This window comes from Rana temporaria, chromosome 1, assembly GCF_905171775.1.
Source record: "Rana temporaria chromosome 1, aRanTem1.1, whole genome shotgun sequence".
NCBI classification, from domain to species: domain Eukaryota; kingdom Metazoa; phylum Chordata; class Amphibia; order Anura; family Ranidae; genus Rana; species Rana temporaria.
The window spans coordinates 303,212,091-303,284,179 of NC_053489.1; the positions used below are offsets into that span (position 1 = coordinate 303,212,091).

The 72,089-nt window shown below is 43.3% G+C and overlaps 2 non-coding genes across 2 annotated transcripts; one reads left to right on the plus strand and one right to left on the minus strand.

The window, feature by feature from the left end:
• Positions 1-28,910: 28,910 nt before the first annotated feature.
• Positions 28,911-28,982, plus strand: TRNAH-GUG. Its single transcript has one exon. It is a non-coding gene; the product is annotated as a tRNA-His (tRNA).
• A 3,510-nt stretch (positions 28,983-32,492) lies between these two features.
• Positions 32,493-32,564, minus strand: TRNAH-GUG. Its single transcript has one exon. It is a non-coding gene; the product is annotated as a tRNA-His (tRNA).
• Between the last annotated feature and the right edge of the window lie 39,525 nt (positions 32,565-72,089).

Below are 72,089 nucleotides of genomic sequence, written 5' to 3' on the forward strand. Positions count from 1 at the left end.
ATAAAGCAGGGGTAACTTTGCACCAGACGTGCACAGGTCAGCTGGAGAGCATCTTTAGCAGCACCGTTACGGACGAGCTGAGCAACCACACTTGCAGGACAACACATCCGTATGGCAACATGCCAGGGGCAGGCATGGTCATAGCACTACTAGTGTGTTCAGAGGCGCGTAGAAGGAGGAGGGCACAGGAGAGGATATACCGAATGCGCATGAACGTCTTTGGTATGGGGGATTCGGAGGTGTATTGCATCTTCAGATTCAGAACTGCTGCCATCCTGGAAATAGCCACAACCCTGAATGATGACATAACCAGCCCAACACAACGCTCACATGCAGTGGAGCCACTGGTCACGGTACTGGCAACACTGCATTTCCTCGCCAGTGGATCATTCCAGCGTACAAATGGAGTAGTGGCTGGGATGTCACAAACCACCATGAGCAGATGTGTGCACCAGGTTGTCCCTGCAATCCTCAGACGCATGTCCCACCACATCATCAGACCCACCCATGAGCATCTGCGGCAAAAGACAAGGGGTGATTTTGTCAGAATTGCAGGATTCCCACGCACCCATGCACCCATGTGGCACTACAGCTCCCCCGTGCCACAGAGCACATATACCGCAATCGTAAGCATTGGCATTCCATCAACGTACAGGTGATAGCCGATGCCCAATGCCTCATATGCCACATCCGTGCCAAACACCCCAGGTCCAGCCACGACAGCTACATATACCGTCAAAGCAACATCCCAACAGAATTTGAACAGAACGTGCACGGGGACAGCTGGCTTGTTGGTGAGTGACATGGGAGTCAGGCATGACTGTCCGACCCCATGATGCAGACATCACGAGGGGCACATGCATGACTAACATCCTCCTGTTTTTTCCCTACCAGGTGACTCTGCATATGCACTTGGGCCCCATCTCATGACTCCATTCCAGAATCCCCAAACCAGAGGAGAGAGAAGATACAATAATGCACATATACGTACCCGTGCAGTGGTGGAACGCACATTTGGCCTCCTGAAATCCCGTTTCCGATGCCTGGATAAGTCCGGGGGTACCCTGTTGTATTCCCCAAACTTTGTGTGCCAGATCATCGGTGCATGTTGCATGCTGCACAACTTCGCCATGAGAAAGGGCCTGGAGATTGACATATGTGATGACCTGACCCCCGAACCAGACATCCCCCCCTGCCCGAGGCTACCCCGTCTGCTGAAGGAACAACAGTCAGGAATTGCCTCGTGGAACGCATCTTTGCACATTAAACACACACATTCATCATGGCACAAGGAGAATGCATGCATGCACACCCCTGTGGTCCTTAGCTCACACACACCACATCCACATCACATTGGATTAGCCCAAGTCCACCATGCAGGACTTGGGAGCAGCAACGCCACGCCAAGGCCCCAATTATGTCGCTGTTCATTCATACCACATTCACACGGTCGTGGGGAAAACTTCTCCCCGACGACCCAGGGTGACAAACCTTACTGTCAGGAGTGTCACCCCCACATTCACACACCAGTCACACTAAAGTCTACATGCCTCACCGTGTGCAGTAATTAAGAAAAACAAAAAATCATGACCTGAGCAAAACCAAACAAAAAACGCTCATCACCTGAGCAAATCTAAGGCACAACAAAAAAATCATGTGCCCTGTCGTGGGCCAAGCCTGGTGCCACGGCCATGGCCCTAGCTCCGTAATTGCCTGGTGGAAGCCTCGGGTGGGTGGGGTGGGCTGTCAGGTGGAGGAGCATCCCCTGTTCTCTCCCTGGATGCCTGCCTGCCCTCCAAAGCCACGGCAATGCGGGTGAGTATTGCATTGGTCTCCGCCTGCACCAGCCGCGTCTGCCTCCCTTCCGCCTCGATGGCAGCTGTATTGCCCTGTACGGCCTCTGTCAGGGACTTCACCTCTGCCACGAGGGTAGCCGTTGTGGCTTGCAGCTCCCCCAGGCAGGTGATTATCGCTGCACTGTTGCCACTGACATCAAGAAGTGCGTCATTTATGTGGCCTATGGAGGCCAGGCTGTCTGCCACACGACGCATCTCCATGGCCACTTTACCCATATGGCGGGTCTGGCAGTCCTGTGCCCTTGCTAAATTTTTCGGCAGGAAGTCAGGAACCCCCCTTGTCTTCCTAGTAGCCTTCCTGGGACAAGGCGAGGCTTGGGGCCTTCTATATGGGGAGACCCTTGAGGGAGTGGTTGGGATGGCAATGGATCCTGAGGGACTCGATCCGATGACGATGGACCCTGAGGGGCTTGACAGGATGGGGCTGGTAGTGCGAGACGGCCCAGCCGATAGGGAGGATTCCTCCAAATAGAGGCACACCTCCTGATCCATAGGGACCGCATCCTCCTCAACCACCTCTTGATTTGAGGTCTGGGCACTCCCCTCCACCAATGACTTTTGGCTTCCCAGGGGGTCAGGCTGAGGTACAGGATGTTCAGGGGATGATGGTGTGGGACGGCCACAGGCAGCAGATGGCCCCGCTCCCTCCTGGACATCTGTGGATGACACAAAACATTCACATGTTGGTGGACCCACACACTTGTCACATGTTCCCTTTCACCCCTTTACATGCTACACACCAGATAGGAGATAAAACACACTTAAATAGAAATGTGGAAGAGGGCGCTAGTGAGATAAATCACCTAATGTGAATGCTTCCTAGCAATTGAGACACCCTCACTTGGAGGATCCCAAATGGCAGGATGATACTAATAAATTAAACACTCAAATATGTAAGAAACCAACATTCACCAAATCTCTCCCAAGAGATGTCCGGTGGGTGCACAATTACAATAAATATAAATCTGTGAGATAATGATATGCAACAAGCTAATATACAAAATAATAAATATAAAAAGTGAAAACAATTGCTGTGCAAAACAAGGGTGTGTGTCTCTTGATTGACACAATAGATAAACACAGTTCATAAGAGATCGCCTTCACATAATACTTCAATTAGTGTTCATGCAATCAATCCTGGTGATACTGCAGCCACCACCATCTAAAAGAAACTTCACCCGATGTGCTCTTTACGTAGTGTGTACTGTCTGTGTCTGTGCTATTTTTCTCAATGATTTTCACCCATATTGCAGGGACCAGACATTACATTAAAGCCGCAAGCAGTTTTAAATTACTTTTTTCTTATGGTAATCTCATTTTGTGCAGGGACAGTTCTAAACACATGCCACTTCACAGGCATCCTATAGACACCCAGCAGGTACAATATTTAAAGGAATTTTTTTTTTTTTTTTATTTAAGCATCATTAAAATCACTGCTCCAGAAAAAACGACCGTTTTTAAAACTTTTTTTCCATTGATACATGTTCCCTGGGGCAAGACCCGGGTTCTCAAAGACGTTTTCACAGGCATACTATAGACACCCAGCAGGTACAATATTTAAAGGAATTTTTAATTTTAATTTTTTTAATTTAAGCATCATTAAAATCACTGCTCCAGAAAAAACGACAGTTTTTAAAACTTTTTTTCCATTGATACATGTTCCCTGGGGCAAGACCCGGGTTCTCAAATACGTTTTAAGACAATAACTTGCATATTAGGCTTTAAAATTAGCACTTTTGAATTTGAACGTTCAAGTCCCATAGACGTCAATGGGGTTCTAAATGTTCGTGCTAACGGTCGGTCCGTTCAAAGGTTCTGGTGCGAACCAAAAGGGGGGGTGTTCGGCTCATCCCTATTCCTAAGCATTAGGAACAACAGATCACTCTCCTCACCCCTGACATAACGGAGATCTGTCTGTTTACATTGAGATCTCTGTGCTCTCCTTCTCTGGAGCAATCACATTTAGCTCACAGCCATCGCGGCTGCTGGCCAACCTCATGGTCTCCTACATCACGCGGCGGGCGTGTGCGTGCCCTATGCTTCTTAAAGCGCCTGCCATACAGCTACAGCGATTCGCCTAGGAGTGCCATTCTACTGCTATCAATAGACAGCGGGTGGTCGGCAAGCGGTTAACATCCTAATGTGCATAGACACATAGGATAACATTGAGCTGCGTCTACAGGCAGAACACAAAATGTCTGAAGAAACAAAAACTTTTTAAGCAAGTGTGCATGGAGCCTAAGCTGCAAAGACGTAGTGTCCAAAACAGGTGATTTTCTGCTGGAGTTTGTTATGCAATGGCAGCATGAATTTAAATAGTAAAAGTCTTATATATGGTATTCCTCAGATATATAACATCTTACATCAAATACAACAGACTCTTGCTATACAGAAAAAAAGTACTGATATTGGTTCTCATAACAAACCAAGGGTATATCTGTCTATGAATGTCTATGAAGTAGGAAACTCTTGTACCCTGACATTATTATTATACACAATTCATATAGCGCCAAAGTTTATGCAGCGCTTTACAATGTAGAGGGGGGACAGCACAATTACAGTACAGTTCAATACAGAAGGGATGGACGGGCCCTGCTCATAGAGCTTACATTCTAGCATTATTTTTAAGTGAATGTAGAATAGTTTTAATATTTTTTTTAATCTTTACTGTATTCTATCCAGCATATGAAAAAAATAAGATCAAATTAGCTGTTCATTTCTAAAGCAAAAAGCAGTGTGCAAAATGCAGCAGACCACTGTGACCAATCATAAATGATCACACATACACGCCCAGTAACTGACAAAAGCTACAATCTGGTTACTATGGGTAGCTGAACATAATAATCCAGTGTTCACTAGTGCTTTATATATAAAAGTATACTTTGCATCTCCCCCTCTTCACTACTATACCTAAAGAGCATTCAAAAATCAGACTTTCATATTACCTTTCATGTTGTGTAGGGTTCCAGAATTGATATGAATCACAGAAGCTGTATACAGTAAATGTGTCTATTCGGATCTATTACAGGTGCAAAACCAGTCTCAAGCATTATCTTCTATATGTTCTGTTATTTATTTTTTTGTCCCTAGTACATGAATAGAACTTATAAAAATGAAGCAGCAGGTGTGTGACCAATAGCAAAATCTAGAGCATTGTGGCCTCTACTTGTAACTCCCGATATTCTGCTTATGTTGAGTCTGTGGTGCGTTAATTGCTCACCACAGCAACAAATTGGCCATGTGAAAGTGGCCTTAGTCAACATGCTTCTGTACAAGAATAGCTGCACTGTGTGAATAAGCTGCAGATGCTGCTGTACAGACTCTCAGCTGTGGAGGATGGAGTAGTCATTTCACAGATGGTGAAGCAAATATGAGGACTACAAACACTGAAGTGTTTCTGTGAAAATTCATAGGACTTCCTGACCAGCCCGACCGGCAAAATATTAGCTTCGATTTTTTTTTCTCACTGATAAAACAAATTTCCTCCCAGCTCTGCCAGTTAAATAGGATGGGATACGTTTAATAAAAAATTGACTAGCAAATTTTACCATCCAATAAATTGAATCAATACAACTAACAATATTATACATTGCAAATATGTGTGTGTATATATATATAGAGAGAGAGAGAGAGAGAGAGAGAGAGAGAGAGAGAGAGAGAGAGAGAGCGATATATATATATATATAGATATCTATCTATCTATCTATCTATCTATCTATCTATCTATCTATCTATAGCTATATATATATATCTATCTATATATATAGATATAGATATATCTCTATATATACACAAAGATATATAAATATGCAAATATCTATATATATATATATATATATATTTATATATATATATATATATATATATATATATATATATATATATATATATCTATATCCCTCTCTCTCTCATATATATATATATTCACATACAAACTTATTATATATAATATTATAATTATATATAATACATATTATAGACAGTAAAGTGCTGCACAAACTGTTGCCTCTATATAACTCCTGTACAGTAATAAATTCGATCAATACAACTAACAATATTATACATTGCAAATATGTGTGTATATAAATATATATATATATATATATATATATATATATATATATATATATACCGTATATATATATATATATATATATATATATATCGCTATAGATAGATATCCTTAGCTATATATCTATATCTATATATATATATATATATATATATATATATTAGGGCTGTGCGTTAAACGCGATATTAACGGCGTTAACGCAAACCCATGTTAACGCCGTCAATATTTTTATTGCGCGATTAACGGGGGTGGACGTGCAGAGTGTGCAGCGGCGCGGCGCGGCTTACCTTCTCGCTGGATTCACAGGCAAGTTACTCACCTTGTCCCTGGATCCAGCGATGCCACCCCGCTGTGTGATCGAGCGGGTCCTCCTCGCTCGGCGGGTCCTCCTCGCTCGGCGGGTCCTCCTCGCTCGATTCACAGTGCCTGTGTGCCGCCGATCTCCGTTCCCTGCGACGTTACGACGCACGGGAGCGGAGAACGGCGCCAAATTCAAAAAAGTAAACAAACACAATACACACAGTATACTTGATAAAAAATGATCACAATTAAAAGAGCATAAATGCACGATTAAAACAATCACAAACAGCGCTAAAAGTGATAATTCAGGTGTAAATGCTCAAGGCACCACTAATACACTATAAAAAAATATATTGTGTGAAGAAAATCAGTCAGTAGAGGTAAAGTCCCATAAAAAAGATGTGGTTCACTTTAAGAAAGGACAGACAGCGTAGCACCTTCCACCCGAACTCCTTAAAAGACACCGCGTGGGACAAAACGAGCCCCCTCTGGGGTACACACTTACCAAAAAGTAAGTTAAATCAGGCGATGTATATAAAACTCCAGACTGGTATATATCCTTCAAACAGGGTAATCAAATGAATCTGTATGGAGGCTCCCAATTAATCCAAAAAAGACAAAAACAGTGCCATAGCATAATTCCGTTTTTAATGGGTTAAAAATGTAAATAGCCCACAGATAAGACAAACCCTTCAAACATTACACGTACAATATAAAAGATAAGCAAGCGCATAGTCACCAATTCCTGTATGCTAGGTAGAGCGTCGTGTTCGTCCTATTACAGTCTCAGAGAGGCTAGCAAACGTTGGTTCCAGCCGAGGCCCTGGTGGAGCGCAAGCGTCACTTCCTGAGCGTCGTGAGTAGCCACGCCCTGACGCGTTTCGTCATAGGACTTCGACAGAGGGCGACGAAACGCGTCAGTGCGTGGCTACTCACGACGCTCAGGAAGTGACGCTTGCGCTCCACCAGGGCCTCGGCTGGAACCAACGTTTGCTAGCCTCTCTGAGACTGTAATAGGACCAGCACGACGCTCTACCTAGCATACAGGAATCGGTGACTATGCGCTTGCTTATCTTTTATATTGTACGTGTAATGTTTGAAGGGTTTGTCTTATCTGTGGGCTATTTACATTTTTAACCCATTAAAAACGGAATTATGCTATGGCACTGTTTTTGTCTTTTTTGGATCAATTGGGAGCCTCCATACAGATTCATTTGATTACCCTGTTTGAAGGATATATACCAGTCTGGAGTTTTATATACATCGCCTGATTTAACTTACTTTTTGGTAAGTGTGTACCCCAGAGGGGGCTCGTTTTGTCCCACGCGGTGTCTTTTAAGGAGTTCGGGTGGAAGGTGCTACGCTGTCTGTCCTTTCTTAAAGTGAACCACATCTTTTTTATGGGACTTTACCTCTACTGACTGATTTTCTTCACACAATATATTTTTTTATAGTGTATTAGTGGTGCCTTGAGCATTTACACCTGAATTATCACTTTTAGCGCTGTTTGTGATTGTTTTAATCGTGCATTTATGCTCTTTTAATTGTGATCATTTTTTATCATGTCTTTATTGTTTTAAACGGCTGCTCCCATCATCGTAGTACACAGATCCTCTGTCATCTACGTTCTTTCAGTTATTAACTTATTGTAATCAGCTTATATCCGGGTTTGGCGCTGGGAGGTGTTCTGTAGGCCTTCAGTACACTTTTTTCGTTCACACACAGTATACTGTAATCTTATAGATTACAGTACTGTATGTAAAAAATACACACCCCCCTTGTCCCTAGTGGTCTGCCCAGTGTCCTACTTTTATAAAATAAAAACTATTCTTTCTGCCTGAAAAACTGTAGATTGTCCAAAAGTGTCCCTTTATGTCAAAAATGGTTTTAGATCAGCTAGAAAACAGCGATAATAAATTATAATCACTTGCAGAATTGTGCGATATTCGTGGGGAAATTCGTCATAAATTAGATAGATTAATCGTGAGTTAACTATGACATTAATGCGATTAATCGCGATTAAAAATTGTAATCGTTTGACAGCACTAATTATATATATATATATATATATGCAAATATCTAACTATCTATCTCTCTTTCCCTCTCTCTCTCTCTCTCTCTCTATCTACATATATATATTAATATACATGCGTATTATATATAATATTATAATTATATATAATACATATTATAGACAGTAAAGTGCTGCACAAACTGTTGCCTCTATATAACTCCTGTACAATAATAAATTGGATCAATACAACTAACAGGTTATTATTATACATTGCAAAATGACTGAAATTTGTTAGTTAGAATTGTACTGTTTCCAAGAGCAGAATACTCTACAGTCTAGAGGAGAAACAGGAGGAGATTTACTAGGACTTGCTCTGGTTTTAGTAGACGAGTGCGGGTTATGGGTTACTAAAAAAGTGCTCAGGTTTTAGTAAATCTCCCCCACGGTATTTTCATCCTAACTGTAATTATTCAGATCAATAGACTGAAACAAATCTTTGCCAACCAGAACAAAAACTAAATATTAACAGCGTCTTACCTCATTTTAACCACTTCAGCCCTGGAAGGTTTCACCCCTTCATGACCAGGCCATTTTTTGCGATACGGCACTGCGTTGCTTTAACTGACAATTGCGCGTTCATGCAAAGCTGTACCCAAACTAAATTTATGTCCTTTTTTTCCTCACAAACAGTTTTCTTTTGGTGGTATTTAATCTCCTCTGAGGTTTTGATTGTTTGCGATATAAAGAAAAAAAGATCGACATTTAAAATATATATATATATATATATTTTTTACTTTTTGGTATAAAACATATCCAATAAAAAAAAAAAAATGTAATTTCTTCATTAATTTAGGCCAATGTGTATTCTGCTACATGTTTTTGGTAAAAAAAATCCCAATAAGTATATATTGATTGGTTATCGCGTCTACAAACTATGGGATTTTTTTTATGGCATTTTTCATTTAAAATTTTACTAGTAATGACGGCGATTAGCGATTTTTAATAGGACTGCGATATTGTTGCGGACAAATCGGAAACAAAGTGAAACTTTTTGGGGCCCAGTGACACTAATACAGTGATCAATGCTAAAAAAACACACTCTCACTGTACTAATGACACTGGCAGGGAAGGGGTTAACATCAGGGGAGATCAAAGGGTTAAGTTTGCTTCTAGGGAGTGATTACTAACTGTGTGGGGGGTGGCATAACTGGAATAAGACAGAGATCTATGTTTATGCTTAGCAGAAGCACAAAATCTCCATCTTCCTCTCTGACATAATTGCAGTCTGCCTTGTTTACATTGGCAGACTGCTATCCTGCCTCTCTTGTCAATGATCGGTGGGTCCCGGCAGATATCGCGTCCACTGGACCTGCTGATTGGCTCTCGCTGTGACCAATCACAGTGGGATGGGACGCCGTTGGCACGCACACGTACCCCAGACCCGGAAGAAGACACAACATACAGGTATGTTGTTTTGCGCAGCCGGGCCGCCTTGCCACAGTAAATGTACGATGGGCGGACCAGAAGCGGTTAATATAAATTATGTTATAGGGAACAGATGAATCAAATCTGACACCTAGCAGTATGTATATGTTTTTATTAAATCTAAAGCCTAGTACACACACACACACAAAATGAGATTTTCAGACAAATGATTGTAATTTTTTTCTTTTTTTACTAGTACAAAAATCCTCATATGAAAGAATAAAAATATGGACGTGATGTAATGTATTTCATATATTATATTATTATTATTATACAGGATTTATATAGCGCCAACAGTTTACGCAGCGCTTTACAACATCAGGGAAGACATTATAGTTACAGTACAATTTAATACAGGAATGATCAGAGGGCCCTGCTCGTTAGAGCTTACAATCTAGAAGGGAGGGTGAAGTGGAACAGAGGGTAGTAGATGTGGGGGATGATCAGGTGGGCAAAGTTAAAATACAGTTGTTAGATGTGGGTAGGATAGGCTTCTCTGAAGAGGAGGGTTTTCAGGGATCCTCGAAAAGCTGAAAGAGAAGGAGATAGACGGATAGTTTGGGGTAAGGAGTTCCATAGGCTTGGAGAGGCTCTGGAAAAGTCCTGTAGACGAGCATGGGAAGAGGTGATGAGAGAGCTAGAGAGCAGGAGGTCTTGAGAAGAACAAAGAGAGCGATTAGGTTGGTATTTGGAGACAAGGTCAGTGATGTAGCAGGGGGCAGAATTGTGGATGGCTTTGTAGGTTGTAGTTAGTATTTTGAATTTAATTCGTTGGGCGAGCGGAAGCCAGTGGAGGGATTGACAGAGAGGAGTAGCAGAGACAGAGCAGTTGGTAAGGTGGATAAGTCTGGCCGCGGCATTCATGATGGATTGAAGGGGGGTTAGAGTATGCAGCGGTAAGCCAATGAGAAGGGAATTGCAGTAATCAAGGCGAGAGATGACCAGGGAGTGAATTAAGAGCTTTGTGGCGTCATTGGTTAGAAAGGGGCGTATTTTGGAGATGTTGCAGAGGTTGAGGCGGCAAGATTTGGACAGTGATTGAACGTGAGGCTTAAAGGAGAGTTCAGAGTCCAGGACTACACCTAGGACCTTGGCATGTGGGGATGGGCTGATAGTTGTGCCATCAATTTTGACAGAGAGATCAGGGGAAGAGGCACGTGGGGGAGGGAAAATGATAAGTTCGGTTTTGGATAGGTTGAGTTTAAGGAAATTACGTGACATCCAAAGTGATATATCTGATAGTAAATTAGTGATACGTGAGGAAAATGAAGGAGTGAGTTGAGGGGCAGAGAAATAGATTTGAGTGTCATCAGCGTAGAGGTGGTATTGGAAGCCATGGGAGGCTATCAGCTGACCCAGGGAGGAGGTGTAGATTGAAAATAGGAGGGGTCCAAGAACAGAACCTTGGGGGACCCCAACAGAGAATGGTAGAGGAGAGGAGGAAGTAGAGTTGTAAGTAACACTGAAGGTGCGGTTGGATAAGTAGGTAGAGAACCAGCGAAGAGTAAAGTCACAGAGACCAAAGGTGTGGAGTTTTTTGAGGAGGAGTGGGTGGTCAACCGTATCGAAGGCGGCAGAGAGGTCCAGGAGTAGGAGCACAGAATAGTGTCCTTTAGTTTTGGCCGTTAGTATATCGTTTGTTAGTTTTAGGAGAGCAGTTTCAGTGGAATGTTGAGGACGAAATCCAGACTGAAGGGGATCAAGAAGGTTATTGTCAGCAAGGTGGACGCTCAGTCGGTTGTAGACTAGACGTTCAAGGAGTTTGGATAAAAAGGGGAGCAAGGAGATGGGGCGTAGGTTGTCAAGATTGGATGGGTCCACTGAGGGCTTTTTAAGTATGGGGCTGACTAGTGCATGTTTCAAAGAGTTAGGGAAGATGCCAGAAGAGAGGGAGAGATTGAAGATGTGGGTAAGAGAGTGTAGAATAGAGCAAGAGGGTAAACGTAGCATTTGTGAGGGAACAGGATCCAGAGCGCAGGTGGTAAGATGGACATTGGTTAGTAATTTAGCGACCTCCTCTGTAGTGGTGGGGTTGAACGAGGGAAGTAGTGACTGTACCTGTGTGCATGAGGTGTGAGGTTTGGAGGATGTCTGAACAGTAGAGATCTCCTTGCGAATTGTATCAATCTTCTGTTTGAAGTGATTGGCAATCTCCTGGGCGTTGATTGAGTTAGTGGGTGGAGGCAGTGGAGGACGAAGGAGAGAGTTGAAGGTAGAGAAGAGTTGACGGGGACGGGATGATAGGTTTTTAATGAGGGTGATGAAGTAAGTCTTGCGCCACTGGCGCTCAAGAGCACGGTTGTGTTTTTTCAGACTTCTAGTATCATCAGTTTGCCAGGGTTGAAGGGGGCGGGGTCTTATTCTGCGTGTGGTGAGGGGGGCCAGTCTGTCCAGTGATGCTAGAAGTGAAGTGTTGTAGACAGAAGTGGCTAGGTCGGTGCAGGACAGGGGTGCAATTTTGTCATAGAGGTGGTCAGTCACAGAGTGTAGAAGAGAAGGGTTGATATGCTGAAGGTTTCTACGAGTGACTGTTAGGTATTTGGAGGGAGAGGAGACGGAGGAGAGGGAGAGAGTGAAATTAATAAGGTGGTGATCAGAGAGGGGGTAAGGATCGATGGAGAGGTTGCATAGAGTGCATAGGTGGGGAAAAACAAGGTCAAGGGTATTGCCTTCAGAGTGAGTAGGCGCATGTATCCATTGCTTCAGGTCAAAAGAGGAGGTTAGACTGAGAAGTTTGGAAGTTGCATGAGTGTTAGCATTAGTAGGGATGTTGAAGTCGCCAAGAATAATTGTGGGGATTTCAGAAGAGAGAAAGTAGGGTAGCCAGGCAGAGAAGTCATCAAGAAAGGAGGATACTGGACCGGGGGGGCGGTAGATCACAGCTATCCTTAGAGAAACTGGGGAGAAGAGACGAATGCAATGCGCCTCAAATGAGGAGAGTGACAGAGAGGGAGGTGGGTGAAGTACCTGAAAGGTGCTATGTGGGGCTAAAAGGATTCCAACACCCCCTCCTTTGCGTCCACTGGGTCTGGGGGAGTGAGTCCAAAGAAGACCACCGTGGGATAGAGCAGCAGAAGAAGCAGTGTCGGATTCGTGAAGCCAGGTTTCAGTGATGGCGAGTAGATGAAATGAGTTTGCGATAAAGAGATCGTGGAGGGATGTGAGTTTGTTACAGACGGAGCGAGTGTTCAAAATGGCGCAGGAGAAAGGGAGTCTGGTCATGGGAAGAAGAGAAATGGGAACTAGATTGTGTGCATTGCGGCTGCACCCAGAGGGTGTAGGGTAATGGGTGCGTTGAGCACAGTTGGATGAAGGAGGTCCAGGGTTTGGGGAGATATCACCAGAGCATAGGAGAAGCAGGAGGGTGAGGGAGGTAATGTGGGAGTGCGATTTATATGAGTGGACCTGCCCCAGTGATTTGGAGCATTGGGCGTTTGACTTTAGAATTAGCATGAGTTGGTGAGTGCAGTAATAAGGAGAGGACAGAAGTGAGGGCGATATATAGAGGGTGTAGGGTGGACCAGAGGGGTGACTGGAAGAAAGTTTGAGGATAGAAGACACAACTGTCAGAAGGAGTGGTAGAGAGTGTATTTTCGAAGGGAAAGAATGTGAATTTAAACAATAAAAAAATATACATATATATACCTGGATCATGAACAGCAAACTAAAAGTTTGTTTTGCTTTGTGCAACCGCTGAAGTGCATAGGCAGAAGTGTTTCCACTTATAGAATAGCCCCACTTGAAGAAGAGCCCCAGGCGCAATGAGCCCCCTGCTAATGCTTTCCCCTAAAGGATGCTTACATTTATACTGACAGAGATAGGGGGTGGGTGCATTTCAATTAGCTAATCAGGAGGTAATAAATGTATGCAGATCAACAGGGCAGAATTCTTAGTTCAAAAACAGATCAGCAAGAGGGCAATAAAATTAATGGGCCATGATTTTGGGTAAGTCAGAGGAGATGATAAAGCATTGTAAGGTGGACAGATCTACAGAGGGTTAAGCAAAAATAACATGCCAGTATTATCAAATAGACATAAACAAAACAGACATCAATGTTTCAGATTCTGGGTGGATCTCAGACAGCTGAAACATACCATAGACATTTAAAATAGAGAAAACACATCCGTTTTCAATTCAAAGTCATCGCACCCACTGGGCACTTGCATCCGGGGGCGCGCGCTACTAGTGGCAACAGGGCGAAGCAACATAACATAACATTGTTTTGCTGAGCGCAAATCACTGGAGAGCCAAGGCTCTCGTGGACATCGCTGAATCGAGAGGAGGCTCAGGTAAGTATTAGGGCTCTTTCACACGGGCGGCCCGTTCAGGTCCGCCTGCCAGTTTTTTAGGCGGACCTGAACGGGCGCTCCGTGCTCCTCTATGGAGCCGCGGATGTGATCGGTGACATGCCCGCTGACATCCGACCAGCTCTGATCCGCCAAAGTGTGACGGAGGAAAAACCTACTTTTCCATCCGTCTGGCGGATCGGGTAAACACGGACAGACGGTCCATGTTCATCCAATCCCCCCATAGGGGAGAGCACAGAAAAGACAGGGCGGTCCCTGCACAGTGTGCAGGGACCGCCCTGTCATCCGCCCTGTCATCCGCAGGCTCAGCGGGGATCAGCGGAGCGATCACCGCTGAGCAAGCGGAGGTTCAGTAATGATCCGCCCTGTGTGAAAGGGGCCTTAGGGGTGCTGGGGGGCTGATGCACACAGAAGGTTTTTTTACTCCTTCATGCATAGAATACATGAAGGTAAAAAACCTTTTGCCTTTACAACCACTTTAATTGAACAAGCTGACTGGCTATCATGCACAGCTGCACCAGATTCTGAGTGTTTCAGTTTTGGTAAATCAGAGTTATAATATGGGCAAACAAGTTTTATTGTGAGCACATTTGTCATGCTTTAACCTCCCTGGCGGTATTATTATGTCAGATTTTTGATGCTGAAAGCGGTACCATTATTTTGCATGTAAATTTGGCGTTTTATATTGTAAGCCTGTAATTCTTAGAAATAACGCACTTAAATCTGTCCAAACAAGAGTCTAGTAGACATCCCGGGTATGATAAAGTTTGAAACACGAAATCATAAATTATAATATAATAAATAACTATAAATAATTATAACAAATAATAATAATAAAAAATATATTCAATAATGTAATCAATTCAAAAACACTGAAATTTGCTCAGTTGCAGAATTGTCGCTGTCATTACTTTTAGTGTTTGATGACGAATTTCCCCACAAATCACTATCGCTCAATTCTGCAAGTGATTCTAATTTATTATCGCTGTTTTCTAGCTGGTCTAAAACCACTTTTGACATACAGGGACCCTTTTTGGTTGCTATGGAAAATCTCCAGTTTCCAGGCAGAAAGAACAGTTTTTATTATATAAAAGTGCATGCAGGATACTGGGCAAACCACTAGGGACAAAAGGGATGTGAAATAATTGTATACAGCACTGTAATCTATAACATTACAGTGTACTGTATGTATTGTGTGTTTTTCACTTTTCCAATTTGGTGCCGAGCTCCGCCCCCGTGCTTCGCAACGCTCGCAAGGAATGGAGCTTGGCACACAGTGACACAGCGGCTCGCACACACAGCGGGGAGACATGGCAGGATCCTGGGGACAAGGTAAGTAAGCTGTACATGGATCCTGCGATGCGATCCTGAGGCTCGGGGTTACCGCTTTTGGTACTGAAGATTCACCACGAGCCCCACTCAGGAATACTGCCAGGGAGGTTAAAGGGGAACTCCACTTTGGTGGGAAAAAATATAGTAAATAAAAAAAATATTATAACGAACTGTATACAATTGCAACACAAGTCATATTGTAATTGAATGTTATTAAAAATGACCTTTCCTTTTCAATCTGCAGCTCTGTCATTTTCTGTAAAATGCAATGCAATATGCAAATCTGAAGGTGTTCTCTACACAGAATGTGTACAGAACACCCCCCAGAAACATAATTTCCTGCTTGTGTAATTGGCTCACCAATTTTCCCAAAAGTCTGCACAAAGATACAAGTCAAAATTCAGGTATCCCCTGCAACATAAATGTAATTTTTGGTGAGCTACTCCCAGTAGGAACATGTCCAAAGGGATGCAGACCCAGCAGAGTTCCTCATTAGTGCTCTGCAGGTGCACAGCTAATAGATGATTATGAAACCACTTCCAACAGGGATTACCTCAGAATAACAAAAGTTAGGAATCTGCAACAAAGTTTGTTAAAATCCTTGTAATGTACACAGATCAACCAGAGGGGAATGTTTTTTTTCTCAACAAAAGTGGAGTTACACTTTAACCACATCAACCTCCATTTGGAGATCATTGTGATGCTCCCCATTAAGAAGAATTTGTGTTTCTTTTACAAGCTTTTATTAGCATCTATATAGGCATTCTTTAATGATTTTGTGGGTGTCTGAGGCTTCCGCATTTTTTTTCTAGCCAATGGAAATATACCATATACCCCATGCATAATTATAAATAGGGTTGTCCCGATACCAATACTTGTATCGGTATTGGGACCGATACCAAGCATTTCCCCGAGTACTTGTACTCGGAGAAAATGCTCCAATACTTTACCGATACCTGCCTCCCCCTCCGTGTCGCTGCCGTCCCCTGCTCTGTTCCCCCCTCCGTGCCGCTGCCGTCCTCTGCTCTGTTACCCCCCTCCTTGCCGCTGCCGTCCTCTGCTCTGTTCCCCCCCTCCGTGCCGTTGCCGTCCTCTGCTCTGTTCCCCCCCTCCGTGCCGCTGCCGTCCTCTGCTCTGTTCCCCCCCTCCGTGCCGCTTCCGTCCTCTGCTATGTCCCCCCCCCTCCGTGCCGCTGCCTTCCTCTGCTCTGTTCCCCCCCTCCGTGCCGCTGCCGTCCTCTGCTCTGTTCCCCCCCTCCATGCCGCTGCCGTCCTCTGCTCTGTTCTCCCCCTCCGTGCCGCTGCCGTCCTCTGCTCTGTTTCCCCCCTTCGTGCCGCTGCCGTCCTCTGCTCTGTTCCCCCCCCTCCGTGCCGCTGCCATCCTCTGCTCTGTTCCCCCCCTCCGTGCCGCTGCCCTCCTCTGTTTCTCTGTTATGCTCTCCCCCTCCGTGCCGCTGCTTCCCCCCTCCGTGATCGGTGTCCCCCCTCCGTGTCCTCCTCCGCTCCCTCTGTCAGGATGGAGAGCGGCGGTAGGAGCTGCTAAACCCGGCTCCTACCTTTTCTGAATGAACAGAGTCAGTGATCACTGACTCTGTCCATTCATATGACTGAGCATTGTAAACTGTGTTTACGATGCTTCAGTTTATGAATGGATAGGAGCCTCTGTCTCCTGTCCATTAATTTCCAGTGCAGCTCAGAAAGGGACTGGGGAATATGTGTCCCTAGTCCCTTTCTCTGTCTTAAAGGGGAGATGTCAGAGGTCTGTTAAGACCCCTGATATCTCACCAAAGCTCCCCAACAAGGCTAATTTTTGCAATAAATAATTTTAAAAATAAAATGTAAATAATAATAATAATAATAATAATAATAATAATAATAGAAAAAAAACACACAATGACAATCCACTACCCCCCCCCCCCCTAAAAAAATAAAAATAAATCACTGTAAAAAAATAAATAAAATACTGTCACATGACATTAAAAAAAAAGGATCGGTATTCGGTATCGGCGAGTATTTGAAAAAAAGTATTGGTGCTTGTACTCGGTCTCAAAAAAGTGGTATCGGGACAACCCTAATTATAAATATTAATAAAGTACATTCTTTTCCACTTTTTTCACCTTTTAAGGGGCATGCCAACATTTGCATTACACATTATAGGTTTGATGAATAAGTAAAGGGGGAGGGTGGGGATGGGGGTATAGTTCCTGAGGCTAGACCCGGAACAACCCACCCAATTGATGTATGGACTATCTCGGTACTGATTATAGGTTTGATTCACAAAACATTACACAAGCATAAGGATCTTTATTTTCTTCTATGTGACTGTAATTTTCAAATATTATAGAATATAGCTGAAAATAACTGTCATTAAAGTAGTAGTAAACTTTATTTTTTTTAAACTTGCACCTAAAAGGTAAGCCTATAATAAGGCTTACCTGTAGGTACAGTGAATATCTCCTAAAAATGCACTGTTTATTAGACATTCACATTGAATGCAGCTGGTAAAATGCATACCCGTGCCATCCCTTTAAAGCTCCGTGCCTCAGTCCGTGACTTCCACGCGCATGTGTGGGAGTGACATCATTGCGGCTCAGCCAATCAAATGGCCAACGCTTGTGAACCCGGAAGGAAGACCACGTGAAGATGGAAGCCCTGTCAGTGGTGACTGTGCGCCGCTGGAGGGCTTTGTTCTAAAGCGGGATACACACTATACAATTTGATGTAGATTTTTCTCCTTCAGGTTTACCAAAACCATATAATATGGGGTCAAAACGTAATTTGTATTCAATCAGACAGGCCCTTGCACTACATAGTTTTGGTAAATCTAAAGGAAATTAGACAACAAAAGTTGTATAGTTTATATGGCGTCTTAGCTAAGTATTCATAATGTGCTAGTATTTGATGCACACTAGCTAGCACATTATGCCATTGTCTTGCAGGGTTTAAAAAAAAAGTGTGGTTTACTGCCGCTTTAACCACTTCCTGACCGCCTCTACATATACATTTGTCCTGGTCATCAAGTGGTTATATCAGGATAGGATGAAGGAAAAAAGCTGGGACAGCCGCACTCCAAAAAAACTCCTCCTTTAATTAAAAATCACAAAATACAGCACAACAAAAGAAAAGCTGACGTTTCGCACTATGCCTTAGTTCTTCTTCATAGCCACAGGAATCAGATTACCTGGTTCTCTTTGAGCGGTTACCCACTCTCTTATTTCATTTCGGACTTTGGTTATATCAGGATCATGACTGCATTTTTACATGTATATGAGAAATGTCTGAATCTTGAAGTTGAAAGAAAAAAAGATCCATGTCTTGGTGTCCTGGCTTTGTGAACTGAGCCTTAAGCCTCGTACACACGATCGGATTATCCGGCGTGAATTGTATAATGGCAGGCTGTTGTCGGAAAATCCGACAGTTTGTATGCTCCATCGGACAATTGTCGGATTTTCCTCAGACAAATGTGGGATAGCATGCTTTAAAATTGTCTGCCAACAATTGTGTGTTGTCGGATTATTCGATCGTGTGTCAGGCAAAACTCCAAAGTACAAACACGCATGCTCAGAAGCAATGCTCACCAAAACACAACATTAGCAGAAGTTGCCCAAAGGGTGGCGCTAAAGAGCTGAAAAACCACATAGTTTTGTTGGCCGACCACTCTTTGTTGTTTGTATGCAATACAAGTTCCTGGCAAATGCACTTTGGACAAAAGTCAGGGCTCAAGTCCTGCGGGAACGCGTGGGAACGGCATCCCTGCACTTTTTTCACAGCAGCAACGCAGTTCCCTTTGCAGGACTAGAGCAGCCTCTAGCAGCCAAGCCGCCCAAGTCGATCCTTCACTAAGCGGCGATGCCCAGCTCGATTCACTGTCAGGGGCAGGCGAACCTTATTAATCCTTTATGTTACTGGCCGCTTCCTGTATATGGATTCATCAGGTAGTGTGCGGGTATTCCGTCACTTCCTTGATGCCGCAATGTCTTCTCGGAGCTTTTGTCATTGTTTGGGTGGACCTCCTCTTTAACACACAAGCTAACACAATAATCCCAATTTTCAAAACTGTGACAGTTATGATCACTTGGGTTCCGTGAGATTTTAAAATAAAAAACATTCTTATGCTTGTGTAAAGCTTTGTGAATTGAGCCTATATCAATTATTAGCCTGCTTACTGACATTGTTGCACATTGCTTATCTTGGTATCATCCTTACATAGTAATGTATGCAATGTGAGCAAAGTAAAAACATGTAAGCTATGTCTCGGTCTGAAATACTGTATCAACTTACAAGAAAATTGGAATACTTTGTCCAGAGGCAGTTCAGACGAATCATTTTGATCTGGCCTGCAGCGTATGCACAGTTATCCAAGTTCACTTGTATATACGCTGATCAAATGAGTTTAAAAAAGTCACAATAATAAAAAAGGACTGGTTTTATAAGCCTATTTTTTTATCAAACATTTAGGGAACTAGAGCGTACTTGCAGAAAGCAGTACCAGAACAGCCCTTCTAGCCTCGCGACAGCTGGCTAACCTGATTACTCTTTCACTAGTCACAGCAGCTTCAACTGTACACTTACTAATAAAGGATATTAAAACCTATGCTGATAGCATGCATATTTTTCAGCCATAAAGGCCTCCTGCCAGAGATAGAATAAAGTGATATTGATTTATATCAGGCAGTTCCAGCATTTTTTTTTTTTTACTTGGAATAAACACATCTGCTGAGTAATCTTCCTAGACTCAAACACAGATCAACAGTGACATCTGATGGCCTGTTGGAGCGTTCTATAATGCAGCATTTAAAGGACGTGCTATTGGAGAATGATATACTGATTGGGTTGATTTTAGATGTTTTAACAAACTTATGCCACGTACACACAATAATTTTTCGGGTTGTAAAAAATGTCGTTTTTTAAAAATGTCATTTAAAATGATTGTGTGTGGGCTTCAGAGCATTTTTCGGGTTCTGAAAAACGCCAAAAAAAAAATTCGAACATGCTCTATTTTTTAACGACGTTTTAAACTATGTCGTTTTTCGGGTTGTAAAACATGATTGTGTGTGGGCTTTAACGACGTGAAAAAACTGAGACGGGAGCGCTCGTTCTGGTAAAACTACCGTTCGTAATGGAGTAAGCACATTCATCACGCTGTAACAGACAGAAAAGCGCGAATCGTCTTTTACTAACACGAAATCAGCAGAAGCAGCCCCAAGGGTGGCGTCATCCACATGGAACTTCCCCTTTATAGTGCCGTCGTACCTGTTGTACGTCACCACCCTTTGCTAGAGCATTTTTTTTTCACGATGGTGTGTGGGCAACGTCGTTTTAATGATGAAGTTGAAAAAAAAAAAAAAATTCTAGAGACTGAAAAACATTGTTTTTTACAAGCCGAAAAATGATCGTGTGTATGCGGCATAAGAGGCTGATTCACCAAGAAGAACACAGACAGCAAATGTATTTCTGCTTGAAATTCTGAAATAAGGTAAAGTAGATGTAAATCCTAATTTATAGATATGAAGAGCTCCATGTATAAGGGTTCATTGACACAAAAGCCGTTTGCTTACATTTTTTTTTTTACCGCTGAGCTGCATACAGGCAGCTCATAGAAAGTAAGGCTGGCCATTCTTTTGAAAATCAGAAATTTTGTGCGATTTGAGATCCGATGGTGCCATCATTGATTTCGAAATTCGACCAACCAAACCTTCAATTTCACCTCCTGCTGCTACAGAAAAGAATTTTTGTGGCTGGGAATCTTCTTTTTTTTCTCCGGGAATTTTCTTTTCTTGCACATTTGTTTTCGATTACATTACTTGCACGATTTTCCTATCATTGAAAAAAATTACAACATGCCCGATTACTTGAATACAATGACCGCATGAAAATCAGCTGTTTCTGCAGCCCACTAATGGTGTGCGAAATTCAAACGAAAATTCATAGATAAGATTTTCGAAAGAAAATTCATAGATAAGATTTTCGAAAGAAAATTCATAGATAAGATTTTCGAAAGAAAATTCATAGATAAGATTTTCGAAAGAAAACTCTTTCGAAATTCGACCCAATGCTTGGGTCATCTGCTGGTGGCACTGTTGTGTGTAGAACGAAAGTGTGTAGTTCTGGTGGCCACCAGTGGATGTCTCCCAGCAGATGGACCATACAGGTAATTAGGCTGCACCTGATAGGATTGCTGGGGGTATTTTAACCTGCCTTGTACCACGATCCAGTGCTTCAGTATTTTCTCTGCAAGCCGTGTCCCTCCCTGAGCCTGACCTGTTCCTGTCTCTTGTCCTGAATCCTGATCCCTGATCCAGAGACCTTAATGGGAGTGTATCACCTGTACAGGCTCACCTACACAGCTGAGTTTCACAGGCCTGCAGAGATAGGTGCAGAAAACTGGATTCACTGGCTCCCCAGATAGCAAGCAAATGTGCTGCAAGTTTGAAAATGACTTGCTAAGCTATTGCTAGACTTGCCAGGCTTCACAAATTTAACCGATGGTGTGTAGGCAAGACTTATGAAAGTCAGCTTCATCGGATATCCGATGAAAAAATCCATCGGGGCTGGTGGGCGGAGCCTAGCGGGTAGGCAATGCTGAGCTAGAGCTCCGCTCTGTGACAGAGATTGACCCGCAAATAACGGAGGAACACCGTGGGCATAATCACCCAGAATACTGGGCAAAGCTTCAGGAAGGGTGAGAGAACATTTTTATACGCTATGGTGCTGAAAGGAACGAGAGGAAAGGGGAAATTTCTTCACAGCAGCAGCGCGCAGCATCCCCAGTCTCCTCAGCATCTCAAAATCACCTCAGAGAGAAAGGCACCAGCCCCCTCTGAGGGATTTACCTCAGTGAAGCAGAAAAAGGCCAGCATTAAAAGCGCAAAACAAATGGCTTCTCTCAATACTACTGTCTCAGATAGTGAGGAGGATGACAATGTGACAAACCCCACAGCAATATGTCACAGCACAGCGGTACCCACAAGTCTCCTGAGGCAATTTGAAAAGATGCTGCACAAGGCGCTCCAGACCACTTCAGATCAGATAACAAATAGCCTGACTAAAGAAATTAGGGAGCTTGGGGGCCGCACAGAAGTACTTGAGACTAAAATGAATGATTTAGAAGCTTACACTCAGGACTGTGTATCTGAAATTGACACCTTAAAAGAGGAAAACTTGATATTGCAAAATAGATTGGAGGAATTCGAAAACAGAGCCAGGAGATCAAATTTGAGGTTCAGGGGACTACCGGAATCTATCATTGACCTAAATGGTACAATGTTGGCACTGTGTCAGGAAATATTACCTGGGATACCAGCTGACAGGCTGGAAATGGACAGAGTTCACCGAGCACTAACGTCCAGGAAGGCTGATGGTCCCCCTAGGGACATCATAGCTAAATTTCATTTCTATCGAACAAAGGAGCTGATTCTGCAGACCACCAGAGAGAAGAGCAAGCTAACTTTTCAGGGGAATGAATATCAAATCTTTGCGGACATTTCGCAAATGACAATCAACAAAAGGAGAGAAATGAGACCCCTCCTATACGAATTGCAGCAACGCCAAATCAAATATCAATGGGGCTTCCCTTTCTCCCTGCGATTCACCTGTCAAGGCACAAAAATTGTGTGTAGAACACCAGCTCAGCTTCAACAGGCCCTGCTGGACTTCAAAATAATTGACAGACCTCCGTCGGCAACTGCAGCCCGCAGAAGATCAGCTTCCACTTCGCCACGGGACAACTCGCCACTTCAGAACCACAACAATGGCATCCAGCAATTACATAAGAGAGGCAGATTTGTGGAACAAGCACAGGAGCAAGAAGACACGATGGACTGAGCTCTGCAAGCAAGTCAGTCTTACCTACCTTTAGACTTCTAGTCTTTCACCCAAACCTTGGTTGTATGACTCAATGAGTTTACAAGTTTAAGTAGACGTTCATGAGTTTCTAAGTTAGCAAATTTATTAGAGCAGAAGCTCCTTATTATCATTTTTAATTGAGTTAGTGCTTTCCCTTTTCTCTTTATTATCAATCTCCCCAGACTTTCCAGGCTCAGGGGCTATATATCTTGCCTCATATTCACTCAGCAACTCCTAATCCCTTTGCCGCGTGATTGGCACACTACCCCACCTACTGGGTGGCCAAGCCACCCTGGTACCCTAGATGTACCTAAAGCAATTCTCCATCATCCTTTTTCCACAACACTTTGCATACCAACAGTAAATGGGAATGCCGGCGCTTAGGCCATTCTTCACAATAGGCCATCTGTTCGATAGCATCAGTCCATCGCCCCAACCATAATGTTTCTGATGTAGGATTCCTCCAGTACCCTTTATTCAAACACAGACACTTCTTGATGCTCCCCTTTATCACCTTATCACCTTGACTTGCAAATTACCCTCCATAGATAGACTAGTAGCCCCTACTTTTCCACGGAATCTCCTATAACGTTGCACTCACGGTTTCCATTAGGGATGCTTACCGGAAATTTTTAGGACGCGGGTCTCCCTCGATCGGAACCCACATGCGCCACACACGGCTCCCCTCTGACCCCCGCAGTTATTTGCGAGGGTCTGACGTGGGCCCAATTCTCCCTGACCGGGCACCTCCCCCCCGTTCACGGACCAGACTTACAAGTTTGTTCTACGTATTGATGCACATATGTTTATTTTATTTTAATGTGCTGTCTTTTTCTTTGGAAATTTTCGTTTTTAGGTCTCCCCCCCCCCCCCTTATCCTCAGTCTGCATGGATTAGATCGGGAGATCGATGTACAGGACACCAAGGTAAGAACATTGAGATGGTTTGGCTATCATGGCTCCTTTGAATGTATTAACCTTAAATGTACAGGGCCTCAACATACCACAGAAACGGGTTAAGGCGTTTAGACACTTCCAAGCTAAGAAAGCACATATCATATGTTTACAGGAGACGCACTTCACTCCCAGTACGACCCCTAAATTCTTTCATGCCTACTATCCACAGGTCTTTACCGCATCAGCTAGTTCCAAAAAAAGGGGCACCCTCATAGCCTTTCATAGATCAACGCCATTCACAATTAAGTCTGAAATCATAGACCCTGAAGGTCGTTACAACATCCTGACTGGCCACATCTTGGATAAGGCGGTAACAATTGTATCGTATTATGCCCCAAATTTAAATCCCTTGCCATTCATGTCGCATCTGCTGCAAGTGATAAACTCGCATAAATTCGGATCCCTTATTATTTGTGGGGACACTAATCATGTCCTTCTCCCTTTTTTGGATAAAACACCATTCTCCCCCGCGAAACAAGTCAAAAGAACCCTATCCACCTTGCTGGCTAATAATAATTTAGTGGACTCCTGGAGGGAAACGAACCCCACTAAACGCAAGTACACGTACTATTCGAGCCCCCATAAGTCGTCCAGCCGCATAGACCACATACTCCTGACGATAGGCATGCTGCCGGAGGTGTTGGATTCCGACATCGTGCCTATTCCATGGTCGGATCATAACGCGGTTCTCACTACATTAGCCTCCATAATCCCCAAAAAACAGGACCCAACATGGTATCTACCAGACAAAATTCTCAAACACCCCATGTACAGGACTATAGTTGAGCAAGAGTTAAGTGAATATATAACATTAAATAAGACCCCTGACGTCTCCCCGTTAACTCTTTGGGAAGCCCACAAGCCAGTGCTAAGAGGGAAAATACAGAAGCACGCTGGGACTTTTAAAAGAGAACGAAAGCAACTTTCCTATAAATTAGAAAAAGAACACGATTTGGCCTTTGAGGCCTTCCAATTCGATCACTCACCTAAAGCAAAAGCCCGACTAGATAAAGCTCGTATGGAATATGACCTATTCCTCTCGGACTCGGCGGACAGGGCGATACTCCGGACCAAGCACTTTTTTTACAAAAACGCAAATAAATCAGGAACTCTTCTTGCGAAGTCGCTCAACTCCATTAACAAAACATATAAGCCTATCCAACTTAAAACGGCAAACGGTATAATCTCTAGTAACCCAGTCAAAATAGTACAAAAATTCAGCTCTCACCTTAAAAAACTGTACGCAGAAACTAACACATTTAGCAAACAGGACACGGAAGACTTCTTTTCTGATTTACATTTGCCACAACTAAACACGTCTCAAAGTGCTCTAATGGATGAACCGATCACGCAAGAAGACGTCCTACAGGCTGTCGCTGAACTAAAATTAAATAAAAGACCGGGTCCGGACGGGTTCACTGCCCGTTATTATAGATCATACAAAGACCTACTTTCTCCCATGATGGTGGAAGCCTTTAATGATCTACTAAATCGGAGGTCCTTTAGACAAGAGTCTCTCACGGCCACTATCTGCATGATTCCCAAACCGCACTCCGATTCCACCTGCTGCGACAATTACCACCCTATATCCATGATAAACACAGACGTAAAATTACTAGGTAAGATCTTAGCCAATAGATTGAACAAAATCATAGGAACCCTGATACACCGTGACCAAGTGGGCTTCATGCCCAATAGGCAGGCAGGGGACAATATCAGAAGGGCATGCTTACTGGCAAATATAGCTAAAAAGAGGAAAATTCCAGCCTGCTTTCTTTCCCTAGACGTCAGGCAGGCCTTCGACTCAGTCTCATGGTCATATATGGAATTTACGCTGAAGAAATGGGGCTTTGGCCCCAACTTTACAAATTGGGTCCTGCAATTATACCAGAACCCTAGAGCGTACGTGAAATATGCGGGCTACAAATCTGAAACCTTTAATATACAGAGGGGAACCAGACAAGGCTGCCCACTTTCCCCATTATTATTCGCCCTCCTGATAGAACCCTTAGCCCAAAAGATTAGAGTGGATCCTAAAGTACTCGGTATCGAGTTGGGCGGCGTTACTCACAAACTTTGCCTCTATGCTGACGATATACTGTTGTTCCTCTCCTCTCCACAAGTAACGGGTCCAAACTTACTCCCAATCTTACACCAATTTGCGTCCATATCAGGCTTGGCAATAAACCCCAGGAAATGCTCGGCATTGAACATTTCTCTTTCTAGTACGGAACTGTTGGCAGCAAAAGTGGGCCTCCCTTTTGAGTGGCCAACTAGAAGCATTTCATACCTGGGAATACATTTGACTGCAGACATTTCAGATCTCTATGCGCATAACTATCCAGTCCTCCTGAAACATTTGACGACTTTATTAAAATCCTGGGCCCTACTCCCTCTTTCCTGGTTTGGAAGAATCGCGGCTGTGAAAATGACCTTACTACCCAAGCTCCTATACCTTTATAGAGTGCTCCCTATATCCATACCGGCCCACTACTTCAGGATAATACAAAGGAGAGTTTCATCCTTCGTATGGGGTACCTCCAGGCCAAGGATCAAACCACAAATATTACATCGGCCAAAGTCAGCAGGAGGGCTAGGATATCCTAACTTCGTAAATTATTACCGAGCAGCACAAATGGCCACAATAGTCAAATACCATGCTAAGCAAGAGGCACCATTATGGGTGTCTATCGAGGCGATGGAATGCGACCCAATTTCAATTTCGAACCTATTGTGGATCACCCCTAAACAAAGAAAGCACATAACTAATCCCATCATGAAACATTCACTCTCCCTGTGGGACAAAATTAAAAATAAACACCGCTTGATGTCTCCTTCAGCCCCCCTGCTGTCTTTTATTAAAAACCCTGCTTTTTACCCAGCCTGGGTCTATCCTAACTCCTTTAAGGAATGGACGGATCGAGGCTGCATACGAAAATATCAATTCTTCGATTCAACAGTAGTGACCCCTTTCCCAACCTTAAACAAAACTCATGGCATACCCCCGAAGGAAATTTTTCGATACCTCCAGATAAAAAACTTCTTTCAACCCTCAGCCGATACGACAATAGTGTCAAACCAATTGTCCGCCTTTGAAACTATTTGTAACGGTAATCCTCATGCCAGAAAAGTAATTTCTATCTTATACTCCCAGCTACTCACGCACCCGAGGTCAGGGAAGTTGTCTTACATGAGTAAATGGGAAGATGATTTAGGCATTGAACTGGCACAAACGGAATGGGATCAAATATGGAACAATACCAAAACGGTATCCACTAATATAATAGCAGCAGAAACAAACTACAAAGTACTCTCCAGATGGTACTTAGTCCCGACCAGGGTGGCAAAATTCTCGCAGACATATTCTGATTTATGCTTTAGAGAATGCTCAGACAAAGGAACTTACTTCCATACCTGGTGGTCGTGTCCAAAAGTGCACGAGTTTTGGCTGGAAATTTTCAAATTAATCAAAGTCCTCACGAATAAAACAATCCCCATGGACCCCAAAATTGCCCTGCTCAATTTTAAGCCAGACGGTATTTCACATGCTCGATTCACTTTGACAAGGCAGCTTTTAACAGCAGCAAAACAAACCATTGCGAAAGCTTGGAAGTCCCCAAATGTGAATCTAAACGAAACTATCAACAGAATGAACACAGCTATGAAATACGCCAAGATAACTGCGATAGAGATGGACACGATCGCCAGGTTTGAGGATACATGGAAGCCCTGGTTGGAATATGTCACGAAAAAAACGTTTAATGGTGATGTTTTGATGCCATGGTAGCCCAGCCATTACACAGGTATCCTGTCAGAAACTTCTGCTCTACTGAAATGTCCCCGATCTAGTCCTGCAGACTCCCTGACCCCACCCTTCCCTCTCCTTCCTCCCCCTTTCAGTTCTCCTTCTCCCTTTTATTTTATTTACTTATTTGTTTTCTGTTACTTATATTACTTTCGAATGTGTTTCACCTTATTGTGTAGTCTTTCTCATAGCACTAAGTACCTAAATAATAAGCCATACCTCTTTGATCGACCTGAGGCTTTGGTCAAGATGGAAGTTCCATGAGACGCATAGAACCGAACCACAAAGACTAGCAACAATTGCTAACAATAACCAGAACGTTTTTGGACTATAAACTGTACTGTTTGTTCCCTCTTGATCCCTGTTTAGTTAATAGTTAAGCCATTGATGCTAGAGAAATGTAATGAGCTAAGTAAAGACACCACTCTTTATTAGTTAATTCACTTGTAAAAGCAGGACTTTCTTTTCGCCTAAGGTCGATTTTGTTTGATAACATGCTTGTACAAATGTCAACTACACAATAAAGATCTTTTGACAAGGAAAAAATCCATCGGATTAGATTCCATCAGATATCCGATCGTGTGTACAGGGCTTTAGAGATGCCTATCTTCTCTTTTATACCCTGTAAAAAAAAATGCTTTGATATACAAGTGCTTTGGATTACAAGCATGTTTCTGGAACAAATTATGCTCGCAAACCATGGTTTTACTGTAGTTAAAATAAATTACTTACAAATATTTACAGAATGCACATTGGTAACAGCATACAAGTCAGAAACGTAGAAGTCCGGATTGAAGTAAAAGCACTCCCAAATCAAAATGTTACTTCCACCTAATGACCACTGGATGTCGCCCAAGCTCCCTATGATGGCTGCATTGACTACACTCACAGGAAACACCCTCACAGAATGCCATAAAGTCACAGCTCTAAGGTGGCTCGCCGTGATCGTATAGTGGTTAGTACTCTGCGTTGTGGCCGCAGCAACCTCGGTTCGAATCCGAGTCACGGCAGGAGTGAAAGTCTCCTCTCACGGCAGCGGAGCTCATCTTTTTATATTATTAATGCTTGTTTACGTTCTTAGGTTTTTCTTTAAAATTTTTTTTTGTTTTACACTTTTACTTTAATGGTGCAAAATATATTGGATACAAAGAAGTGTAAGTTGGCAATATTGAGCATTAGAGTGCCACATTCAGTGAAAATTTAGGAAAACAAACTCCCCTTGTGGTGGACTTTTAAGGCACAGATTTCTTAAAACGTATATAAAGTAGTAAATTGTTTATTAAAATATTTTTCTTATAAAAAAAAAGGTATGTATAAAACACATGTATATGCACATACATAGCATGTTCAAACATATTTACAGTGTTATCAACATCATCATATTGATTGAATATTTGTTTAATTAAATTATTGCACCCCGTAAATAAGAATACAGTACAGTACAGTAAAATCTACATGTAGATAATAATTAGTGTACAAGTAATTTATAATTCGTTTACAGTGATAAAATGTACATGTAAATAATTAATGTACATGTAATTAATAATTAGTGTACAGTGATAAAATATACATGTACATAATAATTAGTGTACAATAAAATGTACATGTAAATAATAATAATGTACAATAATGAAATGTACATGTAATTAAAAATTAGTGTACAATAATAAAATATACATGTAATTAATAATGTACAATAATAAAATGTACATGTGATTAATAATGTATAATAATAATAAAATATACATGTAATTAATAATGTACAATAATAAAATGTACATGTAATTAATAATGTATAATAGTAAAATGTACATGTAAATAACAAAATAAATGTTAATGAAGCGAGCCACGACGCCGCATGTCACTGCGATGTGCTATGGTACATAAACTTGAATGATGTGTCATTCTGTACACTTCAATAAAGTTTAAAAAAAAGAGACAGTGTTGTATATTTACCTTCAATCAAATATGAGATTTTATCCCTTTCCTGCCCAGCCCCTTTAACAGGGTCTTTACGCCCAGGGGGGTGGGAAGGACCAGTCAGTCATGTGACCACCGTGATTGGCTGTCACAGCGGTTACATGCTTGAAAGCTGGTCCTGCCGACTTCCAATGCAGTTTTGGCCGCACAGTCTTCAATGGAAATACGCCATAAAAAGCATATAAAATGCACGTAAATTACCGTATTTTCCGGCGTATAAGACGACTTTTTGGATGCAAAAAAATGTCGGGGGTCGTTCCCAGCAGCGCCTTTGTTCTGTGTTCCTCCTATCACGGATGCCTTCTCATCCTTGGACGAGAAGACGTCCGTGATAGGCGGAACACAGAACAGAGGCGCTGCTGGGAAAATTTGTGTTTCGCTTATCACAGGACACACTGAGATGAAGGCGAGGCTTTGAAATCATGGACGCTCGCAGCACGGAGACTGTCACCGGCCTGGAAACAAATCAGCAAAACGTGAGTGATGGCACTGTTGGCACAGTGGGGGCAAGTGATGGCACGGTGGGGGCAAGTGATGGCACAGTGGGGGCAAGTGATGGCACAGTGTAGACAAGTGATGGCACAGTGGGGGCAAGTGATGGCACAGTGATGGCACAGTGGGGGCAAGTGATGGCACAGTGGGGCATGTAATGTAATGGTACATTGAGGCATGTAATGTAATGTAATGGCACAGTGAGGCATGTAATGTAATGTAATGGCACAGTGAGATTTGAAAAAAGCCTGTTTCTGTCATCGGTTGTTCTGGCTACCCCTCAGCTTCCAGAAAGACTAGTAAGAAGGGGGTAGTCTTATATGGCGAGTATATCCCAAAACCAACATTTTTCCTGGAAAATTAGGGGGTCGTCTTATACGCCCAGTTGTCTTATACGCCGGCAAATACGGTACCTGCAATGCGTTTTTAATGTGTGTATAATTTTGTGTATAAAATCCAGTCTCCTTCTCCTACAAAAAAAAGCATGAAGCATGAAAAACGTACCACAAACACACTACAAAAATCGCACTGAAAATCAAATTGAATTGTAAATTTTTTTTTTTTTTTTTACCTTAATGCATCCTATGCAGAGCCATTTTGTGCAGTGGTTACGGAAAAGGCCAGTGATCTTGGACAGGGCCTCATCAGAGGTGTTCTTACCCATCATAAATGATTACTGACCGGTCACACTGAATCTGACTTTGAAATTGGGCGACTTTACGTGAAACCGCACAATTTTAAAGACGCGTATCAGTGTGCTTTATGCAAGTCGCACCTAACTTGCACAGGAACTGCTTTCAAAATCGGTGTGTCCCCGATGAAGTTGGGGTCATACCGATTTGACCACTTCTATTGTGGACAATAGGCTGGGACTTGTCATGTGATTTGGAACTATTGAGTCGCATGAGAGGTCGCAGTCGCCCCCCGGTGGGACTAAACTGTACATTGTGTAATTCACCGTTTTAGTGCTTGCCTTAAAATGACAGACACAGTTTATTCACATAAAACATTATTCCATGTATTTATTAATTTTAGGGGCCATATTTTAAATGGAACAAATGTCTTTCAAACAAACAAACAAGAAAGTAATTAACCACTTAACCGCTTAAGGACCGCCGCACGACTAAATACGTCGGCAGAATAGCACGGCTGGGCATATGGACGAACCTGTACGTCCTCTTTAAGAAGCCCAGCTGTGGGTCACGAGCACGCCGCCGCTGCGCCCGCGGACCCAATCGCCGTAAGGTAAGTGTAAACAAACCTCTCCCCGTGCTTCCTAGTGAGCCTGTCACTGATTGCCTGTTCCCTGTCATAGGGAACGACGATCAGTGACGTCACACGCCCAGCCACGCCCCCTACAGTAAAAAACACACATTAGGTCACACTTAACCCCTTTAGCGCCACTACAGGTTAACCCCTTCACTGCTATTGCCATTTTCACAGTAATCAGTGCATTTTTATAGCACTGTTTGCTGTAAAAGTGACAATGGTCCCAAAATAGTGTCAAAAGTGTCCGATGTGTCCGCCATAATGTCGTAGTCACGAAAAAAAAAAAAACGCTGATCGCTGCCATTACTAGTAAAAAATAAATTATTAATAAAAATGACATAAAACTATCCCCTATTTTGTAGACACTATAACTTTTGCGGAAAACAATCAATAAACACTTATTGCGATATTTTTAACCAAAAATAGGTAGAAGAATACGTATCGGCCTAAACTGAGGACATTTTTTTTTATTATAGCAAAAAGTAATATAGAATTTTTTTTAAAATTTACGCTCTATTTTTGTTTATAGCGCATAAAATAAAAACTGTAGAGGTGATCAAATACCACCAAAAGAAAGCTCTATTTGTAAGAAAAAAAAGGACGTAAAATTTGTTTGGGAGTCACGTCGCACGACTGCGCAATTGTCAGTTAAAGCGACGCAGTGGCGATTTGCAAAAAGGGGCCTGGTCCTTTAGCTACAAAATGGTCCAGGGCTTAAGTGGTTAAATTAACAAAAAATATCCTGTCTTCCAGCTGCCGTGAGAGGAGACTTTCACTCCTGCCGTGACTCGGATTCGAACCGAGGTTGCTGCGGCCACAACGCAGAGTACTAACCACTATACGATCACGGCGAGCCACCAAGGAAGTACGAGCAGCTGCAGCTTCTGAAGCTAGGAGAAAGCAAGGACAGCTCACGTCACTACTTCTTGACAACCAATTAGCTTCTACAGCCTGCTCTCCCGCCTTTCTCATTTAGAAAGCATGTTTTGTGTTTTGTTTCCTCACATTTCAGTATCTCATACATAGTTACTAAGCACAATGCTATAATTAGACTGTAATAAAACGAGTTACATAATGCCTTCCTCGTAAAGTATACCCTCCATAACTGCATAGGCAGCTTCTACCAGCGCTGCCCACTTCTCTCACAGACACTGAGCAGGAAAATAGTACTATATACACCAGAGTGATTCTGCCATTACTTCAGATGTGATGTACAAAAGTCAGACAGTCTCTCAGAGCTGACAGAGAATCTTATTTGATGGTGTCAGCTGAATCATCACGTTTATTTATCCTGTAACATGACAGCAGTGGCCCACACAGAATAACTTAAAGCACAACTCCATTTTCATTTAAAACAATAAATAAAACAATAAATAATTTGCCCTGCATTTAATAAAAAACATACTTTTATTTTTATTTTTTCCAATCCAGTCCAGTTCTGCCCGCCAAATAATGTGCATATGTCTAGGAGCTTCTCTTACGGCCAGCACCAGGACCCAATCACACCCTATACGATGACACAAAATATAGACAAGGCAATTTGTCTTATGTACTACTGTTTTCATTCACACCAATGTGCTCTGCTCCAAAATTAGGGCAGGGTGCATTTTATTACTGTGCGTGACGCATAGGGTTGCCACCTTTTCTTCAAGCCAAACCCAAACACTTTACTGGCGCACTGCATTTTTTTTAGTATATACTATAGACAATAGAATTGTAAAAGACCTTGGAGAAGGAGTGGACGAGGGTAGTGGGATGTACCCCAACAGACTTTGAGGGATGGGAAGGGTGGGACCAGGGGCGGACTCACCATTGAGTCACTCGGCACTGCCTGAGGGCCCCATGTCACTAGGGGGCCCCATCAGGGTTGCCAGGCTCAGTAAAACCAGGCACAGTATGTAAAAATCTATGTTTTTTTTACATCTGTCCCTGATATGTCTGAAACCAACATGCTTCTGATGTGAAAATCCCAAGATTTTAGCTGCCCCGCTTCTGCACTGCCTCCTGGCGTGGTGGCCATCTGTAAGCCCAGGGGCCCCATAGTCTTCTATTGCCCGGGGGCCCCATGAGTTGTCAGTCCGCCCCTGGATGGGACTGTCTGTTTGCTTTTATGTCAGTCAGCTAAAAAAAAAAAAAAATAGATGATATTTCACTCTTGTGAGTTCCGTTTCTCCTTGAAATGCTTATATGGATTTTTATCTGTGAGATCTGCTTGCACTGTCTGTGATGCTTAGTGTGGCAGTTGCCCCATGGTTAGATGCTGAAGCGCTGTATTACATCTGGGGGGGTCAAAATTATGGGGGAGCCGCTGTCTTTAGGTGTGAGGCATGGAAGAAGAATTGATCAACTTTAATATTTTTTTCACATGAATGGACTTAAGTTTTTGCACAGTTGGTGTTTATATGAATGCACATGAAATATTAGTTTTATAACTTATTGTAGGGTATATACTGGTAGTATTATGTTCTTGTATATCGGGAAATTATTAGTAATTAATTTTTTGAATTATCAGATGTTAAGATCAATGGAGGATAATAAATGACGTACTCAGATATATAAATATGTTTAGTTAATCACATGCATAAACACACACACTTAAATGCATATAGATACTGAGATATATACAGTACATATGCTCAATTAATACAGTACATACATATACACACACTCAGATATATACAGATACATATATACACACTCAGATATATACAGATACATACATACACGCTCAGATATATACAATCAGATACATGTACACACAGTCAGATATATACAGATACATGTACACACACTCAGATATATACAGATACACACACACTCAGATATATACAGATACATATATATACACACTGTGATGTTTGTGCTGGATCACTGTGACCCTTCACCCTTTTCTCCTCTGATGCATGATGGGGGAGGGGCTGTACCAGGAAGTCAGTCAGTGTATGTGTGGGACTGGAAGCAGAAGCATGATGCATAGAAGGGATTACATCTTGCAATGAAAGAAGCCTGTTGTATTAAGGCCCCTTTGCTTCCTGGTTGTTGTGGTGTGTTGTGACAGAAAATGTTTGCTACTCAATATATTGCCACAGCAGTTGTCATTGCTGCTGCTGCAGCAGTAGCAGTGCATGAGGAAGAAGAGGAAGAGAAGCGGAGGACAAGGACAAGGACATCTCTTTTTTTCGGGCTGTTTGGAGCACATTGTTCCTGAGGGAATAACCAGGAAGTGAATGTGTGCTAAAAAAAAATGTGCTTGGGAGGGGCTATTCAGTTCGCATGTGTTGCGCTATATAAGTTTTTCACTCACTCACTCACTATGTTGAAATGATTGGGTGGGACAAGGGTCAAAAATCTGTACTGAAATCGTGTCTATATTATTCAGGTACGATTTGCATGCTACTTGAGGGTTTAACATTGAGGTCTATGGACATCAACCTGCATGGAAAGTGGACCAAAGTAGTGCAGGGACTACTTTGAAGTCGGCACGACTTTAAGTCGTGCCAATATGAATGGAAGTCATTGAAAATCATGGAGAATGACTTGTCCCACGATTTTGGACTGCAAAATCGCATGACAAGTCGTATAAGTGTGAAATGGTACTATGACTCCTCCATGTAACAAAGTCATCATGTTTCTGAGTGAGTAATAAACCCTCTCCATGGTCAAGAAGTTCATCCAGCCTGTGTGTAACTTGCTGAGCAGACACTGGCAGCATTGCTAGCAGCACCCTGAGAGACCCCGTGTCTAAGGGACATAACAGTGGCTACGAGGATTGTGGATTTTAGCACACATGGCCTTCAAAGGGTTTATTCAACCATTTGATCCTGCTGCTGAATCATGGAGCTCATGGGTGGAGAGGCTGGAGCAGTATATGGAAGCAAATAGTGTGGCTGCAGAAAAGAAAGTTGCAGTTTTCCTCACAACATTGGGTCAAGCTGCATATGGCACTCTCAGAGACCTAATTTCTCCAGACAAGCCAGCCTCTGCCATAGTCTCGGACAATGGGACTCAATTTACATCGCATGAATTTCAATCCTTCCTCAGTGGCTTGAGCATCCAACACTATAAAACAGCCCCTTATCATCCAGCCTCGAATGGGCTGGCAGAACGGTTTGTGCAGACGTTTAAGAAGCACTTACTGTCCACTCTGGACTAGGTTGGAATGTCAGAGGAGAAGCTGCTGGAGTTCTTGACCATGTACCGAAACACAAAACACGCTACTACTGGGCTGTAGGGATGAGCTTCGTGTTCGAGTCGAACCCATGTTCGACTCAAACATCGCATGTTCGACCATTCGTCGAAATACGAACGTTACGGGCCGTCCACGCCAAATTCGAGTGGCGCGTCACCGCCCATAATTCACTGCGGCATCGCAGTGCATTGCTGGCTGATGATTGGCCAAGCATGCACTATGACCCGCATGCTTGGCCAAAAAACGGAGAGCCATAATTGGCCAAAGCCAGGGTGGCTTTGCCCAATTATGGCTCAGGGTGTTTAGTACACGCCCCACACTATAAAAGGCCACCTGCAGGTCGGCCTTGTGTAGTGTGTTGCGGCGGTGGTTAAAGACAGACAGAGAGAGAGAGAGAGACAGTGGGCCAGATTCACAGAGAGATACGATGGTGTATCTCCTGATACGCCGTCGTATCTCAGACTTAGGCCCGTCGTATCTATGCGCCTGATTCATAGAATTAGTTACGCATATATATGACTAAGATCCGACAGGTGTAACTGTGTTACATCGTCGGATCTTATTTGCATTTTAAAAATGGCACGGGGGCGTTCCCGCTCATTTACGTTGAGAAATATGTAAATCAGCGAGATACGCCAATTCACGAACGTACGCGGACCCGACGCAGTGTTGTTACGATGTTTCCGTAGCGGTTTTCCCGGCGTATACTTACCCCTGCTTCTATGTTAAGTATAGCCGTCGTTCACGCGTCGATTTTGAATTTTTTCACGTCGTTTACGTACGCCGATTCAGAAACCCGCGCGTCGCAAGTTACGCTCACGTCGAAACCACTGACGTCCTAGTGACGTCAGTGGGAGCAATGCACGCCGGGAAATTTCGCGGACGGCGCATGCTCATTTAAATCGGCGCGGGAACGCGCCTGATTTAAATAGTACACTCCCCCTAGCCGCGGAATTTGAATTCCGCCGGGGGATTTGCGATACGCCGCCGCAAGTTTGGAGGTAAGTGGTTTGTGAATTACCCACTTGCCTCTCAAACTTGCGGCAGCATATCTTAAATCAGATAGATCACGCAGATCTAAAGATCCGCTGATCTACCTGAATCTAGCCCAGTGTCATTTTTTCTAGGTAGATAGAGCAGGCAGGCTAGTCAGTTAAAGTTACAGTGTGTAGAGCATATATATGCATCCCAGGTGTTGTACATATATTTATACACTGTATAGTTTAGCTAGATCAGCTATTCCTAATTTACTGGCAGGCAGTTGATTGTGCTAGCTGCAGTTTTCTCACGTGGTGTATTGCCTGTGTCCTCTGTAGTTTGCACCTAAAGCTACTTGGTGTGTACTGCACGTGTCCTCTGTAGTTTGCACCTAAAGCTACTTGGTGTGCACTGCACGTGTCCTCTGTAGTTTGCACCTAAAGCTACTTGGTGTGTACTGCACGTGTCCTCTGTAGTTTGCACCTAAAGCAACTTGGTGTGTACTGCCCGTGTCCTCTGTAGTTTGTACCTAAAGCTACTTGGTGTGTACTGCAAGTGTCCTCTGCAGTTTGCACCTAAAGCTACTTGGTGTGTACTGGCCGTGTCCTCTGTAGTTTGCACCTAAAGCTACTTGGTGTGTACTGGCCGTGTCCTCTGTAGTTTCCACCTAAAGCTACTTTGTGTGTACTGCACGTGTCCTCTGTAGTTTGCACCTAAAGCTACTTGGTGTGTACTGCCCGTGTCCTCTGTAGTTTGCACCTAAAGCTACTTGGTGTGTACTGCAAGTGTCCTCTGCAGTTTGCACCTAAATCTACTTGGTGTGTACCGGCCGTGTCCTCTGTAGTTTGCATCTAAAGCTACTTGGTGTGTAATGCCTTTGTCCTCTGTAGGCCATTAGTATGTCTGAAAGGACAACAAGGAGAGGCAGAGAGTCATAAGGGCAAGCATGCTCTGCGTCTAGAGGCAACAGTGCTGGTCGTGGACGTGGTGCATCCTCATCAGCACGTGGCCATTGGACACGCTCGTCCTTGTTTTCGGCAGCTGGCCGTGTTGAGCCGCAACATGCCGAAGACTTGGTAGAGTGGATGACAAAGCCGTCCTCATCCTCCTCATCCTCTCTCGCCCAGGCTCAGGGTACTTTGTCTGGCAAAGCAGCTGCCAAGGCGTCCTCTTCCCTCTGCTCAATGGCATCAGTCACTCCTTCCCTAGCCCCACCATGTCCTCCTGAGGAGTCCCCCAAACTGTTTGAACACAGTGTTGGGTACATGCTGCATGAAGATGCGCAGCATTTTGAAGGCTCCGATGATGGTACACAGCTAGAGGAAAGCAGTAACGTGAGCCCAGAGAGAGGGGGTGCCCAAGAAGTACAGCAATCTTGCAGTCATGTTCCCCCAGCTGCAGCATACTGCCAGGTTTTCTACAGTGATGAGGAGGGAGGGGATAATGAGGTCACTGACTTTACGTGGGTGCCTGGTAGGAGAGAGGAGGAGGAGGCACAGGCACATCTCCAACGAGGCAGGATGCCCTCCAGGGGCCAGCTTAAGGGCAGCACACCGACTGCATCACAACGCAGAGCTACGCATGTGCAGGGCGCTGCTGTGTCTCAGCGTTATTCCAAAAGTTCTTTGGTGTGGGCCTTTTTTGAGACGAGTGCATCAGATCGCACCGCTGCTATTTGCAACATATGTCTCAAGCGTATTTCGCGTGGCCAAAACATCACCCGCTTGGGCACCACATGCTTGACCAGACATATGTCGACCATGCAGTTCATTGGCAAGCGTATCTTAAAGACCCACACCAAAGAACAAAGCGGACCTCCCCTTGCCCCTCATCAGCTGTGATCTCCAACCCCACTATACCCTCAGTCCTCTCTGAAGCCTGCACTGATAGGACTGAAGGTGTAGAATTAGGTGTGTCACAGCCTAGTACATGCGGGCAATCTACTATCGTTACACCAATGGCAGATTGTACCAGGTACATTTCCCTGCCCCAGCTGCTGCAGCGCCGAAAGAAGTTCTCTCCCAGCCATCCACATGTCCAGCGGTTGAATGCTAGCTTAGCTAAATTGCTAGCACTTCAACTGCTGCCTTTTTTAAATGAGAGAGTGGGTAACCGCTCAAAGAGAACCAGGTAATCTGATTCCTGTGGTCCGAGCCAAGGGTGCAGGCAGTGCAATCAAAATGCAGGTTAGGATGAAGGAAAAAAGCTGGGACAGCCGCACTCCAAAAAAACTCCTCCTTTAATTAAAAATCACAAAATACATGCCACAGCAAAAAACAGCACAACAAAAGAAAAGCTGACGTTTCGCACTATGCCTTAGTGCTTCTTCATAGCTAGTGTGTAAACAGTAAAATGAGTGAATATATACCTTACAACCCAATGAGTGGGAGGGGGCTCTGGAAACAATTAAGTTAAACAGGGTCCCCTGTGAAGTTTGGGTGTGTCTCGACAGACAATCAGAGAGTGTCTCATGTGGACTATGTCTCATGCAAATTCATGGTGAATAGTGAACATTGGATAGAATGATGTGTTGACCCAATAGAGAAGTGGGGTGCAGAAAAATGTGAAAGAGAGTGTAGGAGTATGTGTGAGTGTGAAGAAATATATTTGAGTGTAAGAGAAGTGAATTAAAGTGGACAGGAAATGGAATGATATGTGTAAAACATGTATAACTTGTATAAGTAACAAATAAAATGAAATTAAGAAAACAAAAAATATGATATGAATTGAAGTGCGATAAAGTAAAGTGAAATTAATTAAAAAAGAAGAAAGGAAAACAAATAAAAAGTGAAATGGGGAAAAAAGGGGAAAAAAAAAAAAAAAGGAAAAAATAGGGGTGAATATGACGGTGAACCATATAAAGGACGATGCATAAACCATAAAATAATATGGTGTAATGTAGTGAACAAAAAATGCCTAAAGATTGAGCATAGTGTAAAGGTGCACCTTAATTCTAATGGTCTTATTTGTTTTATAGTATATTAACTTGTGTTTTTTATTATTTTTATGATTATTATTATATTATTTTTGTTTTTTGTATTTTTGTTGCCTGTATGTGTTTGTGTACTCACTCATTATTGAAATAATAACTGAGACACCGGGCATCTATCTGGACTGGTTAAACGTTCATTGTGAGCTGAACCATTAATACAAAGACAAAAACAAAAAGATGTGAACATGTGTGGCCGTTTATAGAAGTTCTAAAATATCCTAAAAATCAGTAAATGAGTAAACATGCAGAGTAGTATGGAATGATAGTAAAAAAGAGGCACTTTTTTCACTTCCACCTTTTTTTTCTCCACTTCCACCTTTTTTTTTTTTTTCTCCACTTCCACCTTTTTTTTTTTTTTCTCCACTTCCACCTTTTTTTTTTTTTTTCACTTCCACCTTTTTTTTTTTTTTTTCTCGCTCTTCCTTGCGCACATTTTCCCATTTTTCTCCTTATTCCCTTCCCCCTCCCCCCCTCTCTTTTCATCTTGCCTTTTTTCCTAACCTTATTTTCTTACAAGCACCCTGGATGTTTTTTCCCCGATTTTTACAGGATCCATAAATACAGTATCTCCTTCTTTGTAAGAGGATTACAAAACACCTAGGCTCTTGGCACCCTTTTCAACAAGATCTCAGTATCCTATACTCTCTTCTTTCTTTCTTTTTGGGTTTCATTAGAGAACCAACCAACATACATTGTAAGATATGTCCCACGATTACAGTTCTGCTGGCTTCCCAGCCATTCATACGATATTGCTCGTTATCTTAACATGTTTATCGGGACATTTCATATGCATATTGTGTGTTTTTTGTTCTTATTACTGTATTAACTGTTTTTTGTATATACAGCTGTCAACAGCAATGTTCGGCTTCTCCGTTTTATCGAATTTTATTTGTTCCTTGTAAATACACATTTAAGTATTTAATTCATGTATATCGCACAGTCATCGCGACATGTATGGCAATGTCTTTGTTGTCGGCGAGATGTGGTGGCCTCAAATGTGGCTTTTTCTGTAATTGGATGTGTCAAGACAGAGAATCAGATAGCGTATTTTCGATTTCAACACATGTTTACCTACTGCCTAGGGAGTTTTTCATTAACCCTTCACTAACCTTTTGGTTTTACTTTTCCCTTTCCAGTCTAACATTAAAGCATTAAAATATTGTAATACCAATATATCGATTCCGCTATGCAACCTGACACACACTCCATGCCCATACCCTGATCGCTATCATTCTCTAGAGAGTTTCTCTATTTAGATTGAGGTTCACATGTTGGCAATTGTCCGCTATTAGCAGTTATTTTTCATTAGCCTCATATAGCCACATTGACACTTCCCGACATTTCAAGTGCCTCTGTTTTACTATCATTCCATACTACTCTGCATGTTTACTCATTTACTGATTTTTAGGATATTTTAGAACTTCTATAAACGGCCACACATGTTCACATCTTTTTGTTTTTGTCTTTGTATTAATGGTTCAGCTCACAATGAACGTTTAACCAGTCCAGATAGATGCCCGATGTCTCAGTTATTATTTCAATAATGAGTGAGTACACAAACACATACAGGCAACAAAAATACAAAAAACAAAAATAATATAATAATAATCATAAAAATAATAAAAAACACAAGTTAATATACTATAAAACAAATAAGACCATTAGAATTAAGGTGCACCTTTACACTATGCTCAATCTTTAGGCATTTTATGTTCACTACATTACACCATATTATTTTATGGTTTATGCATCGTCCTTTATATGGTTCACCGTCATATTCACCCCTATTTTTTCCTTTTTTTTTTTTTTTTTTTTCCCCTTTTTTCCCCATTTCACTTTTTATTTGTTTTCCTTTCTTCTTTTTTAATTAATTTCACTTTACTTTATCGCACTTCAATTCATATCATATTTTTTGTTTTCTTAATTTCATTTTATTTGTTACTTATACAAGTTATACATGTTTTACACATATCATTCCATTTCCTGTCCACTTTAATTCACTTCTCTTACACTCAAATATATTTCTTCACACTCACACATACTCCTACACTCTCTTTCACATTTTTCTGCACCCCACTTCTCTATTGGGTCAACACATCATTCTATCCAATGTTCACTATTCACCATGAATTTGCATGAGACATAGTCCACATGAGACACTCTCTGATTGTCTGTCGAGACACACCCAAACTTCACAGGGGACCCTGTTTAACTTAATTGTTTCCAGAGCCCCCTCCCACTCATTGGGTTGTAAGGTATATATTCACTCATTTTACTGTTTACACACTAGCTATGAAGAAGCACTAAGGCATAGTGCGAAACGTCAGCTTTTCTTTTGTTGTGCTGTTTTTTGCTGTGGCATGTATTTTGTGATTTTTAATTAAAGGAGGAGTTTTTTTGGAGTGCGGCTGTCCCAGCTTTTTTCCTTCATCCTAACCTGCTGCCTTTTTTAGTTGGTAGATTCTGCCTCCTTCTGCCTCCTTGTGGAATGTGCGGTACCTCAGTGGCAAGTTCCCAAACGTCACTTTTTCTCACGGAAGGCGATTCCGGCTCTCTACCGGCATGTGGAAGGCAATGTCCATGCCTCGCTGGACAGGGCGGTCAGTGGTAAGGTGCATATTACCGCTGACTCATGGTCCAGCAGGCATGGACAGGGAGGTTACCTATCTTTCACGGCGCATTGGGTGACTCTGCTGGCAGCTGGGAAGGACACAGGACAAGGTACAGTAGCGGTGGAGGTTGTTCCGCCACCACGCCTCCAAAATGCTACTTCTTCTTCCTCTGTGGCCTTTTCCTGTGCTGATGTGTCCTCGGAACCAGCGGTGCTCCGTAGGCATTCAAGGGGCTACGCAGGCAAAGAGATGCCGTGCGGTGCTTGAGTTGGTGTGCTTGGGGGACAGGAGCCATACTGGGTCAGAGGTTCTGTCAGCTCTGCAGGGGCAGGCTCAGAGGTGGTTGACGCCAATGCCAGCTTAAGCCAGGAATGGTGGTTTGCGACAATGGCACCAACCTCCTCTCCACCCTGCGACAGGGACAACTGACCCATGTGCCCTGTTTTGCTCATGTCCTTGTTTCTTCTAGCCTAAAATTCGGCATTGTAGCGCGAGCTACAGTATGCCGGTCTTAATTTTTTTATCGCCGTACTCACTGTGTAATCGTACATCGTAGATTCCGACTGCCCACGGGGAATGGGCGTTCCAATCCAGACGGAAGGTGATTGACGGCCGGCTCTGGCGCGTCACGCTTCTCCGGAAATAGCCGAAATAGGCTTGGCTCTTCACGGCGCCTGCGCATAGTCTGTGCGCAGGCGCCGTGAAGAGCCGAGACCTACTCCGGCTGTCTTCGGGGAGCGTGACGCGCCAGAGACGGCCGTCAATCACCCTCCCTCTTGAAAGGAACGCCCATTCCCCGCGGCAGACGGAATCTACGATGTACGATTACACTGTGAGTACGACGATAAAAAAATTAAGACCGGCATACTGTAGCTCGCGCTACAATGCCGAATTGTATGCTACAATGTTGTTCTGCAGGGTGAACCACCGCTTTAATTTGGTGGTGCAGCGGTTCTTGGGCAGGTACCCGGGCTTACAGGATGTCCTGAAGCAGGCCAGGAAAGTCTGTGTGCATTTCCGACGGTCATATAATGCCAGTGCTCAGCTGGCAGACCTCCAAAGGGAATACAACCTGCCCAAGAACCTGTGACATGCCCACCAGGTGGAACTCTACGTTGGCCATGCTGCAGCGGCTACACACGCAGCAGAGGGCCATCAATGAGTATCTGTGCCAATATGGTAGCAGAACTGAGTCAGGGGAGCTTTGTTTTTTCCCCCACGCCAGTGGGCCTTGATCAGCGATGCATGCACTGTCCTGTCACCATTTGAGGAGGCCACGAGGATGGTGAGCAGAGACAGTGCATGCATCAGTGAGACTGTCCCTCTTATTCACATGTTGGAGCACATGCTGTGTGGAATAATGGACAGGGCCCTTGAGGCAAAACAGAGGGAGGAAGAGGAGGACTTCCTTACCTCTCAAGGCCCCCTTTATCCAGACAGTGTTCCTGCTTGCCCACCTATCACACAGGAAGAGGACGAGGAGGAGGAGGATTGTGTCAGCATGGAGGTGGAGCCTAGCACTCAGCATTAGCAGCAGACTTCAAGGGATCAATTACAGTCCCAAGGAACCCATGGACTTGTACGTGGCTGGGATGAGGTGGCTGCGGATCATGTCATCCTCAGTGACTCAGAGGACTCCGCACTGAATAAAGGAAAAAAGTTGTTGCGCTAAAAATAAAAAATCTAAACAGTAAAATTGAGGAAAAATTAATTATGGAGCCAATAACCCAAGTCAATGCGGGACTAGAAAGAGGATAAGCTCAGTCCTAATGCATCCACAAAAATAAAGTTCATATAAGAATGTTGAGGAACAAATAAAAAACACCTTGAACCAGTAAGAATTGGAGGCTTACCGAATGGCAAGCAATGTGAGCTTGCGGCTGCAAACCCCAGCCAGGGCCTTTAAAAAGATCCTCGCAGGGAAAAGGAAGAGGATTCTTGAAGTCTCCACCGAAAACCAAATTATTGGACCGTATTATAGGAAGAAAACATTCAATGGTGAAGTATGTTTGGTCAGCACACATAAAAAGTAAAAAGTGACTTTAAGTACCACCATCACCAGCACCCTATAAGTAGGAGGCTTACCAGAGCATGTATGAACATCAGCAAGTGGCTAAAACCCTAGCCTGGGCCTTTAATTGCTGGGCTGTATGATAGTCCTTGTGTGCAATTGTGGAGATAAATCAAATCTCAGTTATAAAGAGTCTGCGAAGATTTGTGTCTATTGAAGTGACCTCAAGGATGAGTCAGGAAGACTCAAATGAACTCTTTATTTTCACTCCCCAAACGTCTTTTCCACACTGAATGCCTCAGCAAACCTACGCTGCATGGCCTCCCTGATTCTGCAAAGCCTGTGGAAGGATCCTCGTATTCGTGCTATCAAGGAGAGGGATCATTACTGGTTGGCAACTCTCCTTGATCCACGTTACAAGAATAAGGTTGCGGACCTTATCTTGCCGGCGCAGAGGGAGCAGAAGATGAAACATCTTCGGGAGGCCTTGCAGAAAGGTCTGTGCAACGAGTTCCCAGAGACTGGGGGGTTACAAAATCCTGGTCCTGGACAACGTGTTGCTGAGACTTCGGTCAGTCACAGAAGGAGCGGTGGAGAAGGTGGCCGTCTGACCGACGCGTTCAGACAATTTTTTAGTCCGCTGCCCCAAAGTATGACCGGTTCCAGCAACCATCGCCAACGTCTGTTTTACATGGTGTGGGAATACCTAGGTAGATGAGACTTGGACACCTTTCTCACCAAAAATCCTCTGGCTTACTGGGTCTTGAGGATGGATCACTGGCCAGAGCTTGCACAGTACGCAATTGAGCTACTGGCTTGTCCTACATCCAGCGTTCTTTCAGAACGCACATTCAATGCTGCTGGAGGCTTTGTAACCGATCACAGGGTGCGCCTCTCTACCGACTCGGTCGATCGACTAATCTTCATAAAAATGAATCAGGCTTGGATCACCACCAGCTACCAAGCACCTGATGCTGATGTAACTGAATATATATTTTTTTGAAATGTCAGATCCCTTCAAGACTGCCTATGCTGATGCTGAGTGACTATCCTGTTATGCTGAGTGAATATCGTTTTCCTCCTCAATGATCTTGCCGATAGCTTGTAAGAACATTGTTGGTTCTGGGCACCGCCACCAGTGACTAAGGCCAAATTGTTCTGCCCCTGTTTTACAGGGGCGTGTAATTACAATACAATTTTTGATGCAATACTTTGCAGCGGGCTCATTCCTGCACTCCAACTAGAGTATCTGTGAGGGGTTGCAGTGTTGTGGCACTAGCACCAGTGCCTAAGGCTCGATTTTTCTGCCCCTGTTTAACAGGGGCGTGTAATTACAATTTTTGATGCAATGCTTTGCAGTGGGCTCATTCCTGCACTCCAACTAGAGTATCTGTGAGGGGTTGCAGTGTTGTGGCACCAATTCTTGATGTAATATTTCACAGCAGGGCGTTCCAGCTCCCACCAAGACTAACTGCGAGGGCTTACAATGTTGTGGCAAAACCAACACCTAGGGCCCAAATTTATGCAGAGTATATACGACAAACGACTCCTACTTGCAAACGGAAGGAGACAACAGGAAGTGAGAGGAAATCTACCCCTAGGAAGGGAAATTCTCTTCTGTAAAAGGTGTCTGCTGTCCACTGATGCTTTATCACCAATCCTTGTTTCACAAAAAAAAAAAAAAATCATTTGTCATTGGGACAGAAAGTGAGGTGCAATCTTCTGAACAGATGCACACAGACAGCAAAACAAATGTTACAGGGGTGATATTATTATTAAAGATTTTATGGCTGAAGCTACACTTTAAAGAAGTACCAGTTGAAAATTACAAACAGATTCTACTTAACAACAACCGCCTGTATACTGCTGTTCAAAGTATATAGGGCCAAAGGGGCTTGCAATGACCTGGGGCGAGGGGGGCGGGGAAACCCATGCTATTTTTCTCAGTGATTTTCATCCATATTGCAGGGACCAAACATCACATTAAAGCCGCAAGCAGTCTTAAATTACTTTTTACTTATAGTGATCTCATTTTGTACAGGGACAGTTCTAAACACGTGCCACTTCACAGGCATACTATAGACACCCAGCAGGTACGATATTTAAAGGAATTTTTCATTTTTTTTCACTTTACGCATCATTAAAATTGCTGCTCCAGAAAAAACTACAGTTTTTAAAACTTTTTTTTCCATTGATACATGTTCCCTGGGGCAAGACCCGGGTCCCCAAACCCGATTTCCGACAATAACTTGCATATTAGGCTTTAAAATGAGCACTTTTGAATTCGAACGTTTGAGTCCCATTGACGTCAATAGGGTTCTAAACGTTTGCGTGAACGTTCAATCCGCTCGAAGGTTCTGGTGCGAACTGAACGGGGGGGTGTTCGGCTCATCCCTACTGGGCTGTCCCCAGCTTTTCTTATGTTTGGCAGGCATCTCCGCACCAAACTGGATTTAGTTCGTCCACAGCAACATTTACAAACAGCTCAACCGCCAGGCTGTCCTAGATTCCATGCCTGTGATCTTGTATGGTTTTGCAAATACAGAGTTTTGCCTCATTGGCTTCCTGGCATTATTGATGGACCTCTTGGACAATGAATGTACCTTGTTCGCCTGGAGAATGGCGTTTATGTTCAAAGACATCTTTCGCAATTGAGAAAGCGCATTTGCCTGCCAGTAGAAACAAACCCGACCTCTCTTTCTACCCAACCACCAGAGTCTACTCAGGGCTCTACTGGTGACATATGGCATGGTGTCTGGCATGATCCCACAAGTTTACAACTAACCCCTGAAGCGGTTGGTGACCATATTCCTGAGGAGCCCGGACATGTGCCTGAAGTTGCAGGGACTGATTTGTCTGTTGGACACCCACTGACATCTCTAGAACCTTTGACAGCCTCTACCCCTCCTAGTGCTGTGCCACTTCGTAAGTCTGCCCGCCAAAGACATCAAACTTCTCTTTGGCAAAGCACTGAAATCTTACGGGACACTTTGGAGGTCAGGAAACAGAGACAAGGGGCTTGTAATGTGATGCGGGAGCCACAGAACTGAGTTGGAGATACTACTTGCTGAACTGATCCTGCTTGCCTTGTTATTTTATGTGTTGAGTATTTTGTTCTCTTGTTATGTTTTTTTGGGGGGGTTAAAAAAGAGGAGGTGTGATGTTTGTGCTGATCACTGTGACCCTTCACCCTTTTTCTCCTGATGCATGCTGGGGAAGGGGCTGTACCAGGAAGTGCAGTCAGTGTGTGCGTAGGACTGGAAGCAGCAGAAGCATGATACATAGAAGGGATTACATCTTGTAATGACAGAAGCCTGTTGTATTAAGACTCCTCTATGTAACAAAGTCATCATGTTTCTGAGTGAGTAATAAACCCTTTCTCTGGTTAAGAAGTTCATCCGGCCTGTGTGTAACTTGCTGAGCAGATACTGGCAGCATTGCTAGCAGTACACTGAGAGACCCCGTGTCTAAGGGACATAACATATATACAATCAGATTCATGCACACACACTCAGATATATACAGATACATACACACTCAGATATATACAGATAAGGGATGAGCTTCGAATTCGAGTCGAACTCATGTTCGACTCGAACATTGCCTGTTCGCCTGTTCGGCGAACAACAAACAATTAGGGGTGTTCGCGGCAAATTCGAAAAGCCGCAGAACACCCTGTTAAAGTCAATGGGAGAAATCTAATGTGTTAATTTTAAAGGCTAATATGCAAGTTATTGTCCTAAAAAGTGTTTGGGGACCATTTTTGAAAGAAAAAAAGGCATTTAAAACCGGCTTTGCGGCTCTAATGAATTGTCGGCTCTGGCAATTCAGAGATGATTCATTCATACAAAATAAAAAAAAAAAGCCTGGGGGTCCCCCCAAATTCCATTAACAGGCCCTTCAGGTCTGATATGGATATTAAGGGGAACCCCGCCATCAATTAAAAAAAAACAATGATGTGGGGTTCCCCCCAAATATCCATACCAGACCCTTCAGGTCTGGTGTGGATTTTAAGGGGAACTCCACCCCAAATTAAAAAAAATGGCGTGGAGTTCCCCCAAAAATCCACACCAGACCCTTATCCGAGCACGTTAACCTGGCCGGCCGCAGAAAAGAGGGGGGGACAGAGTGCGGCCCCCCCCCTCTTCTGAACCGCACCAGGCCACATGCCCTCAACATGGGGAGGATGTCCCCATGTTGATGGGGACAAGGGCCTCATCCCCACAACCCTTGCCCGGTGGTTGTGGGGGTCTGCAGGCGGGGGGCTTATCAGAATCTGGAAGACCCATTTAACAAAGGGGACCCCCAGATCCTGGCCCCCCCCATGTGAATTGGTAATGGGGTACACTGTACCTCTACCATTTCACGAAGGAAGTGTAAATAGTTAAAAAAAAATACACACAGACACCGTAGAAAAAATTCCTTTATTAATAAAAAAAACAAAAACCAGCGGTGGTAATCCACTGTCGATGCGGCTCCCTGCTCTAACGTTGTCTTCTATCCAGAGATGGATGATCTTTCCAGCGACGGATGATCAGCGGTCCGGTCCAGCGATGAGAATATCCATCCGTCCAGAGCGCAGCAGGCAAGCTCCACTCTCCGCTGGACACAGCCCAGCGGAATGACGCGCTGGAGCTTTGACATTACTTATATAGGGGAAGCGGCCACCCGTCACGTGACCCCGCCCCCTCTGACGCACCCTCGTACGTCACTGGGAAAGACCTGGTCATTTCGTCATTCCGCTGGGCTGTGTCCAGCGGAGAGTGGAGCTCGCCTGCTGCGCTCTGGACGGATGGATCTTCTCATCGCTGGACCGGACCACTGATCATCCGTCGCTGGAGAGATCATCCATCGCTGGATAGAAGACAACGTTGGAGCAGGGAGCCGCATCGACAGTGGATTACCACCGCTGGATTTTTTTTTTTTTATAAATAAAGGAATTTTTTCACTTCCTTCGTGAAATGGTAGAGTTACAGTGTACCCCATTACCAATTCACATAGGGGGAAGCCAGGATCTTAAAGGGTTATTAAAGGAAAAAAAGTTTCCTTTAAAATAACAAACATGCTATACTGTACCTCCACTGTGCAGTTCGTTTTGCACAGAGTGGCCCCGATCCACGTCTTCTGGGGTCCCTCGGCAGCTGTCTCTGGTCCTCCCTGCAAGTACTGACCACAGTCATGCGAGAGCTCGCATGGTGGTGAGTAATTGCGGGCGCTCTCCCATGATACAGCGAGCGGCCATAGCCGCTCACTGTATCACTCGGCACCGCCCCTCGGTGCGCTGCGTCACTGGATGTGATTGACAGTAGCGCCAGCCAATGGCTGCGCTGCTCTCAATCCATCCGCTCTAGTCAATCAGTGGCCAGGCTGAGCGGCGAAGAGGATCTCGGGACCGCACAGGACTTTCGAGGGGTCAGGTAAGTATAACGGGGGCTCGGGGGGGGGCCGGCAGCATCAGATGTTTTTTCACCTTAATGCATAGATTGCATTAAGGTGAAAACAGTTTTTACTTTACAACTCCTTTAACATTGAGCATTCTGCTTTGAGGCTCAATATATTTAGATTCTTGTATAAGTCCAGTCATGACAAGTTCCTATGAAGATGTGTGGCTCCCACATGCGTTTAAAAAAAGGCTTGAGTGACTTTATCAAGGAATGTGCAGAATAAGTCAAGGGAATGTTTAATATAAATAAGTGTTTTTTACTTTTTTTATCACCGGAATTGCAGCATATTTCTCTAGTCTACAGAAATTGGTTAGCACAGCAGCGTATCTAAGTGCGGACAATCTACACAGCACAGACTCATGTTCCTGTGAATGCTGAGATGCACCGCTGCCCTGACCTGCATTGTGTGTGGATTACAGCCTTAGATTGCCACAATGCTAAATGCAGGCTGTATAAGTGTGATAATACACATCTAGACCATAAGGCTACAATGGGAATTCATATACATCTGTAAAAGTTATCTTTCCATTCATGGTTCATTGCAAATTCTGCCATTGTAATATCATGACAATTTCAAACTCAAATTCAAATTGGTGTAAGCACCTAACACGTAAGTGTTCAACAGTTGTCTCTTATCCATTAAATATCATCATTGCATCTAGTCAGAGGCGTTGCTAGGGGGGTGCGGGGGGTGCGGTCCGCACCCGGGTGACACACGCTAGACGGGTGACACTATCCCGTTTTTATTAATTTCTTTTTTTTAAGCTGACATGCCCAGCAGGTGACACCTGCCAGAGGGGTGACACCGGGGCCGCCGTGCCGCTAAACACCGTACTGTATTGATTGGAGCGGTGCGAGCAGGGCATCTAGCCTGCGGGGAGGCTGCCTGTAACATTCCTCAGTCAGGCTCTCCCCGTGTGAGCCGGAGTTTGTGGGCGGAGCTGTGGGTGTGGCTGCCTCCTCTTCTCCTCCCACAGACTCCTTCACCATCGATGATGCTGCAGCTCAAGCAGCTAGAGGTGAGGACACAGAAGCCCCGCCCTCAAGCCCGGGTCTTCATCTGCATTCATGCTATGTAAGTAAGTTACTCTGCAGTGTCACTACATAGAGTTCCAAGATGCACTGTGCCACCACAGCCTACATTGTACCACCCAGCCTGCCCTGTACCACCCCAGCCTACCCTGTACCATCCAGCCTGCCCTGTGAAATTCCAGCCTACCCTGTACCACCCAGCCTGCCCTATGCAATCCCAGCCTGCCCTGTACCCCCCAAACAGCCCTCTACCACCCCAGCCTGCCCTGTACCACCCAGCCTGCCCTGTGCCACCACAGCGTGCCCTGTACCACCCCAGCCTGCCCTGTACCACCCCAAACTTTTCCATGCCACCCCAACTTGCCCTGTGCCACCCTAACTTGCCCTGTACCACCCCAATCTGCCCTATGCCACCATAACTTGCCCTATACCACCCCAACCTGCCCAATGCCACCCCAACTTGCCCTGTACCACCCCAACATTTCCCATGCCATCCCAACTTTCCCTATGCCACCCTAACTTGCACTATACCACCCCAACCTGCCCTGTGCCACCCTAACTTGCCCTATACCACCCCAACCTGCCCTATGCAACCCTAACTTGCCCTATACCACCCCAAACTACCCTATATCACCCCAACATGCCCTATACCACCTTAACCTGTCCTATACCACCCCACTACACCAACCTGCCATTATACCACTCTATACTACCCTAACCACTATACTGCCCTATATTATCATTTACAGGGGCTGGTTTGGGGTGCCTGTGCGCTGCCTGCTTGATGCTGGGCAGCCTAGACAGAGGGGGGGTGACACCATGTTTTACCGCACCGGGTGACACCAACCCTAGTGACGCCACTGCCTCTAGTACAAACATCTGGTTCATTGAGTGTAAATCTGCAAAATGTGCTATAACCCTATCAACCTAGGAGTCAATCTTGTATTTGTCTGGTTCTGACATCAACAAAGAGGAATGTGCCAGTGAAAGGTTACTTTACTCTGTACTCATCACTTTACTGCACTTCTTTTAAATGTGTATGGACACTATAAGGGCTAATTTACACTTGCTTTGGCTTCAACAAACACAGTGAGGGCTTGTTTACACTTACTTCAAATCAAGGCTTCAGACAGGCTTTGTGAAAAGCTCTTTGAACACCAGTCAAAGCCCCTGTCACTAAATAAAATGGTTAGCTTACAGTCCTGTTTAAACCTTGTTTTTGTTTGGTGCTTCGATGAAGCTTTGGTAGGGCTTCAATGAGCCTTTGGTGGAGCTTTGGTGGGGCTTTAGTGAGGCTTTGCGTGCCTACGATGTGACTTCGGTGGGGCTTCAGTGGAGCTTCAAACAAACTTTGCCATAGACTTCTATGGAGGCTTTGAAGACACTTTGAAGCATCGGGTATAATTTTTGAAGCGAAGACAATGCAAAGCAAAGCAAAAGCAAGGTGTAAACAGAACTGTAAGCTAATTTTTTTATTTAGTGACAGGAGCTTTGGTGTTCAGAGAGCTTTAACAAAGGCAGTCCAAAGCCTTGTTTTGAAGCAAGTGTAAACTAGCCATTAACCACTAGCCGACCAGCCGCCGCAGTTTTACGGTGGCAGGTCGGCACGGCTGCGCGAAATCACGTATTATTACGTAATTTTGCATTTCAGCCAATAGGGGCACGCGCACCCCCTGGTGCCGCGTGTGTGCCTGGTGGGCGCGATCACCGCCGGGCACGCGTGAACGCTCGTTACAAAGCGTGAACCGGGAGCTGTGTGTTTACAATGTATGAACAGCGATCTGTCATTTCCCCTAGTCAGTCCCACCCCCCATTCAGTTAGAACACACCTAGGGAACATAATTAACCCCTTCCTCACCCCCTAGTGTTAACCCCTTCCCTGCCAGTGAAATTTTTTATAGTAAACAATGCATTTTTATAGCACTGATCGGTATAAAAATGCCAATGGCCCCAAAAATCTGTCAAAAGTGTCGGAAGTGTCCGCCATAAGGTCGCAGTACCGATAAAAATCGCAGATCGTCGCCATTACTAGTAAAAAATAAAATATTAATAAAAATGCCATAAAACTACCCCCTAATTTGTAGACGCTATAACTTTTGTGCAAACCAATAAAGAAACGCTTATTGTGTTTTTTTTATGAAAAATATGTAGAAGAATACGTATCGGCCTATATATTTTTGGGTGTTATTGGTTAGAGCAAAAAGTAAAAAAAAAAAACATTTTTTTTCAAAATTGTCGCCCTATTTTTGTTTATGGCGCAAAAAATAAAACCGCAGAGGTGATCAAATACCACCAAAAGAAAGCTCTCTTTGTGGGAAAAAAAGGACACCAATTTTGTTGGGGAGCCACGTCGCACGACCGCGCAATTGTCAGACAAAAAGTGGCCTGGTCATTGACCAGCAAAATGGTCCGGGGCTGAAGTGGTTAATGTGTGTTGAAGCCAAAGCAAGTGTAAATGAGCTCTTATAGTGTTAAATGGCTAGTTTACACTTGCTTCAAAACTTTATTTTGCTCTGCTTTGGCTTAGCTTCAAAAATTATACCCAATGTAGCTTTAGTGGTGTTTCAAAGCGTCTTCAAAGCCTCCATTGAAGTCTATGGCAAAGATGTAAAACAGGACTGTAAGCTAACCTTTTTTTTTGTGACAGGAACTTTGACTGGCATGCAGCGAGCTTTAACAAAGCGTGCCTGAAGCCATGATTTGAAGCAAGTTTAAACTGTCCCTAATGCCCCTAATATATATTTTTTTCTTATGTTAGTTGCTTTCAAAGGTAATATTTGAGTGGACCTGTTATGTTGTGTAAACAGACACGAGAAAGGGACTTCTCAAGCAAAGATGCAGACCTGTCCTCTGATGGGTGACACCATCTGTTGGGCAAGGTACATAGGGTATTAATGCATGTTTGTTTGGGAAGTGGTCAGTGGGGAAGTTTGTACATTATTGGCTCTATATAATAACCTGTAATAAATAAAACAAAATATTGAGCAGAGCTAGGAAAAGCAGAATAAATTAAGATCTGGGAAGTGGTAAGCACATTCTGGCCATAAAAGATCCCTTGTATGATGAAATGCAGAGCTGTTTAGGCAGGGTTTGGCAAAGTTGCTTTGAATCTAATGCACACGGTCATTTTTCGGCATTAAAAAAACGTTGTTTTTAAAAAACGAAATTTAATTTTAAATGATCGTGTGTAATTAACTGTGCCAATGGGAAAGGGGTCATTTTGGGGGTATCTGTACTATACTGGAATTGTAGGGCCTTAACATATGAGATCGATCAATTTTTAAATATATAAATATACAGTACCATAGTGTGTAGACTCTATCCAGCTGCCAGTCAGGAATCTGGGTGGATCTCAACATTATTGTCGGGATCCCTACAGAGCCTGGATGGGCTTTGGCCATACTTCTCCTTTAATACTATACTACAATGTTGTTAACACGTTTAGCATATTTGCTTGTTTACTGAAAAGTAGAAACCTAAAGCAGTGTTAAACCCCCTCAAATGTTTTTATATTGCAGCTTGGCAATTCTAATGCAACGTACACACGCTCTGTTCATCCGATGAAAACGGTCTGATGGATTTTTTCATTAGATATCCGATGAAGCTGACTTTCATCAGTCTTGCCTACACACCATCAGTTAAAAATCCGATCGTGTCCAACGCGGTGACGTACAACACAACGACGTGCAGAGAAAAATGAAGTTCAATGCTTTCGAGCATGCGTTGACTTGATTCTGAGCATGCGTGGATTTTTGACCGATGGATTTCCCCACATACGACCGTTTTTTTCTATCGTTTTTTTAACCATCAGAAACTTTTAAAACCGGTTCTATTTTTTTTCATTGATGGGAAAACAAACGATGGGGCCCACACACGATCGGTTCGTCTATGAAAACGGTCCATCGGACTGTTTTCATCAGACGAACCGATCGTGTGTACAGGGCATTAGATGTAGTGGCTGCATTAGTTACATTTTTTGGGGGCTTTTTTCTATACAGTATCTTTACCTGTTGATCTGGCCAACAAGTCTGTTACATTTTTCAGCTTCTTTAATCAGACCAAGCTGTCCAGCAGAAGTGACAGTTACAGGGTTGAGATAAACCATTTAACAATGACATTGGTGCTTAAAATGTTAGGTTTTATTCATCTATATAAAACCTTTATCTCAAAAGGGAAAAAAAATGTTGTTGTAAATGCTTAACCACTTCCCGTCTGGCCTATAGCATCACGGCGATCAGTGGTATGATGTGTCACCTCATTGGTGTCACCTTATCAGTGCCCGTCAGTGAAGGAGAAAACTTACTTATTTATAAAATGTTATAACAGAAACAAAGAAAAACTTTTTTTTTTCAAAATTTTCAGTCTTTTTTTATTTGCTTAGCAAAAAAAAAAAAAACGCAGATGTGATCAAATACCACCAAAAGAAAGCTCTATTTGTGGGAACAAAACTCAAAAAAAATTGTTTGGGTACAGTGTAGCATGACCGCGCAATTGTCATTTAAAAAATGACAGCGCTGAAAGCTGAAAATTTACTTGGGCAGAAAGGTGAGAAAGTGCGCGGTATTAAAGTGCTTAAAAAGTATTAGCTTGAGTATGGCTTTAATTTGTTAGACAAGTCTATTTAAATCTGCAAGTACATCTAGCACTACCTTCTCCCCAAACTGACAATTTTACTGTCCAAAGGTGTCTCTATTGTTCCTTCAGTGGAGTATAAACACCCTAGGACAGGAAGTGTGTTACTGGCCAGATCACCAGGTGAAAAAAGGGAAAAAGGGAAAAGCCCCAAAAAAGAAAACAAAAACAGCCATTACATTAAAGGATTGGTAAGTTGCAATAGGTAAAGTTTTCTGGTTTTATAATGTTTTAGAGTTAAACACCATTTGCACAGTGATGTCGAAAACAGAAGTCTGTATTTTTCCGTACTTTGCAAGATAGTTAACTATTAAGCAGAACATCTAGAGTTTAAACATTTTTCTGAATACACCAAACAAAATAAAATTCAAAGCACATTATCATTCTTTTTCTTAAGGGAGTGTTTTACATGATTCTTTTTCTATTCTGTATTATCAAACCGCTGTGAATCATTTCAACTCCTAGTAGACCCTTGTAAATTGAGACTCACAGAGCAAATTAGCCGAGTGTGGGCTATTGAGTCTCCTTACAATCCTACAATCCTCAGACAGCCTTAATAATAAATCAATAACAAATCAATATTCTCTCACATTTATCTCTTGGTTTATAAGCTCTACTTGCCAAGAACTCATTACACTTTCTCTACTGTACTCTGGATTTTTTTGGATGAAAAGTTTTTCCTAGCATTATGGGAAAATAATTAACAATCATAAGGATTGTATACTATCTACGTATATTAAATGATACTTTGTATCATTTATATTCCCTAGGTACATGCAGTTATTTTGTAAGAAATGGACACAATTCTTTCAGTTAAAAAAAAATAAAAAAAAGAATAAACTGTATCATAGGTAATTCAACTGCGTTAACAGTGTAAAAAAAATAATCACTCAAATGTTTAAACTGACCCCTGGGTTTAATGTCCATGTTATAAGCTTGTTCTTAATGATATCTGCAGATCAAGTAAGCTTTATCCAACCACTGCTGGAGGATTTAACTGCATCACACTATGATGTTCCCTAATACCTCCCAGATACATAAGTGCTTACTGTTTAATAGGTTTTTAGCTTAAGATCCAATCATCCACTCTTGAATTAAGGTGCTTGAATGAAGCCAACTCATTTGGAACTAAGTACTTTAATGTCAACAGAGACATATGGTATTGCAGCCCAGTTACAAAGGATGCTTACCAACCCTTCAAGTTCCTCAGCCACATTAAGTCACTTGTATTATTAGTTTACTGAGATGTTTTGTGCTGCTTCTAATTGAAAATAAGATCTGCTTAAGGGGTTATGGGCAGCTTGGAACTGAAGAAATTGGACGCAAGTAATTTCTTAGAAAGACAGCCGCTCAGGACTACTAACACATTGAAGAAAATAATTAACATCAACAGAACTGAGATGTGCTTATTAAAATCTCTGTGAGGCTTGATGTTCTTCAAAAAAAAAAAAAACGTATACTTAAGACTTCACATAGACACAAAACACTTATCCATATATCTAGGAAAGTACAATGGCATTTTGTTCATCTGCAGAGTGCAGCTAATGTTCAAAAAAACATTATGTGCTTAAAAAGTTTTATGCAAAATATAGATTATTCTGAGAAAAAATACAATACACTATAGTAAACTGCTACATGTTGCCTTAAATAAAAAACTACAAACTTGTGTGACCCAATGCCTTACTATGATAAGCAGTACTATAATAAGCATTGTAGTTTTTTTTGTGTTTTAGACAAACCCTGACTGTTAAACTTGCCATATAAGATTTCTCTTGTTCGCCTCCAGTCTCAAGCAATTGGAACAGCAGGGGTCACTACAAGTCTATACGTGGCAATAGAAATGTAAAAGCAACTTATGACATTTAATATTAAAGGAAGGTCCAGTTCCAGATTTATTTTTGATGACATTTGTTGGACTTCGCTGTACTGCTTGACAGTACTTGCAGCCTACTATTTGCCCTCCTTTCCTATAGCCAATCGGAAGAGGGACACAACCATTTTAAGGCTATGCATTAGAGATTTTTACTGGTTGTTGGGTGAACGCCGACTGAACGCTTCTCAGTGATGCTGAGAACCTTCAACATCAGCTTCAGTATATAAATTGTAGACTTTATTTCCACTTGCTGACCAGGCCTTTTTCTGACATTCTTTGTTTACAAGTAAAATGCTGTATTTTTTTGCTAGGAAATTACTTTTTTTTAGCAAAGGCCTAGAGAATAAAATGGAGGTCATTGCAATTTTTTTTATGTCTCACTGTCTTCGCGCAGTGGTTTTTGCAAGCGCAATCTTTTTTTGAAAAAAAAAATACACTTTAATGAATAAAAAAAAACAAAAATAAAACTCAATTTATACCACGTTGATGTTACACCGAGTAAATAGATACCTAATATGTCATGCTTTCAAATTGTGTGTGCTTGTGGAATAGCAATTAACTACGATACCTAAAAATTTCGATAGGCGACGCTTTCAAAATTCCTACAGGTTACCAGTTTAGCGTTACAGAGGAGGTCTTGTGCTAGAATGATTTCTCTCGCTCTGCCATTTGTGGCGATACCTCAGATGTGTGGTGCTGACACCATTTACATATGTGGGTGTGACCTACATATGTGTTTAGCACTGTGCGCGAGCATGTGGGATGGGGGGGCTTTAAAAAAAATTACACTGTCCCTTTAAAAAAATATGTAAACACTTTTTTGCTATCGTAAGAAATGTAAACAAGCTTTGCGATAACAATACAGCATGACAGGTACTGTTTATGGAGAGATCTGGGATCAAAAAAATAATTAAACCTTTTGCATAAAAAAAAAAAAGCCTTGTTTACTGAAACCAGAAGTGATGTAATGACGCCACTCCAGTCCCCTTAGGCCATAGAGATGAGCGGAGGCCATCTTCCCTTCACTCATCTCTGTGCCCAGCCACCACCAGCATCGGATCAGTGCCCGGAGCTACCGATCGCCCAGGTAAGCATAGGAACCACTGGAAAGTGGCTTCTAAAAGTGGTGAATGCGCCGCTCGGACCACTTTTATCTGAAAGACCAGGGCCTGGGGAAAAAAAAAAATATACTGGGTTATGGCATCTAGCTGTAGCCATAACCTGTGTATTTAACATCAACGTAGTGATAGAAAATGCGGGAGAGTAAGGGGCGAAGGACTAGTAGCTGAAGCTAGACCCGGAGCCACCCACTCAATGGTTTTGGGGGGGACTATCACGGTACTGGTAAATATACACTTTTATTCAATTTATTATTTTATACATGAGGCCATACTCCCCATTTTTGTGCATAATATTGGGTGGATAACACACCCGTTTCTCTTTTCCCCTGAGTGCCTCTAACTTGCTATTTATTTTAATTACCATCTAATATATCCTAGTCTGCTTGGTGATCTCATTATTGACATTGTTTGCATGCGTGATTGGTTAATAGATATCCTCGGCATTGTATGAGTAGACGTCATTTGTCCAAAGTAATGTATTAATTTAATATATGCTTGTATACTAATTGTATGTACCCCATGAATGGCTTGGAATTCTCTCATTAGGGTGGTATTATCTAATAACCATTGACCCTTACTAAAGGTCTTTGTACCATTGCGGATAGGTTACCCCCCTACCGTATAGGAACTATTATGTGTTACTACACTCTTAGTTCCAGCAACCTTAGGTTCTTCCTTTATTCCCTACTGATTTGGAAATTTCAATCTCACTGGGGTACCCTTATATTGGTAAACCCTCCTATATAATTATCTTTTCTCTTTTGCTACTTGTCTCAACATATATACTCCTTTTCTTCTTTACTATTCTACAGGCATTATTAATTTACACTCACACTCCCTCGTCCCAATTTTGGGTCCGATATTCACCTTACTTTATATTTATATTTATTTTCTCTCTATATATTGACACGGCACTTTATTATGTCTCTATTTCCTTTCCCTTCACTTATTATTTTTTCACTCCTCACCAGTTTAACTTTATTTTAGCTGCAATATTGTGCAGCTTCTTTTCACCATCTTTTCGGCAATATGCACTCGGGTCTAGGGCTCTGTGGCACTTCTATTGGTGGCCGGGGATGTCCCTATCACACCAGATTATATTTAGTAATCACACACTTTACTCTCCCGCACCCCACCCCCGAGTTTTCATCATCTTTTATATGTGTGCTTCTTATATGTGTATTTTCTTCTTTGCTCTGTTTAAGTGATCTATTTCCTCCTGCCTTGTGTTGTTTTTTAGCTATCAGCTAGGCAACAATGTCTCAGACCAACACCATTAGCATTCTAATTGTGGGACTTACACCCCCACTTGTTATTACTAATCCCCTTTGATTTTATCAATATTATTTTATTCTTAATTCCCTTTTGTATTTCCATTACCCTCTGAGTCCTTTGATGCGGTCCTGGCTGCCTGCACCTCCCACCCACGGCGGACTTGTGTCTCCCCTGGTAGGGGTGACACTATGTCTCACCCCCTCTTGTTCCTTCTCAGCTTGGGGCTCCTTGCCCCTTGGCTTGAGTCGACCGTACACGCATAGTAGCGCTTACTGCGCACTTGCGTTGTATGGGGAGACTGACCCGGTGACGTCACGGCGCGGCCGTCGAGCGGCGCTCACGGCGTCTCCGGGCTGGGACGCTTACTTAATGGCCGACAGGCCATTGGATAAGCAGCGTTGGTCGGTCCATCGGCGGTCCGATGGCACGGCTGTGATAGCCCAGGACGTGGTCGGCTGCAAATTGGGGCTCTCCCTGGGCGCAGTTCACGCTACCTGCTAGTCCATGCATTACCATGCATCTGTCATCCTCATGGATACCCTTCCTAGATGACTCAATACTGGATTCACCAGTATCCTTGGACCTGTGTTCTTATGCGCCCCTGGTAATTCCCCACTGTGCTGCCTTGTCCATGTCCGCTGTCCGGCAGATCTGGTGTCATTGCACTGGGATTTTATTCCATCTGGCCTGGTTGCATTCCTTACAATTCCCTATCGTGGTAAGTCCCCTATTAAAAATTATTTCCTTCATCAACCATCTTTGGGTGTTCCTCTCCCTCCTTCCCCCCCTTCCCATTTCCCCCCTCCCCTTCCCTCCGTCCCTGTCTTCTCTTGTCTACTCTATCTTCCTTCCTTTGCCCCCTCATTCTCCCTCCTCTCCCCCTTTCCCCCCCCCTTGTTTTCCCTTCCCCCCCCTTTTTCTTTTTCTTTTCCTCTGTTTCCCCCCCCCCCCTTTTTCCCTCTTCCCTCCCTTCCCTCCCTTCCCCTTTTTCCCCCCCTCCCCCCCACCTCCCCCCTTTTCCTTTCTGCTCTTTCTCTTTTCCCCCCTTTTTCCCCCTCCTTACACCCCTTCTTGCCCCTGCCCCACCCAGACCATTGACCTTATGGGGTTGAATACTCTCTTATATACATACATATCCTTATATTGCTTATTTACACCCAGACTTTCACGATCAACCATCCCCTTGTCCGTCACGGGGGGACCCCCCATAGGCCGCCTGGTACCGCGCATTATCAATTAACTCATTCGGTAAGCAACTATCAATGTTTTTTATCAATTATTATTGTATTGCTGATTTTTGTTACATATCCTCATTGCATTATTCTTTAGATTGGCTGTCCTGACGAAGCGGCAACCCCGCGAAACTAGTCGACGTTGACCAATCAATGAATTGTACAATTATTTGTTTTGCAAATATTTTTATTCAATAAACTTCTTTATATCATTATGTTTCATGTATATTTACCAGTACCGTGATAGTCCCCCCCAAAACCATTGAGTGGGTGGCTCCGGGTCTAGCTTCAGCTACTAGTCCTTCGCCCCTTACTCTCCCGCATTTTCTAGTATAATTGGGATGATGGTACACTTTTATTCAATTTATTATTTTATACATGAGGCCATACTCCCCATTTTTGTGCATAATATTGGGTGGATAACACACCCGTTTCTCTTTTCCCCTGAGTGCCTCTAACTTGCTATTTATTTTAATTACCATCTAATATATCCTAGTCTGCTTGGTGATCTCATTATTGACATTGTTTGCATGCGTGATTGGTTAATAGATATCCTCGGCATTGTATGAGTAGACGTCATTTGTCCAAAGTAATGTATTAATTTAATATATGCTTGTATACTAATTGTATGTACCCCATGAATGGCTTGGAATTCTCTCATTAGGGTGGTATTATCTAATAACCATTGACCCTTACTAAAGGTCTTTGTACCATTGCGGATAGGTTACCCCCCTACCGTATAGGAACTATTATGTGTTACTACACTCTTAGTTCCAGCAACCTTAGGTTCTTCCTTTATTCCCTACTGATTTGGAAATTTCAATCTCACTGGGGTACCCTTATATTGGTAAACCCTCCTATATAATTATCTTTTCTCTTTTGCTACTTGTCTCAACATATATACTCCTTTTCTTCTTTACTATTCTACAGGCATTATTAATTTACACTCACACTCCCTCGTCCCAATTTTGGGTCCGATATTCACCTTACTTTATATTTATATTTATTTTCTCTCTATATATTGACACGGCACTTTATTATGTCTCTATTTCCTTTCCCTTCACTTATTATTTTTTCACTCCTCACCAGTTTAACTTTATTTTAGCTGCAATATTGTGCAGCTTCTTTTCACCATCTTTTCGGCAATATGCACTCGGGTCTAGGGCTCTGTGGCACTTCTATTGGTGGCCGGGGATGTCCCTATCACACCAGATTATATTTAGTAATCACACACTTTACTCTCCCGCACCCCACCCCCGAGTTTTCATCATCTTTTATATGTGTGCTTCTTATATGTGTATTTTCTTCTTTGCTCTGTTTAAGTGATCTATTTCCTCCTGCCTTGTGTTGTTTTTTAGCTATCAGCTAGGCAACAATGTCTCAGACCAACACCATTAGCATTCTAATTGTGGGACTTACACCCCCACTTGTTATTACTAATCCCCTTTGATTTTATCAATATTATTTTATTCTTAATTCCCTTTTGTATTTCCATTATCCTCTGAGTCCTTTGATGCGGTCCTGGCTGCCTGCACCTCCCACCCACGGCGGACTTGTGTCTCCCCTGGTAGGGGTGACACTATGTCTCACCCCCTCTTGTTCCTTCTCAGCTTGGGGCTCCTTGCCCCTTGGCTTGAGTCGACCGTACACGCATAGTAGCGCTTACTGCGCACTTGCGTTGTATGGGGAGACTGACCCGGTGACGTCACGGCGCGGCCGTCGAGCGGCGCTCACGGCGTCTCCGGGCTGGGACGCTTACTTAATGGCCGACAGGCCATTGGATAAGCAGCGTTGGTCGGTCCATCGGCGGTCCGATGGCACGGCTGTGATAGCCCAGGACGTGGTCGGCTGCAAATTGGGGCTCTCCCTGGGCGCAGTTCACGCTACCTGCTAGTCCATGCATTACCATGCATCTGTCATCCTCATGGATACCCTTCCTAGATGACTCAATACTGGATTCACCAGTATCCTTGGACCTGTGTTCTTATGCGCCCCTGGTAATTCCCCACTGTGCTGCCTTGTCCATGTCCGCTGTCCGGCAGATCTGGTGTCATTGCACTGGGATTTTATTCCATCTGGCCTGGTTGCATTCCTTACAATTCCCTATCGTGGTAAGTCCCCTATTAAAAATTATTTCCTTCATCAACCATCTTTGGGTGTTCCTCTCCCTCCTTCCCCCCCTTCCCATTTCCCCCCTCCCCTTCCCTCCGTCCCTGTCTTCTCTTGTCTACTCTATCTTCCTTCCTTTGCCCCCTCATTCTCCCTCCTCTCCCCCTTCCCCCCCCCCTTGTTTTCCCTTCCCCCCCCCTTTTTCTTTTTCTTTTCCTCTTTTTCCCCCCCCCCCCTTTTTCCCTCTTCCCTCCCTTCCCTTTTTCCCTCCCTTCCCCTTTTTCCCCCCCTCCCCCCCCACCGCCCCCCTTTTCCTTTCTGCTCTTTCTCTTTTCCCCCCTTTTTCCCCCTCCTTACACCCCTTCTTGCCCCTGCCCCACCCAGCCCATTGACCTTATGGGGTTGAATACTCTCTTATATACATACATATCCTTATATTGCTTATTTACACCCAGACTTTCACGATCAACCATCCCCTTGTCCGTCACGGGGGGACCCCCCATAGGCCGCCTGGTACCGCGCATTATCAATTAACTCATTCGGTAAGCAACTATCAATGTTTTTTATCAATTATTATTGTATTGCTGATTTTTGTTACATATCCTCATTGCATTATTCTTTAGATTGGCTGTCCTGACGAAGCGGCAACCCCGCGAAACTAGTCGACGTTGACCAATCAATGAATTGTACAATTATTTGTTTTGCAAATATTTTTATTCAATAAACTTCTTTATATCATTATGTTTTATGTATATTTACCAGTACCGTGATAGTCCCCCCCAAAACCATTGAGTGGGTGGCTCCGGGTCTAGCTTCAGCTACTAGTCCTTCGCCCCTTACTCTCCCGCATTTTCTAGTATAATTGGGATGATGGTACACTTTTATTCAATTTATTATTTTATACATGAGGCCATACTCCCCATTTTTGTGCATCAACGTAGTGATGTATTTTCCTAGTTAGCCAGTCAACAAGTGGCCAAAGTCTAATAGTAGCTTAAATCGATGACAAGATCATCAAACAAGGATAGATACAGTCATGATCAGGGTCTATCAAAGTCAAAATCCAAAGTTTTTTTTTTATCATTATATTTTTTAAATAGAGTGGATATAAGTAGGACCTCTGTGTGGAGTGTATTGCTTTATTCCCTTGGAGAAGTAAGTTATTCTTTTTTTTTGTAACCAAACCAGAAAGTGAGAGGAAATGTCTCCAGCAGAGACACAAATAGCAGTATAAGAGTTGAGAAGGATAAGAGTTGAGAAGGATTAGGACCTCTGTGGGTTTTGTTGCTGAATGTACCTTGCTTCCTGTCTTGGTAACACAATGCATATCAGGTTGTGACATGATGTCACCATTACAGGAAAGGGTGGGCAGTCTCCCTAGTGGTAACAAATTTACCAAAAAACTGTCGGAAGTTCTTACCCTTCCCCATTCCATTCAAAATAAAAAAAATCAAGATTGGCTATAGCTGAATTTAGAAGGGGAACTTGGAAACAGGAAGTGATAAGAGTAGTCTCTGATCCTGTTAAACAATGCTTCAGAAAATATCTATTATTATTAATAAGTCAATCCTAATTTTTACTGACAGTCTACTGACTGGAATGGTACGAGCTGATTGGAGAAAAGCCAATGTAGCACCAATATTTAAAAAGGGCCCAAAATACATCCCTGGGAATTACAGACCAGTTAGCTTAACATCAATAGTATGCAAGCTCTTGGAGGGGATGATAAGAGACTATATACAAGATTTTAGTAATGAAAACGGTATCATTAGCAGTAATCAGCATGGATTCATGAAGAATTGTTCTTGCCAAACCAATCTATTAACCTTCTATGAGGAAGTGAATTGCCATCTAGATAAAGGAAGGCCCATAGACACGGTGAATCTGGATTTTGCAAAAGCATTTGACACAGTTCCCCATAAACGTTTACTGTACAAAATAAGGTCCATTGGCATGGACCAAAGGGTGAATACATGGATTGAAAACTGGCTACAGGGGCGAGTTCAGAGGGTGGTGATAAATGAGGAATGCTCGGAATGGTCAGGGGTGGGTAGTGGGGTCCCACAGGGTTCTGTGCTGGGACCAATCCTGTTTAATTTGTTCATAAACGACCTGCAGGATGGGGTAAAAATCTCAATATCTGTATTTGCGGACAAAACTAAGTTAAGCAGGGCTATAACTGTAAAAAAAAGGGGGGATAGGGTTGGGACTTTACATGAGGCATATGATAAACCATCATAGGCCTCCATCCCTGTAAATGGATAGAAAGGGGGGAGGTTTTGGGACTTTAAATGAGATGCGTTTTTAGCATTATGCAATTAAAAAACCTCCCCCCTTTCTATCCATTTACAGGGATGGAGGCCTATGGTTGTTTATCATATGCCTCATGTAAAGTCCCAACCCTACCCCCCTTTATTTACATTATCCAGGGATAAAGAAATGCATTTCAGGAGTGGAATAAAGTGCCTCCACAGATTTACCACTGACAGTTAATTGTGCATTGTCATTTTTTGACTAGCTGACCCAGGTTGATGTGGTCCACATTTAGTTTGGTGGTGTTTTGGTTTGGAAGGCATGATTAGTTCCACTCTTGTATTTCTTTTGTGACATCTTCGTATATACACATACGTTTTTTCCAGTGCTCCTTTTTGTTAGACCAGCCATAGGTAAGGGGCATGGTCAGGTGCACACCAGCGCCTTTGCTTCTATGCGCTGGGTGTTTGGGTGTGCTCCTGCCCCTTTAAGGAGGACTGGGTCACCCCCAGTCACCTGCTCCTTATCTATTGATTAGCACTCCTGTGCTCCTACTGAGGAGACTTTAAAATTCATAGTTAGGACTGCAGTACATAGAGAGCCTTGACGGGGCCTGCAGCTTACACAGGTATTTGCAAATGCGTGCAACTAAACCCCTGTTTTTAATGCATACAACTAGACTGGTTAATTTGGTGTGTGTTGCTTTTCTGGTTGGTAACTTTGAGCCTGGTTATTATGGAAAAAAATTTATATTCCATATATATATTTAATTGCATATTGCTAAAAACACATCTCATTTAAAGTCCCAACCCCCCCCTCCCCCCTTTCAAGCAGGGCTATAACTTCTCCGCAGGATGTGGAAACCCTGCAAGAAGATCTGAACAAATTACTTGGGTGGGCAACTACATGACAAATAAGGTTTAATGTAGAAAAATGAAAAATAATGCATTTGGGTGGCAAAAATATGAATGCAATCTATACCAGTGTTTCTCAACCTTTTTCCAGTCGGGGCACCCTTAAAAAGTATTTTCAGTCTTGAGGCACCCCAGTCCAAGGCTTGGTTCACATTACGGTATGTCGCAGAACACGCGCGAAAATCGCGCTCATTCCTGACACACAGACAAATGCTCTGCTCTTTAGGGGTACCATTAATTCTTAATGGTACACCCACACATTGGAAAATGTGGGGTGCTTTTGCTGCAGTCCAATTAAAAAAAAAAGAAGAAGGTTGGGGACTTGTTTCCCTGCATTTTTGTGGGTACAGAAGCCCATTGAAATGAATGGTCTGCACAGATGTGAACCAAGGGCTTGTTAACATGTCAAAGGGGCGGTAAAACCACATGGTTGAGCCATTTTTACCACCCCCAACTTCTCTACCTTTAGCTGCAGAGGCAGCAGCTGGGGTGTTCACATGCTGTGGCTGCAACTGGAGGTATACCGAGGGTGAATGGGGGTGCACTGCAACTACCCCGCAACTGTGTGCATTGCACGGTTGCTGCATTTACGGGCTTAAAACGGGTAGTAAAGAGGCAACATAATGCCTCTTTACGGCCTGTCAAATGCCTCTGAAAAGCGATCTGTGCATGGATTGCTTTTCAGAGAAGCAGCAGTCCTTGCTATCAAACAAGCCCTACAAAATCCATTGTCATGGTACAGGAATGGGGGGGGGGGTCAGGATTAAAAGTAACATACATACAGACACAGGCTTACACATGCATACACATACATACCAGGGTTGCCAACTTTCAGTAAATTTACGAACAGTTTGTAAAATCCGTACTTTTTATATCTGTCCTTGAATGTCCATTACGGACATGTAGGCTGCATGTCTGTAACTGACATTCATGGACAAATGCAAAAAGTATGGATTTTACAAACTCTTTGTAAATTTACTGAAAGTTGGCAACCCTGATACATACATACATACACATGCACACACAGACACATGCGCACACACACACATACAGACAGACAGACACATGTGCACACACACACACATACAGACAGACAGTCTACATGCACACACACACACACACACACATACAGACAGACAGTCACATGTGCACACACACACATATAGACAGACAGTCACATGTGCACACACACACACACACACACACACACATATAGACAGACAGTCACATGTGCACACACACACATATAGACAGACAGTCACATGTGCACACACACACATACAGGCAGACAGTCTACAAGCGACACGCACACATATAGACAGACAGTCTACATGCGCACACACACACACACACACACACATATAGACAGACAGTCTACATGCGCACACACACACGCACACATATAGACAGACAGTCACATGTGCACACACACAGACAGACAGTCACATGTGCACACACACACACAGACAGACAGACACATGTGCACACACACACAGACAGACAGTCACATGTGCACACACACACATACAGACAGTCACATGTGCACACACACACACACATACAGACAGTCACATGTGCACACACACACATACAGACAGACAGTCACATGCGCGCACACACACAGACAGACAGTCACATGTTTACACACACACACATACAGACAGGCAGTCACATGTGCACACACACACACACAGACAGTCACATGTGCACACACACACACACATACAGACAGTCACATGTGCACACACACAGACACACACAGACACATACAGACAGTCACATGTGCACACACACACATACAGACAGACAGTCACATGCGCGCGCGCACACACACAGACAGACAGTCACATGTGCACACACACACACATACAGACAGGCAGTCACATGTGCACACACACACATACAGACAGTCACATGTATACACACACACACATACATACAGACAGTCACATGTGCACACAGACAGACAGTCACATATGCACACACACACACACACACACACACACACACACATATAGACAGTCATATGTGCACACACACACACACACACACACATACAGACAGTCACATGTGCACACACACACAGACACATGTATAAAGCCATTTACAAAAAAATAATGTTGCTTCTAGCTCAGTACCTTTCCAGATTTCTCTTTAGCCGGGTACTGCACTCTAGGGGGAAGCAGAGAGCACAGCACACTCCTCTGCACTTTACTTTCATTTTTGAAGCCGACAGAGCTTCTCACAGTTCGGCAGGAGAGCTCATCTGACAGCCTTCTCTCCACTGACCCCCGCGGCACACCTGAGAACCTCTGACGGCACACCAGTGTGCCGCAGCACACTGGTTGAAAAAGGCTGATCTATACACTGGGGGAAGAACTTCTGGGGGAATCTAGGATGGAAAAGGACCTGGGGGTCCTGGTAGATGATAGGCTCAGTAATGGCATGCAATGCCAAGCTTCTGCTAACAAAGCAAACAGAATATTGGCATGCATTTAAAAAGGGATTAACTCCAGGGATAAAGCGATAATTCTCCAAATCTACAAGACTCTGGTCTGGCCGCACCTAGAGTATGCTGTCCAGTTCTGGGCACCAGTTCTCAGTAAGGATGTACTGGAAATGGAGTGAGTACAAATAAGGGCAACAAAGCTAATAAAGGGTCTGGAGGATATTAGTTATGAAGAAAGGCTGCGAGCACTGAACTTATTCCCTCTGGAGAAGAGACGTTTGAGAGGGGATATGATTTCAATTTACAAATACCGTACTGGTGACCCCCACAATAGGGATAAAACTTTTTTTGCGGAAGGGAGTTTAACAAGACACATGGCCACTCATTAAAATTAGAAGAAAAGAGGTTATACCTTAAACCCTGTAGAGGGTTGTTTACTGTATAAGAGGCAAGAATGTGGAATTCCCTTCCACAGAAGGTGGTCTCAGCGGGGGGGGATAGATAGTTTAAAAAACCTATTAGATAAGCACCTGAATGACCACAACATACAGGGGTATACAAGGTAATACTGACATAAAATCACACACATAGGTTGGAATTGATGGACTTGTGTATTTTTTAACCTCACCTACTATGTAACTATTTAACAGTATCACTGTCAGTCAGGTATGCAGTCTCCAACATGCACCTATTTAAGTACACTCATCCCTCCATCCCACAATGCAGTATGTGGTCTCTAAACCAAACATTACCAGGCCTGTACACTGTCAGATTAAGGGGTAGGGAATGGACTGCCAATGAAAATAGTGACTTTCATAAAGTTCATATTTTGTATGGGATTTTTGGTAACCCCTGCGGCAACTTATGATGCCTCATTTACCCCCTCTGACTTTGTTAAGATTGTTGCACTACATTACATGTCTGAGTTAAGCTGATATTAACATAGTTATTGGTAGTACAACATTCCAGAAAAGGATGAAAAATAAATATGTTTTGCCATCTTACCATTACCTGTATATTTTAATATAGAATTGGTTTACATTTCTTATTGTATATTTTATCTTAATTTACATGTTGTTTTGTTAAGGCTTAAAGTGGTTTTAAACCCTTACAGAACACTTTATGCTACAGGTAAGCCTATACTAAGACTTACCTGTAGCTACCCCAGGATATCTCTTAAACCTGTACGGTTCAGGAGATATCCCTGTCCCCTGCATGTGTCAATGTCATCTGCATGTGCACTGGGGCAAACTGAAGCAATGGCACACATGCCGTGCTGTTACCGGTGGCTTCCGCGTGCATGCGCGGGAGTGACATCATAGTGGCTCTGGCCAATCATATCGCCGGAGCCGTGATACCCGGAAGTAACCCCCGGGAGAGATGTCGCCGCTGGAGGGGGGAGGGGGGTTCGAGGACTGCTGCCTGGGCTTCAATGTAAGGTAAGTAATTTATAATGAACTCATTTTACAACCACTTTAACTGGCATCTGGAGCCTTATTGGAGAAGATTTTGAAGACTGGCAATTTAATGCATACAATACCTCTTTTTATCTATACCAAATAAAGCAATTTAAAACTGATATCCTTACATTTCTATGGCTATTATGACACGGCATAATTCAAGTAATAGTATAATAGTAATTACCATTTTTAGTAAAACCCTTCACATACCGATAAAAGAGGCCATGACTCTGCCAGAAAGTGGACCTTCCAAAAAGCTACAAATCTACCAGCACCAGTAATATCAAACATTTAGAAAAATATGTTTGTCTGGCCACAAAGAACTACCATATCAGAGGGGACCCCCAGATCCTGACGCCCCCCTGTGTGAAATGGTAATGGGGTACACTGTACCCCTACCATTTCACAAAGAAAGTGTAAAGTCTTGTAAAAAAAAAAAAACACACACACCGTAGAATAAAGTCCTTTATTAATAAAAAAAAAAGAAAGAAAAAAACTCCAGCGGTGATAATCCACTCGTTCCCGGCTTCCTGCTTCAACGTTGTCCTGATCCTGCGATGGCTGCGGGTGATCCCCAGCGATGAGAAGATCCAGTGACCGGTGATCTCCGCTCCAGCGATGAGAAGGGTGCGGGGTCACGTGACGGGTGGCCCTGCCTCCTCTATATAAGTAATGTCACAGCTTCAGCTCGTCATTCGCTGGGCTGTGTCCAGCGGTGAGAGGAGGTCGGGGATGCTGCGCTCCTGATGAATGGATCTTCTCATCGCTGGAGCGGAGATCACCCGTCGCTGGATCTTCTCATCGCTGGAGATCACCCGCAGCCATCGCAGGATCAGGACAACGTTGAAGCAGCAAGCCGTGAACGAGTGGATTATCACCGCTGGAGTTTTTTTTTTTTTATTAATAAAGGACTTTATTCTACGGTGTGTGTGTGTTTTTTTTTTTACAAGACTTTACACTTCCTTCGTGAAATGGTAGGGGTACAGTGTACCCCATTACCATTTCACACAGGGGGGGTCAGGATCTGGGGGTCCCCTTTGTTAAAGGGGTCTTCCAGATTCTGATAAGCCTCCCGCCCCGCATACCCCCACAACCACCGGGCAAGGGTTGTGGGGATGAGACCCTTGTCCCCATCAACATGGGGACATCCTCCCTATGTTGAGGGCATGTGGCCTGGTGCGGTTCAGGAGAGGGGGGGGCGCACTCTGTCCCCCCCCTTTTTCCTGCGGCCGGCCAGGTCAACGTGCTCTGATAATGGGTCTGGTTATGGATATTTAGGGGGAACCGCACGTCATTTTTGTTTTAAATTGACGGCGGGGTTCCCCTTAATATCCATACCAGACCTGAAGGGTCTGGTTATGGATATTTAGGGGGAACCGCACGTCATTTATTTATTTTTATTTTTTATTTTTTTTTAAATTGACGGCGGGGGTCCCCGCATTGAATTTGCGGGGACCTCCGTACATTTTTTTTCCCCGAACTCCGATCCCGGACCCAAACTTTTTCCAATTATTCGGGTTCGGGTCCGGGTTCGGGAAAAACCCAAAGTCCGTACCGAACCCGAACTTTACAGTTCGGGTTCGCTCAACCCTAATCACAACACCTGGAGCATGTCTTTATTTCCATATTTGCTATTCACAAAAAACAATGTTAATTGTATTTTTTTTTTTTGTAATCTTCTTGTAGCAATTTAGCCTGCTTATGGTGGTTTTGTGAATCAATTGATTTCATGCCTTGTAATGTCTATGTGATTTATGCCGTGTTCTTTCCGCTGTCTATGATCTGTATTATAGCTCTTTG